At 42.3% G+C, this 72,089-nt stretch overlaps 3 protein-coding genes across 3 annotated transcripts in view; all 3 read right to left on the reverse strand.

Annotated features, from left to right (window-relative positions):
- The window catches only part of rnf213b (ring finger protein 213b), an 83,991-nt gene extending 83,101 nt beyond the window's left edge, over positions 1–890 (reverse strand). The window contains 2 exon segments of the mRNA XM_045723416.1: positions 1–150; positions 622–890. The exon segment at positions 1–150 is cut by the window's left edge and continues 113 nt beyond it. Coding sequence (XP_045579372.1) covers positions 1–46 — 46 coding nt within the window. The 5' untranslated portion in view covers positions 47–150; positions 622–890.
- A 5,106-nt stretch (positions 891–5,996) lies between these two features.
- Positions 5,997–47,945, reverse strand: nploc4 (NPL4 homolog, ubiquitin recognition factor). The gene is made up of 17 exons (XM_014212612.2): positions 47,665–47,945; positions 45,706–45,786; positions 34,751–34,860; positions 30,604–30,819; positions 29,635–29,683; positions 29,425–29,519; positions 29,094–29,217; positions 28,625–28,804; positions 27,907–27,993; positions 19,727–19,798; positions 19,404–19,530; positions 17,206–17,366; positions 15,719–15,790; positions 12,455–12,547; positions 11,952–12,068; positions 8,866–8,968; positions 5,997–8,545 (listed from the first exon to the last, which is right to left on the reverse strand). The coding sequence occupies exons 1-17, from the start codon at positions 47,677–47,679 to the stop codon at positions 8,382–8,384; spliced, it is 1,866 nt and encodes a 621-aa protein (XP_014068087.1). The 5' UTR covers positions 47,680–47,945; the 3' UTR covers positions 5,997–8,381.
- Positions 47,946–63,446: 15,501 nt separating this feature from the next.
- Positions 63,447–68,434, reverse strand: pde6gb (phosphodiesterase 6G, cGMP-specific, rod, gamma, paralog b). Its single transcript, XM_014212598.2, has 4 exons — positions 68,316–68,434; positions 66,347–66,580; positions 66,195–66,235; positions 63,447–66,077 (listed from the first exon to the last, which is right to left on the reverse strand). The coding sequence occupies exons 2-4, from the start codon at positions 66,490–66,492 to the stop codon at positions 66,001–66,003; spliced, it is 264 nt and encodes an 87-aa protein (XP_014068073.1). The 5' UTR covers positions 66,493–66,580; positions 68,316–68,434; the 3' UTR covers positions 63,447–66,000.
- Positions 68,435–72,089: the final 3,655 nt, after the last annotated feature.

Raw genomic sequence — 72,089 nt, forward strand, 5'->3', positions numbered from 1 at the left:
AGGACCCATGGTCTCCTTGGGGACTGTCACCTGAACCAAGCTCCATCTGCAGAGCTGCTGGCCAGCCCACAAGGCCGGGATATATTGCTCTGTATGTTGTGTATCCTCTCTGGTAGGTTTGGACGTTAAAGACACTCTCTTAATCTCTCACTACAGATGGAGAATAATACAAATTAAATGTTCTAATGGAAGCAATATCTAACTACTTCAGAAAGAAACTTACTGTGTTTAGAGATTTTAGGGAACAGGCAAAACAGCAACAACTGCGCTGCCGTTGCTGCCCCGCCCCATATACAGCTGCAGTAAAATTACTTCCTCAATCAGTTTGTCAGAGTGAAGTTGCCAAATTTCTGTTTCCTCGATTTCTCTGTTTATGACTATTCATCTCCCAGTTATGAGTATGGGAGTTCTTTCCTAAGAAATTGCTTGGTTACTTATTTAAAATGTCATAAAAATATAGTATTTCCCTCTAAAGATTTACTAGTTACATGCGTATTTAACTTGTCTAACAATTGACCGTCTCTTTATATACAAAAACATTTTTTGAATATTTCTAATAAACGGTAACATCACAGCCTACAACTAGAAAAAGCTGTGAGAAAACAGGCGGCACTTCCTTACCTGACAAATGTGTTCTCTGTTATAATACTATTCAGACATCTGTCCGTTGCATCAATACAACCACTAAAGTAGGATACATTTGCCAATACCTTCTAACACTCACCAGCCAACATTCATAAACTCCACCCTTTACCTAACTCGAGGGATCGTCGCGAAACATCTTACATGTTTAACTGGACATGTGAACATAAAGTTATCTTCATTTAAAGCGGGTAGGTCAGTGTACGACAGTCCCTTATGTTTTGCCTTTCAGTTTCATTTCTTACCAACTGAGCCTGTGTTTTTTCCAAACTAGAAACCTAAACATATTCAGTCACGCCCACTATGATTTACACGCATTCATTAAAGCGCTTTTTCTGTAAATGTTTGTCATTATTTAACACTCATTCAACCGTAACTTCACCAGAAGACCTTTATTATGTCTGCAATAAGCAGCTGATCTAGGATATGCTTGGCACCCCTAATACATGTAGGCCTATGCCTATTTTCAGGTAAAATGCTGATTCCAGATCTGTGCCTAGGGGTAACTTCATCCTTTGAAGAATAGCTCAATAGGCTAATGATTTATATAATTTGCAGATTAAAAGTAATTATATCAATAATATCATTCATATGCAGATGTGAAACTGTGATGATAGGCCAATACAATAGTAGAATAAGACAATAATCTGATAAAAACAACACATGACATATGACTGTACTGTAAAATATCAAATGATCAATCAAGCCCTCACAGGAAACCCCATTGAAGCAAGGCACAAACTTGTAATATTGTCATTGGACACATTGTGGCGCCACCTATCGACAAAAAGGTTATCAGATTCATCCATAGGTTCACATTCTCACCAACATTTTGTGTAAAAATTAGAAATAGCTAAATAATATTTATAACTTGTCTCCCACAACTTGAGTCCATTGACGGAAAGGGGAAAGCATTACATTTTTACTGTATAGCCAGTTCATTGTTTTTAAAATTCTTTAGTGCTTAGAGAGAATGAGTGTCATTTTCACCACTGAGTTTAAGGTGGAGAGAGTATTTAAGTTTGTGGTCACAGTCCAATCCCTTAGACCTGGGCACCATCAGCAGGTATCTTGACTCTCCGGACCACCACCCGGTTCCTGCGTCCCTGTGATCTAGTACCAGTGCTGGTACCGGTTCCCTCTCCAGTTCCAGTCAGCATGGTGCTCTGGTTCTCCTCATCTGGTGTCAGTGGGCGGGTCTCTGCTCTTCTCTGGGAAGGGCTTCTTCCTGCCCTCGCGTCATCCACGAATGCCTCAACGCCCTCAAACTTGGTGGTCAGCTCCCCCAGGCGCTCCTTCAGGGCATTGAATTCCTTGTAGAGGTCTCCTAAGGCATCCGATAGAGGAGGGATCCTGCAGGAAGGGAGTGATTGGGTGAGGGGGAAAAAGTGTAATGAGGAGGCTGCGGGGAGTTCATTACGGTTCAAAAACAAGTTATGTTATAAAGTCGTATTGTGTCTGTTATAACAAAGGGATCTGACTGACAAACACTAAAGCTAAAAGGTACATTTCCAAAGTAATGGGCTTTGTAATAGTTACAGTGAAGTATGTTACCTTTATATTTATCAAATCATACAGTATGTTATTTTTCAGCTTACCAATGAACTTCTGATCTAAATACCTACTAAACGTATCTACAAAGGATTCTACCCACCTCCCGTAGTCAGGCAGCACAGTGCTGTGGTCTTCGAGGAGAAGGTCTTTCACTTGGGTCATGATGGCAAACTTCCAGTTGTCCAACACCAGGGTGAGGTTGGCACAGACTCTAGTGTTTACCTTCTCTGCTGCAATGGCATGAACAGGGAAGAGGGTAGTCATTTGGTTAATGTTTCTTGATAGTGTTTTGTACTTAGTTCTACTTGTAACAGTTCTTCAAAATCCCTGTGCTGATTTCTGGCTACCCTGTCCTTAACATGTCTAAAGAATACATTGGCAACAAAGGAATGCGATAATAAGAGAGAAAGCTAATTGTGACTGCTGAGGATGATTCACATCCTCAGAGGGGCCAACCAGAATGTGTAATTGCTCTGTTTTTGCTGTATCTATATACTGTATGTGGATTGTGTGTAAATTCTTCATCTATATATCTTGTCTGCATATTCTTAATGTGGTCAGCACCATTTGAACAAATTCCTGGTACCTGTAAATGTGAATAAAGGTGATTCTGATTCTGAAATGAAAACAGACCAGGCAGCCACTCACCCTCTGTCCTGTAGTCCCATTCTGAGTTCTGTTCAGTTCTCCCCCTCTTCTGCGCTGCACACAGAGCCACCAGGCACAGCAAAGCCACTGCAGTCCTCATCCTCAAGTCAGAATAAAGATATATAATACATTACACCTGAACTGATATAATTATGACAGTTTAACTTGCTCTGCAGACATCCATTCTATCGTCTTACACGAATGTGTAATAACCTGATTATTTTCTCACAGTATGTTTCAGCAATTATTTATTGGAGGGTTTGCTGAGAATACATAAGTAGACACAGACTATGTACCTGCTCACACTAAAAACCTCTGTCCTGAGTAAGTCAGTGTTTGATAATAATCCCACAGCAGTGCAAGTTTGTAGAGCACCCACAGAGGGACCTGCTTATATACTTATAGGTAGTCAGTATGTCCCCTCCCCCACACTGAGGTCTTGCCAAGAGAAGGGTGTCATCCATGTCTCCACCCCCCTAAGAAAAAACACACCCACATCATGCATCACTATTACGATTGTCCATTTATCATAATGCTTATCCAGTATCTGTTCATTACTTTCAGATCTACAGGAATGTGTATTGACTGGGTTGGAATGAATTAGTAGAATAGTTAACCCCAGCATTCTCTTCCTTGCTCTGTCATACTTGACCCCATGTTGTGACCTCTATGTGAGAAGCATGTGACATAAATGGTAGTTTATCACACAAGAGTACTACAAATGGCGCATAACAGTAAGAGTGAGGGAGGGTTGTTATCCAGACAGTAGTGGGGGAGTACTCGTTGTAAGATAGTAGCCAAGGTTACCTAAACTGGGTTCCCTGGGGGGTCTTAAGTGTAGTCCCATAAACCAGTAGTACCATGTATAAAGATCTCAATAGTGTTTGAAACTGAGTTCACCTCTTCTCTTCCTGGACATTCCGTCTTGGACTTCATCTGTGTCCCATGTGTCCAGGGGAAATAAACCTCACATACAAATGTGAGAGCACACCTCTTCATGGACATCCCTGGGTCGTGTTCAGTAGTGCACACCGTAGCAAATACTTTTGCAGACTAGTGCTTCTTATTGGCCAAGTTCACGTAGTCCCACCTTGTTTGTCCGTTTTATTCCATTTGGTGCGTGGTGAATGCGATCCTGTCTGTGCTACATCTGCTTCCCACCTGGGTCCTGTTGAGACTAGTATCTCCATCTGCACAAAGACGATAACCCTCACCTATAAATGACTGCTCCATAACATTCACCGATCCCTCATAAAACAGAATGATCAAGACAGCACGCCAGCAGGAAAGATAGAGTACATTGTGTCACAGACTACTGGATTTAATTGGAAGCAGGTTAAGCAGGGACATTACACTTCCTTATGTTATCATTATGGCTATTTTATCATAATACGTTATCTTGACTTTATGGCTAAAATTATATCAATTTGAAAATATGCATTTGAAAACAAAGTAAAACCAAAGCTACACTGAACAAAAACATAAATGCAACATGTAAAGTGTTGGTCCCATGTTCCATGAGCTGAAAAAAAAAAAAATAAGAAAAATTCCATACACACAAAAAAGCTTATTTCTCTCCAATTTCATGCGCAAATTTACATACCTGTTAGTGAGCGTTTCTCCTTTGCCAAGATAATCCATCCACTTGACAGGTGTGGCATATCAAGAAACGGATTAAACAGCATGATCATTACACAGGTGCTTCTTGCGCACACTAAAATGTGCAGTTTTGTCACAACACTATGCCACGGATGTCCCAAGTTGAGGGAGTGTGCCAGATTTCTGAGTTGTTTGGGTGAGCGGTTTGCTGATGTCAACGTTGTGAACAGAGTGCCCCATGGTGGCAGTGGGGTTATGGTATGAGCTGGTATAAACTACAGACAACCACAATTGTATTTTATCGATGGAAATTTGAATGCAGAGATACCGTGACAAGATCCTAAGGCCCATTGTCATGCCATTAATTCGCTGCCATCACCTCATGTTTCAGCATAATGCATGGCCCCATGTCTCAAGGATCTATACACAATTCCCGGAAGCTGAAAAAGGCCCAGCTCTTCCATGCTCAATTGGTGACATGTCTGGTGAGTTTTTGTTTTGGCAGGCTCTGGATCGACGTGTACGACAGGGTATTCCAGTTCCCGCAAGCATCTAGCAACTACGCACAGCCATTGAAGAGTGAGACAACATTCCACAAGCAACAGCCTGATCAACTCTTTGTGAAGGAAAATGGTCACACCAAATACTGGTTCTCTGATCCACGCCCCTACCTTTTTCTTACGGTATCTGTATTCCCAGTCATCACAATCCATAGGTAAGGCCCTACTGAATTTATTTCAATTGACTGATTTCCTTATATGAATTGTAACTCAGTAAAATCTTAAATTATTGCATATTGCGTTTATTTTTGTTCAGTATAATTTGTATATCACTAGCAAAGTGTGTTTTAAGTACCACCAGATATGCCTATAGCATCAAAGAAAAACAAATACAGGGACCAATTGAGAACAAAATAACACAAATCAGAAAAACACCAATTTGTAAAGAGTTCAAAAGAAGCCAGAGCTCCACCAAAAGGAAATATGGGGAAAGAGTTTATTTGTATTAACTAGGCAAGTCAGTTAAGAATAAATTCTTATTTACAATGACGGCCTAGGAACAGTGGGTTAACTGCCTTGTTCAGCGGAAGAACGACAGATTTTTACCTTGTCAGCTTGGGGACTCGATCTTGCAACCTTTCGGTTACAAGTCCAACGCTCTAACCACTTGGCTACCTGCCACAATGATGGCCTACCCCAGCCAAACCCGGACGATGCTGGGCCAATTGTGCGCCGACCTATGGGACTCCCAATCACGGCTGGATGTGATACAGCCTGGATTCAAACCAGGGACTGTAGTGACACCTCTTGCACTGAGATGCAATGCCTTAGATCGCTGCGCCACTCTGGAGCAATGGTGGAGGTCCTGCTTCAAAAATCACACTGGGCTTCAGAGTACACATGCATTCTGAGGCCACGTACCATATGGCCTTTTAAATAGGCCCCAACCTTAACCACTTCGCTAAGAGGGAAAAAAAATCAGCTGTAAAGTACAGTTATGAAGAAACCATATCAGGTTTTCTTTAGGATGAAACAAAATAAAACACTGCTCCATTGATAGGAATTATTTTTATTGTTTTACTGGTATTTTTGATATTGAAAATTGAAATCCAGGTGTACAGTATCATAACTTTCTTTCAGGGTCCAATTGTTCAGCTCTGAGCGGGAAGTTGGGAATTGTGTAGCTCTGGTCCAGGGCGTTACGTGCAGCTTCATCCGCAAGCCATATGTAACCCCCTGGACCAGAGCTAGGACATGTGTTATGTACTGTTCGTCAATCCGTTAGCATGGCATCAGCAGATCTTCTTTCGAAGAACTCAGAGGGAAAGGGATAGAAACAGGCAAAATAACCTTAAAGCATTCTCAAATTAATCTACAAACTAAAAATATATACTCACTTCAATGAAAATTACTTCTAAGCTCTTATAAAAAAAATCTTTATAAATAGCATAATTTTAAAGCCACCCCCCCTCTTCTTTTTAACTTAAAATGACAATTTCCTGATAGCAGCCCCAAAATGGATGAAAAATTAAAGTGACAGGCCCAACCTCTTGGACACTCGCTACGTATTTTGAATAAAGCCCCTCTTCAGGAAATACTTGAAGGCTGGAAAAAGTTGAGGTATCTGTTGGACTTAATCTGACTTCTACAATGTCAAATTAGAGTAAAATCACACCAAAAAAGAAAATCAAACCAATGACTTAGTAGAATGCCATCAAAATAGCAGTGTAAAGGTTTGAGCGCTTTATTTCAAGCATATAAAGCTGAATACCTTGAATCAGCGATATATGTGAAGTGTAACACAACCCCCCCAGTGTTGACACAGAGCTCTTGTGGAATAAGTGCTCGTGAGGAAGGTCAATGGCACCCGCTAACCCATTCATATTCTCATTACAGACATTATAGTGTACTTGGATCACTGTGATCTGCATTTCAAAAAGGGGGCATGAGAAGGGGAAACATTCCCTACTGAATTGATTGTGCGGTGGACCTCAGTTATTTGACATCAAATTACTACCGATGGAATGAGTTCAGTTTTACAGCTTTTAGTGGAGGGAAATATTGGTTCCATGTAAAAGAAGCACACACCCCCAGAGCTCAACACTGCCTACCCTCTCCCCCCTACTTGGCAATCTTTCTTCCTCTCTATCCCAGGTGCACAGCACATTGGCCTGCTGGAAGGCATGGACCATTAAGGTATCTTTCTCTCCCACTATGTTGACCTGTGACCTATGGAGTCTTTGAAGGCAGAGTGATGGAGATCCATAGGGGACCCGTCAGAGAAGATATTACCCATTCTCTACGCCCTGGCCCCTCTGGACTGGCGCCAGTCGAAAGAGGACAACAGAGGCAAGAAAAAGCTAAGGCGAGAAAGCGGGAGAGATACCGTGTAGGTAGCTAACCCAGTAAGTAAGCATCTCAAAGCTGCCATCAAAACAGGCATGGTCTACTATACAGTATAAGCTTCAACTGGAAATATAACAAATACTGAGCATGTACGCCAGTTCCAAATTAGAAATATAACACACAAGGACATCTCCCAAACTTACTCCTGAGGGCAGGGCATCAACCAAGGGGAAAGGCCTAAGCAACTGAGAACAAACATCACTCCTGCAATAGAAAACACTAAATAAAGAGGTTTGATTTATGAGACTGTGTATGATAGATACATTTACCTTCTCTAAGCTTGGGCCAATGAAGAGATCTTATAGATAGACCGTCACTGTCTGATAACTGTCAACTGTAAGGGAGGATGAGTTCCACAAGAACTGTAGCATCTGACGCGCAAAACTGACCCAAACTGATTAAAAAGTCCAGATATATAGTGTAGCTACAATCAGGAATTAAATGTAATTAAATAAACAGCATCAAACATTCCTCAAATAATGTATATTATTTACACAACAGAATTTCCAGAATAAGTCATAACAGCAAGAGGGGAGGGCACTGGTCGGTGTGAGTGAGATATAACATCCAAATTCTAGAGTCTTTCTTTTGCCGTTGTCCTGAAGCACAGACATTTTTTGGGGAGCCAGGTCATGGAAGAATATCAGGGGCCATAGGGAGAAATAGAGAAGAAGACTTGATGCCAAAGTGCTTTTACCTAAACATGTCCCAGACGGTCTCAGTCAGAGGCCACGGCGGAGAGAGAGGATTGAGAGCACACAGTCAACCTTTGTTACATAATTTCATTTGCTGTAAACGAGTGCCTTCATTTTGCGCTTATCATTCCTTAGCAGTCTGAGATGGGAGGGACAGAGGGCCAGGGGGAGGGGCCAAGAGGAGGAGACATCCAATCACACAGCTGCTTGCAGCATCCAATCCCGGTGCAATGATGTCATTGGTGCGTAAGGAAGCGGGGAGGTGGGCAGGGCTGGACATAGGGTAGTAAAGGAGGGGATTGAGAAGCAGGGCAGGGGGCCACAGGAGGGATGGGGTTTAACCCCTTGGCAGGCTGCACATCTCACAGAGCTCTGTGCCTGGTTGGTTCATGAAGGTGCAGTGGAGGCAGGACCACATGGCTGATGAGGAAGCTGGGGTAGAGGGACCCCCGCCCATGGCACCAAACTCCTGAGGGCCCGATGACTGCCCCCCCTCTGTGCCTGAGGAGAGAAGAGAGAGCGGTCAGGGGTAAGTGAAAACAAAGGTGACTCTTACCAGGAATTACTTTTCAGACTTATTTTTGTATGTAGGAATGATACATTGTAATGAGATACATTGTAATGAGATACATGAGATGCATGTAATGAGCTGATTCCAAATTGGTCTTTGTGGTCAATAAAGGTCTACTGAAATTAATGCAAGACAAGTTCAACTCATCCATCACTTTAAAATCCAATCCATCTCTTCTCAACAGCTATAGAAATGTAATAATTTCAACTAAGGCATGTCAGCGCCCTCCTTGATGGCCAGTGGTACTTACTGCACAGCTGCTCGATGGTGGCCCACTGCTCAGACTTCTTCCAAGTCTGAGCCAGCTCCTCGTCTTTTGTCTTCACCGCGTCCAGCAGCAGACCAATGCTGTCCTATGAACAGATCATTATAACTCTGTTATACAACATACAGTGCACATTCAGAAAGTATTCACACCCCTTGACTTTTTCCACATTTCATTATGTTAACCTGAATTTAAAATGTATTACAATACCCCATAATGTCAAAGTGGAAATATGTTTTTAGAAATGTTTTCAAATTAATAACAAATGAAAACGTGAAATGTCAAGAGTCAATAAGTATTCAACCCCTTTGTTATGACAAGCCTAAAGTTCAGGAGTAAATATGAGCTTAACAAGTCACAAGTTGCATGGACTCTGTGTGCAATAACAGTGTTGAACATAAATTACACTTTTGACTTAAAAATAGTCTTGAAAATATACTGTACCAGTCAAAAGTTTGGACACGGTCATTCAAGGGTTTTTCTTTATTTTTACTATTTTCTACACGGTAGAAGAATAGTGAAGACATCAAAACTATGAAATAACACATATGGAATCATGTAATAATAATAATTTAAAAAAAAGTTAAACAAATCTAAATATATTTTATGAGAATCTTCAAAGTAGCCACCCTTTGCCTTGATGACAGCTTTGCACACTCTTGGCATTCTCTCAACCAGCTTCACCTGGAATGCTTTTCCAACAGCCTTGAAGAAGTTCCCACATAAGCTGAGCACTTGTTGAATGCTTTTCCTTCCCGCTGTGGTCCATCTCATCCCAAACCACCTCAAATAGGTTGAGGTCGGGTGATTGTGGAGGCCAGGTCATCTGATGGAGCACTCCATCACTCTCCTTATTGGTCAAATAGCCCTTACACAGCCTAGAGATGTGTTGGGTCATTGTCCTGTTGAAAAACAAATGAGTCCCACTAAGCGCAAACCAGTTGGGATGGTGTATCGCTTGAATTCTAAATCAATTAATGTCACCAGCAAAGCACCCCACACCATAACACCACCTCCTCCATGCTTCACGGTGGGAACCACACATGCAGAGATCATCCGTTCACCTACCCTGCGTCTCACAAAGACACAGCAGTTAGAACCAAAAATCTCAAATTTGGACTTATCAGACATTTCCACCAGTCTAATGGCCATTGCTCATGTTACTTGGTCTAATCTTATTGGGGTCCTTTAGTAGTTATTTCTTTGCAGCAATTTGACCATGAAGACCTGATTCACGCAGACTCCTCTGAACAGTTGATGTTGAGATGCGTCTGTTACTTTAACCCTGAAGAATTTATTTGGGCTGCAATCTGAGGTGCAGTTAATCTAATGAATTTATCCTCTGCAGCAGAGGCAACTCCGGGTCTTCCTTTCCTGTGGCGGTCCTCATGAGAGCCAGCTTTATCATAGCGCTTGATCGTTTATAAGACTGCACTTGAAGAAACTTTCAAAGTTCTTTAACTTTTCCAGATTGACAGACCTTCAGGTCTCAAAGTAATGGACTGTCATTTCTCTTTTCTTATTTGAGCTGTTCTTGCCATAATATGGACTTGGTATTTTACCAAATAGGGCTATATTCTGTATACCACCCCTACCTTGTCACAACATAACTAATTGGCTCAAACGCATTAAGGAAAGATATTCCACAAATGACCTTTTAACAAAGCACACCTGCTAATTGAAATGCATTCCAGGTGACTACCTCATGAAGCTGGTTGAGAGAATGCCAAGAGTGTGCAAAGCTGTCATCAAGGCAACGGGTGGCTACTTTGAAGAATCTCAAATATGTTTCAATTTGTTTAACACTTTTTTGGTTACTGCATGATTCCATGTGTGTTACCTCCTAGTTTTGATGTCTTCGCTATTATTCAACAATGTAGAAAGTCAAAATAAAGAAAAACCCTGGAATGAGCAGGTGTCCAAACAGTTGACTGGTACTGTATGTTAAGACTTGGAAATGGCTGTCAAGCAATGATCAACAACCAACTTGACAGATCTTGAAGAATGTTCTTTTTAATAATGTGCAAATATTGTACAATCCAGGTGTGCAAAGCTCTTAAGAGACTTATCCAGAAAGACTCAAAGCTGTAATCGCTGCCAAAGGGGATTCAAACATGTATTGACTCAGGGGTGTGAATACTTATGTAAGTTAGATATTTCTGTATTTAATTTTCTATATATTAGCAAAAAATTATAAACACTTGTTTTCACTTTGACATTAGGGGGTATTGTGAGTAGATGGGTGATGAAAAAAAAACGATTTCCTCCAATCTGAATTCAGGCTGTAACAACAAAATGTGGAATAAGTCAAGGGATAGGAATACTTTGGAAGGCACTGTATTTTAAAGTCCGTAAAGGTACACTACAAAAGTATGTGGATGCCTGCTCGTCGAACATTTCATTACAAAATCATGGGCATTAAAATGAAGCTGGTCCCCCCTTTGCTGCTATAACAGCCTCCACTCTTCTGGGAAGGCTTTCCACTAGATGTTGGAACATTGCTGCGGGGATTTGCTCTACGAACCTCACTTTGTGCACGAGGGCATTGTCATTCTGAAACAGGATAAGGCCATCCCCAAACAGTTGCCACAAAGTTGGAAGCACAGAATCGTCTAGAATGTCAGTGTATGCTGTAGCGTTAAGATTTCCCTTCACTGGACTTAAGAGGCCTAGCCCGAACCATAAAAAAAAAAAACAGCCCCACACTATTATTCCTCATCCACCAAAATGTACCATTGGCACTATGTACCATTGGCACTATGCATTGGAGCAGGTAGCGTTCTTCTGGCATCCGCCAAACCCAGATTCATCCATCAGACTGCCAGATGGTAAAGCGTGATTATGTAAAGCGTGTAATGTATTTAACCGCCATCAAAGACATTCTCAGGAAAAACATCCTGACGACTACGACACTAACCACTTCCACATTGGACCAACGTGGTGATAATCTGAACCTTTTGTAGCGTGACAACAAACCAAAACATTGTGCTTGAACGTGTTTGGTGTGTGCGCGAATCTGTATGAGAGTGTTTGTGTGTGGAAAAGAGTGTGTGTCGCATTACAGTACTTACTCTGAGAGGCATGACCTCGTTGGTGACCAGAAAGATGAGTAGGTGAAAATCCGAAACAATGTCCAGGAATACAGTGGAGGTGCACTGGGACAGGTACGTAGCTAAACTGTGGAAGTCCTGTTACACACACAGAAAGGGGAAAACATGGAATATGATCGAGAGTAATAATTTCCTATAACCCCCCCATAGCCCAGGGACTCTAACCATGAGCATTCATTTTCATTGGCAGACAGTTATATGTGATCAGGTCAGGTTGAAACATAGCAGAAATTATGGCTGTTGCCAAAGAGGGTTATAGGGTCAGGGGGAAAAAATGACAGAGCCTTTTGAAAGCTCTGAGACAGAGAGTATGTAGGTCACTATTTGGCTACTGAAGCAAACAAAATCTAACATTTTATTTGTTACTGTGGGTGTGTTATTGAGCAAGTCTCTCCCAGGATGTGTCTGTTCTCTATGGGGAAACGTTGTGTGGAGCAGAATGGTGTGTATGTGACAATGTTTACCTGTGTCTCTCCCAGGATGTCTCTGTTCTCAATGGGGAAGCGTTGTGTGGAGCAGAAGGTGTACTGGGGGTCCTTGGGGAACGTGGTGGTTATCTGGATGGAGATGGAAGGAAGGAGAGCGAAGAAGAAGAGTTGACTGACTGGAAACGAGTTAGATCTTTGACAGCACGTGCCTTCCCTCTGACATCAGTGAGATGTAGAGCCAAGAAAACAGATGTCAATATGAAAACAGAATACAAGAAGGAATTAAGTGCTCTCAGATGGTAATAAACATTTAGCAAGTCTATCTAGTTCTCTTTATTTTCTCTGGCTCATCATTGGCTAGCACCACCCCAGGGTAAGGTGGTAGATGTATGGCTGCATGGCATGGAGAGGCCAACATTGTACGACATTATTGTGGAAAGAGGAAGACATCATCCTGACATCATTGGGCAAAGTATCAGATTGACCATTTAGTTGTTAGTAAACACACACAGCAACCAAAATGTTATGAAAACAACATGTGTATATGAACTTGCTAGTTGGAAGGCATGGGGAATGTAAATGGAATCATATTGATTGACAGAGGCTTATTTCAGTTGACTGGCCCTGCTAGGTATGCTAAACCCTAAAACCTGCCCTACCGCTACTCATCTCAACATGTCATTGATGAATTACCTATAGTGCCTTCAGAAAGTATTAATAACCCTGGACTTATTTCACATTTTGTTGAGTTACCGCGGGGGGGGGGGGGGATAATGACAAAGTGAAAACATTTATAAAAAATTAAATACAGAAATATCTCATTTACAGAAGTATTCACACCCATTAGGTAATACATGTTTGAATCACGTTTGGCAGCGATTATAGCTGTGAGTCTTTCTGGGTAAGTCTAAGAGCTCGCCACACCTGGATTGTGCAACACTTGCCAAATGTTATTTTGAAAATTCTTCAAGCGGTCACATTGGTTGATCATTGCCAGACAACCCTTTTCAGGTTTTGCCATAGATTTAAGAAAATGTAAGTCAAAACTGTAACGCGGCAACTCAGGAATGTTTACCGTCTTAAGGTAAGCAACTCCAATGATTTGGCCTGATGTTTTAGGCTATTGCCCTGCTGAAAGGTGAATTAATCTCCCAGTGTCTGGTGAAAAGCAGACTGAACCAGGTTTCCTCTAGGATTTTGCCTGTGCTTCGCTCCATTACATGTATTTTTTATTCTGAAAAAAACTTGCCAGTCCTTAACTACAAGAATATCCATAACACTATGCAGCCACCACTATGCTTGAAAATATGGAGAGCGGTATTCAGTAATGTGTTGTATTAAAGGTTAAACAAAATAAATAAATAAATCACTGGTTGAAAACTTTTCTGCCCCTCCCAAAATATAGAATTTGTAGATAACTGGCCCTCTTTCTGGGGCCAAGCCTGCTGAGGAGTGACCGACTCCATCCAAGCTGGAGGGGTGCTATCAACAGAGAGCCCCGTCTAACTCTTCTAGCTCCACAAGGAGATAGGGTGCAGGGCAGGCAGCAGGCGGTTAAGCCAGCCTGCCAGCTTAGGGGGCTAGGGTCACCCATCCAGTGAAGTTCTCCTGTCTTCTGGTTGCCTCTCTTCATCCCTCCCTGCACCTGCTGTTTCAACCTCTGAAAGCTCACTTATGAAAAGCCAACGGACAACTCCTGAGGTGCTGACCTGTTGCACCCTCTACAACCACTAATTATTATTTGACCCTGCTGGTCATCTAAGAATGTTTAAACATCTTGAAGAACGATCTGCCTTAACGGCCATGTAGTCTTATAATCTCAAACCCAGCACAGCCAGAAGAGGATTGGCCACCCCTCGGAGCCTGGTTCCCCTCCACCCGGCACAGCCAGAAGAGGACTGGCCACCCCTCGGAGCCTGGTTCCTCTCTGGGTTTCTTCCTAGGTTCCTGCCTTTCTAGGGAGTTTTTCCTAGCCACCGTGCTTCTACATCTGCATTGCTTGCTGTTTGGGGTTTTAGACTGGGTTTCTGTATAAGCACTTTGACGTCTGCTGATGTTTATAAATATATTTATAAATTCACTGCTTGTCTGAGGGACCTTACAGATGATTGCATGTGAGTGGTACAGAAATTAGGTAGTCTTTCAAAAAATGTTTTTACATTATTATTGCAGTGTAAGTCCATGCAACTTATGTGACTTGTTAGACAAATTTGTACACCTGAACTTATTTTAGGCTTGCCATAACAAAAGGGTTTGAATACTTATTGAATGAAAACATTTCCGCTTTTCATTTTTAATTAATTTGTAAAGATTTCTAAAAACATAATTCCACTAACATTATGGGGTATTGTGTATAGGGCCAGTGACACAATCTCAACTTTAACTTCAGGCTGTAACAGCAAATTATGGAAAAAGTGAAGGTGTGAATACTTTCTGAAGGTACTGTATATGCAGGACTTTGTTCAATCTAGGGGTGTGAACGTTTAAACGAAATTAGGATGCTTAAAATTAGAAAAAAATTCCTAAACAAAAAACACTTTAACGTAGATGCAGAAAGTAAACAGCTTGGTGGATCAATTTAAACAACTAAGAGCGTTGAAGCGGAAGGCTCAACTTTTCCACTGCTTTGGTGCCCTGGCTACCAAGCTGTGAACAGCTTGAAGTGAACCTGTGCACATACTGTGTGTGACTGTGCGAGAGCCAAGTATTGCATCTCGCTAATCTCAATATCCCAGCCTATTCATTGATGATAGGCCATGCTTTATTGAAGTTATGAGACATTGCAAGCCAAGAAAGTGTGACATACAGCCTTCTATTGCAAGATACAGCACGGTTTTGACTGATGGCCATCCTGCCTATACTGCGCCCACCCATGCGCTCTCCGTCCCTTGCTAGCTCGCTATAAAAGATGCAAGTGTTTGTGTTCTCAGAAGTACGGCAACTAATCAGTCTCCACCGTTCCAAAAATACTGAATCTTAGGAGTAAAATCTTAGCACTCAGAAATGGGAGTCAACGTGCAAGGAGTTTAGGAATCAATTATTTTGGAGTCGACTCTCCACCACTACGTCATCATCGTTAACAGTTGGAAAAATGGAGAATAGAAAGGCAAGCGACAGCAGCAAAGTCCTGTAAGGCAATCCTTTGAGAAGTTAAATGAGAAGGAAATTGAGATAAAGTAGTACAGGTGCAATGGTTAACCATGTTGCTGGCAGCAACAATGAATTCACATGGAATTTTATGAATTTTTCTTCTTGTTTTAACGGAAACCTCGGCAAAAAAAATATAATAATCATACTCACGTCTATGATAAGGTACTCCACGGGAAGAGGCCGGGCTAGATATGTGATGTCGTTGCCAAATTTATCTTTGTCCTGTTGAGGGGAAGAACAATCATCAATGGAGAGAGAAATAGGAATACTGTAGCAAAAGGTGCACGGTGTTTCCTCCGACACATTGGTGCGGCTGGCTTCCGGGTTAAGTGGGTAGTGTCAAGAAGCAGTGCTGCTTGGTTGGGTTTCGGAGGATGCACGGCTCGCGACCTTCGCCTCTCCCGAGTCCGTACGAGAGTTGCAACAATGAGACAAGACTCACTACCATTGGATACCACGAAATTGGGGAGAAAACAGGGTAAAAACATTTTTTTTTTTTAAATAAAAGAAAAATGAGTTTCCTTAGCTTTTTCAACTCTACTAATGTTTATATCACTAAACATGTTGCGTTATATAGCGAATGTGTCCACTCTGGTCTTGGCACATGCGCTCTAGCCAACAGCTCGCAGATACAGTGCAGGTATAGCCTACATGATGAGATTATTATGGATAAAAAAAATATTATTTAAAAATGTGTCAAATGGCAGCCAAGCATCGATCATGTCACCAGAATAAGACCCTCGATATTTATTAGAAAGGAGCATCAAGCTCATCACCTTGCACTTTCACCACCCTGTGAAATTCATGATAACTTATTTCATCTGTAGCCTAATAAACTGCATGCTTTCCCAAGTCGTAGTGGGAGGATCACACCATATCATCACGTGACTCCAAGTTTACTTCGATATGATGGTTTATTATATCAATATTGGCACATAAAGGCATATCCACAGCCAATTTGCGCATAATTAATTACAGACAAAAAGATCCCATGTCGAACTAACAAATTATCTGTCGGCATTTATAAAATTGTACTGAAACTTCCTGTTTCCATCACAGCTGTCGTGGTTTATTTTTTTTTTTTATACGGTATGACTACTTGAATAAAAAAATAATAAAAAAAACTGTGGATGGTTAGTAATAGAAATAAAAGTGCTGAAAACATGTTGGCTCACTGTTTAAAATGAAGAACAAATTATAGGATGAAAAATACTGGAGTTCTGGCACAGGTACAACTGACTAGCGCTAGCTAGCGCTACCTAGCAAAAATAAAACAATCAATTCTTGGAGTTAAAGTATCGAAATATCGTCCAAAATAATATTGCGATGTAACAGTATAGCAATTTTTCCAGCAACACTATTGGCTAGCTCCATTTATTCATACCATAGCCACATCCATTTAACTGATCTACTGAATCATTTTACTTAATTGAAGCATAATAAAAGTGATCAATCAAGCATGTCAACATTTGTTCCTTTAGTTTCAGCCAAAAGAAAATGTTTGGTGCATTAAAATGACAAATAGTCTGTTAGTGGTGAGAAAGAAAAGGTAGTGACTTTGAGTGCAGTGTCTTTCAGAGTTTATTGAGCTTTGAGAAGTTCAGACAGTCTAAGAATGCGTGTGTGTGTTCCTGTACCTTGTAGAAGACGTCCGGTACGTACTGCTCTGTGCTGGACTCTTTAGCGTAGCCCAGCTCGGGGGCGTCTCGGCAGGGCAGTAGGCACTCGTCTCTCACCAGGGCCATGCACTGGTTAGACACCTGGTAACCCTCAAAGTGCACCTGGTTATCAGGACCACCTGGCGGGTAACACAGAGTCCGACTGGGGGTTGATACCACCGTTGGTCAAATACCATAGGATTTGTTTTATATATTTCTGTAATTTATAACCTATTTGGTGATGCTGTACTGTTAAGTTTGAGAGGAGATGCAAGACGAATTTCGCGAAATGGACACAAATAAATTATATAGGAGTGGTAAGACGGCACAAAACGATCTGGGACCAGGCTAGGGATTTCCTGATCTATGAATATCACAAGATCAGGTAATACCAATCATCACTCAATGTTATGTAAACAGATTGCTCTTTTAGACAGTAGCGCAGGTCCAGGATAGCAAAATATACACAGTGCATTCGGAAATTCACATCCCTTCACTTTTTGTTACGCTACAGCCTTATTCAAAAATTGATTAAAAAAAATGTCCCTCGTCAATTTATAAAACAATTTAAACAGAAAGATCCCATAAGTATTCAGAACATTTACTAAGTACTTTGTTGAAGCACATTTGGCAGCGATGACAGCCTCGAATCTTCTTGGGTATGACGCTACAAGCTTGGCACACCTGTATTTGGGGAGTTTCTCCCATTCTTCTCTGCAGATCCTCTCAAGCACTGTCAGGTTGGACGGGGAGTGTCGCTGCATAGCAACATTCAGGTCTCTCCAGAGATGTTCAATCTGGGCTCTGGCTGGGCCTCAAGGACATCGAGACTTGTCCCGAAGCTACTACTGCATTGTCTTGGCTGCGTGCTTAGGATCGTTGTGCTGTTGGAAGGTGAACCTTTAACCCCAGTCTCAGGTGCTGAACACTGTGGAGCAGGTTTATCATCAAGGATCTCTCTGTACTTTCCCTCGATCCTGACTAGTCTCCCAGTCCTTGCAGCTGAAAAACATCCCCACAGCATGATGCTGCCACTATCATGCTTCACCGTATGGATGGTGCCAGGTTTCCTCCGGGCGTGACGCTTGGCATTCATCAGACCAGAGAATCTTGTTTCTCATGGTCTGGTAGTCCTTTAGCTGCGCTTTGGCAAGGTCCAAACAGGCTGTCATGTGCCTTCACTACGGAGTGGCTTCTGTCTGGCCACTCGACCATAAAAGCCTAATTGGTGGAGTGCTGCAGAGATGGTTGTCCTTCTGGAAGGTTCTTCCATCTCCACAGAGGAACTCTGGCGCTCTGTCAGCATGACCATCAGGTTCTTGGTCACCTCCCTGACCAAGGCCCTTCTCCCCTGATTGCTCAGTTTGGCCGGGCAGCCAGCACTAGGAAGAGTCTTGTGGTGGTTCCAAACTTCTTCCATTTAAGAATGATGGAGGCCACCGTGTTCTTGGGGACCTTCAATGCTGCAGACATATTTTGATACCCTTCCCCAGATCTGTACCTAAACACAATCCTGTCTCGGATCTCTACGGACAATTCCTTCGACCTGAGCATGTTTTTTGCTCTGACATGCATTGTCAACTGTGGGACCTTATAAAGACAGGTGTGTGTTTTTCCAAATCATGTCCAATCAATTGAATATATCACAGGTGGACTCCAATCAAATTGTAGAAACATCTCAAGGATGATCAATGGACAGGATGCACCTGAGCTCAATTTCAAGTCTCATAGCAAAGGGTCTGAATACTTATTTACACAAGGTACCTGTTTTTTTATTTTTAATACATTGGCAAAAAAAATCTAAAAACCTGTTTTTGCTTTGTCATTATGGGGATATTGCGTGTAGATTGCTGAGGATTTTTTTTATTATTCAACCCATTTTGGAATAAGGCTGTAACGTAACAAAATGTGGAAAAAGTAAAGGGGTGTGAATACTTTCCGAATGCACTGTATGTAAAAACAAATACTGTTTTATTGTCACATACACCAGATAGGTTCAGAGAAAATATGTTTTACAGGGTCAGCCATAAAGCAAATTAGGGTTAAGTGGCTTTCCCAAGGGCACATCGACAGATTTTTCATCTTGTCAGCTCGGTCACTGGCCCAACGCTCTAACCGCTAGGCTTAGAGTGAGCCACAGGTAGCCTAGTTAGGTGAGCCATGGGTAGCTAGCGTACCTGTGGCCACCACAGTGATAAACTTGGACCCAAAGTGTCCATCAGGTGAGAGTCTGCAGGGGTTAGATTGTTGGTTCTGGAAGTGTCCAGCCGTGATGCACTCCTCCGCACTCAGGAAATACGAGTCCTACACAGACAAGATAAAACATTTTAATGATCAAAGAAATAAAGAAGTCAGCTATTTCAGCTTTGTCCACCTAGAGTCGTCTGGATTCGTTCACAAAACTAATGCTGTTATGCGGCTATTCCCTGGTTTTTGGCAATTTTGGTCTACAGGTTAAGGTTATAGTGCTTGTCCAGGCAGTGTATGGATGTGTTCTCACCTTGTTCCTGGTATATTTAACCGTTCCTATCCTGGTGTCCTCAGAGAGCAGGTCAGTGAATATCCACCCCACCTACAGTAAAGACAACACAGGAAGACAGTCAGTAGAACACCATCCCAGACCTGCCAAACTTTAAATCTTTATGAGTAGCACTTCACTGCGGCGGAACTCCCGGCCTCAGACCCCAAGGCGGCAGATGTTGGCAGAAGACTGCCTCATTAGGAATGGTAGGCTATAGTCTTATGGGTACTTGGTAATTGGCTTCTCTTCAGCAGAAATACATTTTAAATGTACAGTCAGGGCTCTATCTAGGATTTTCTGAGAAAGTGGTGCTGATGTAGACCTAAGGTTGTGTAGGGGGGGTGTCCGAAGGGGGTCAGTGACCCCATCAGGAAGTTGGCACATTTTGCTTAAAAAAAAAAAAAGAAATAAAACATTTCCTGAAACCTAGTCTTAAATTCCATAAAACAATTTGGCCAAATCAGTAGTCTAGAGATTGATCCTGAATGGAATTGAGGTGGAAATCCAGTTTTTTGAGCTGAAAGACTATGGCTAGAGCTAACCCATGATGTTGCACAATGATTTAAGACAAGTCATCGTATGATATATTTGGGCTTGAATTGACAAATCTGAAATGCCTATTTCGTGCAAATCAGTGTGAATGCGGTTTATTTTGCTATGATACGACATATAAATTATTTTAAGCCCGTTTCAGGGCTGGGTTTTATTTGAATGTTACCACCAACCAGCATGGCATGTTTATTAATCAGAAACAGCTGCAAAGTTATTCCTCTTCGTGGCAGATGAGCCAAACAGCCTTTTGTCCACTTGGCCGCCTGACACATGGAACACATTTTTTTCAGCCAGAAGATTATCTTTTTTTTTTTACCCCTTTTTTCTTCCCAATTTCGTGGTATCCAATTGGTAGTAGTTACAGTCTTGTCTCAACCCTGCAACTCCCGTACGGACTCGGGAGAGGCAAAGGTCGAGAGCCATGTGTCCTCCGAAACACAACCCAACCAAGCCGCACTGCTTCTTGACACAATGCAAATCCAACCCGGAAGCCAGCCGCACCAATGTGTCGGAAAAAACACCGTACACCTGGCGACCTGGTCAGCGTGCACTGCGCCCGGCCCGCCACAGGAGTCACTAGTGCGCGATGAGACAAGGATATCCCTGCTGGCCAAACCCTCCCTAACCCGGACGACGCTGGGCCAATTGTGCGCCGCCCCATGGGCCTCCCGGTCGCGGCCGGCTGCGACAGAGCCTGGGCTCGAACCCAGAATCTCTGGTGGCACAGCTAGCACCGCGACGCAGTGCCTTAAATACAGAAATCGAATTTACATACAGTACCAGTCAAAAGTTGGACACAACAGACTGCCTAGAGCTGGCCGTCCGACCAAACTGAGCAACCGGGAGAGAAGGACTTTGGATTCTTGGTCATCTCCCTGACCAATGAACACTGACAGAACTACAGAGTTCCTTGGCTGAGATGGGAGAACCTTCCAGAAGGACAACAGTCTCTATAGCACTTCACCAATTTGGGCTTTATGGGAGAGTGGGCAGACAGAAGCCACTCCTTAGAAAAAGGAATGACGGCACGTCTGGAGTTTGCAAAAAGGCTTGTGAAAGACAGCATAAGACAAATGATTCTGTGGTCTGATGAGACAAAAATGAAACACTTTGGCCTGAACGCAATGCGCTATATCTGGAGAAAACCCGGCACACCATCCCTACCGTGAAGCATGGCTATGCCAGCATCATGCTATGGGGATGCCTTTCAGCAGCAAGGACAAGTATATATTTGAAACCTGCATATTTAGTTAATATTGCCTGCTAACATGAATTTCTTTTAACTAGGGAAAATGTGTCACTTCTGCAACAGAGTCAGGGTATATGCAACAGTTTGGGCCGCCTGGCTCGTTGCGAACTAATTTGCCAGAATTTTCCGTAATCATGACATAACATTGAAGGTTGTGCAATGTAACAGGAATATTTAGACTTATGGATGCCACCCGCTAGATAAAATACGGAACGGTTCCGTATTTCACTGAAAGAATAAACGTGATGTTTCCGGATTCGACCATATTAATGACCTAAGGCTCGTGTTTCTGTGTGTTATGTTATAATTAAGTCTATGATTTGATAGAGCAGTCTGACTGAGCGATGGTAGGCACCAGCAAGCTCGTAAGCATTCATTCAAACAGCACTTTCGTGTGTTTTGCCAGCAGCCCTCCGCAATGCATTGCGCTGTTTGACTTCAAGCCTGTCAACTCCCAAGATTGGGCTGGTGTAACCGATGTGAAATGGCTAGCTAGTTAGCGGGTGCGCACTAATAGCGTTTCAAACGTCACTCGCTCAGACTTGGGAGTGGTTGTTCCCCTTGCTCTGCATGGGTAACGCTGCTTCAAGGGTGGCTGTTGTCGATGTGTTCCTGGTTCGAGCCCAGGTAGGAGCGAGGAGAGGGATGGAAGCTATACTGTTACACTGGCAATACTAAAGTGCCTATAAGAACATCCAATAGTCAAAGGTATATGAAATACAAATCGTATAGAGAGAAATAGACCTATAATTCCTATAATAACAACCTAAAACTTTTTACCTGGGAATATTGAAGACTCATGTTAAAAAGGAACCACCAGCTTTCTTATGTTCTCATGTTCTGAGCAAGGAACTTAAACGTTAGCTTTCTTACATGGCACATATTGCACTTTTACTTTCTTCTCCAACACTTTGTTTTTGCATTATTTAAACCAAATTGAACATGTTTCATTATTTATTTGAGGCTAAATTGATTTTATTGATGTATTATATTAAGTTAAAATAAGTATTCATTCAGTATTGTTGTAATTGTCATCATTACAAATAAATAAAATCGGTCCTCCAATAATCGGTATCGGCGTTGAAAAATCAAACGGTCGACCTCTAGTGCGAATACTTATGCAAATTGAATGCATCTGTATTTCATTTTCAATATATTGTTGTGTGTAGATGGGTGAGATTTATTTCCAATATTTTTATTCAGGCTGTAACAAAATGTGGAATGTCAAGGGGTATGAATACTTTGAAGGCACTGCATGTCATTTTCGGCGTGCATGATCATAGTCATTGTAGCTATTCAATTCACTTCCCCTGTGAGAACCATGAGCGCGGGCTGCTACCGACCAAAGGTTGCACCGTGTATATTACAATGTAGAAAAACAACCTTTCAACAGTTATCCATATCCCCAGAGCTTCATCCTATTCATTCTAACTATTGCTGTGGCGGATTCACTAGTGTGATTTATGGAAGATGCCAAAACATTGGAGTTAACAACAGATAGTGGAGTCAAAGGCCAGTGGTTTCCATCTGTGGGGAAGTTTGATTATGACAAATCCAGCTCCAGAACCAGCCATAAAGCCAGCTGGCTAATCTTTTGAATAGGGTGCAGTAAAAAACAAAAAGCAACAGATAAGGTTCTTGCTAGCTAATGTTAGCAAGATATCTAGTTAGATAAGGTTAACATGCTAGCTAGCTACACTGACAGCTTTCAGTGCCCTATTTGTTGATGTTAATGAACTCCATGTAGAAATTCCCACACCCAATATGTGAAAATATACAGTGCCTTCAGAAAGTATTCAGACCCCTTGACTTTTTCCACATTGTTATGTTAAAGCCTTTTTCTAAAATTGATAAATCCTCAGCAATCTACACACAATATCCCATTATGACAAAGCGAAAACAGGTTTGTATACATTTTTGCAAATGTATTAAAAGTAAAAAACTGAAATACCTTACTAACATAAGCATTCAGACCCTTTGCTATGAGACTCGAAACTGAGCTCTGGTGCATCCTGTTTCCATTGATCATCCTTGAGATGTTTCTACAACTTGATTGGAGTCCACCTGGGGTAAATTCAACTAATTGGACATGATTTGGAAAGGCACACACCTGTCTATGTAAAGGTCCCACAGTTGACAGTGCATGTCAGAGCAAAAACCAGGCTCACGTTGAAAGAATTGTCTGTGTTCCTCCGAGACAGGATTGTGTCGAGGCACAGATCTGGGAAAGGGTATAAAAAAAAAGATTTCAGCATTGAAGGTCCCCAAGAACACAGTGGCCTTTATCATTCTTAAATGGAAGAAGTTTGGAACCACCAAGACTCTTCCTAGAGCTGGCTGCCCGGCCAAACTGAGCAATCGGGGGAGAAGGGTCTTGGTCAGGGAGATGACCAAGAACCCGATGGTCACTCTGACAGAACTCCATAGTTCCTCTGTAGAGATAGGAGAAACTTCCAGAAGGACAACCATCTCCGCAGCACTCCACCAATCAGGCCTTTATGGTCAAGTGGCACATGACAGCCCGCTTGGCCAAAAGTCACCTAAAGGACTCTCAGACAATGAGAAACAAGATTCTCTGGTCTGAATGCCAAGCGTCACATCTTTAGGAAACCTGGCACCCTTCCTACAGTGAAGCATGGTGGTAGCAGCATCATGTTGTGGGGATGTTTTCCAGTGGCAGGGACTGGGAGACTGGTCAGGATTGAGGGAAAGCTGAACAGTGCAGAGTACAGAGAGATCCTTGATGAAAACTTGCTCCAGAGCGCTCAGGACGTCAGACTGGGGCGAAGGTTCAGCTTCCAACAGGACAACAACCCTAAACACACAGCCAAGACAATGCAGGAGTGGCTTCGGGACAAGTCTCTGAATGTCCTTGAGTGGCCCAGCCAGAGCCCGGACTTGTACCCGATCGAACATCTCTGGAGAGACCTGAAAATAGCTGTGCAGCAACACTCCCCATCCAACCTGACAGAGCTTGAGAGGATCTGCAGAGAAGAATGGGAGAAACTCCCCAAATACAGGTGTGCCAGGCTTGTAGCGTCATACCCAAGAAGACTCAATGCTGTAATTGCCGCCAAAGGTGCTTCAACAAAAGTACTGAGTAAAGGGTCTAAATACTTATGTAAATGTGATTTGTTATTTTTTTTTTTTTCGTAAAAAAAATAAAAAAATCTTCAAAAAAACAGTTGTTGCTTTGTCGTTATGGGGTATTGTGTGTAGATTATAGAGGGCGAAAAAAACAACTTAATACATTTTACAATAAAGCAGTACCGTAACGAAATGTGAAGAAAGTCAAGGGGTCAGAATACTTTCCGAAGGCACTGTATATACAAGTAGCCTTTGTCGTTTTTTCAGAGGAGGAACCTAAAAGTGCATTTCCTCTCTAGGACAGGAAATTACATTGAAATAGTGGCAGCAAAGGGGGGGGGGGTAATTATGAATTCATTAATTTAGGGGTAATTATTATAGTCGGTGTTTGTGTGGATAGTCCAGTGAAAATGTAAACTGGCTTCTTAATCTTGTTTGGTGACAAAAATCTGAATAATTCAATTGCTGGATGCAATGTAGAAGTTTAACCTATTGTATTTGGAATAGGAAACAACTGAACTAGGCTAAAATATCACAGACAAGACAGACAAGACAGGACAAAGACAGACAGAACTGCCAAAATAAAGGAAACGAGTAAATGAGGGATACAAAGTACATTGAAAGTAGGTACTTTCCACACGGGTGCGGTTCTTAAGTTAATTAAGCAAGTAACATCCCATCATGCATAAAAATTTCCAGTTGCCCATTATTTTGGCTAGCATGGCTAGAAGAGAACTCAGTCACTTTGAAAGAGGGGTCTCAAAGGAGCATAGGGGGTTTAGCTGGCGTAGGTGGGGAAGGATAGTACCAATCAGACAATAATCTATTTAGTTGTTACGTCCAGGGGTATCTTTTGCTTCGACAGACAAACAAAAACAAATCCACAGAAAATAGCTTCCTTTTCATTAAATGACAGAAGTGCAATGCTATTTGGCTAGCAGCCCCACAAGTAAATGAGCTTACAATGAAAAGGCAAGGTATTTTTTGCAAAAAAAATATGCATGCCCATCATATTTCTAATGTTTATGATAGAATGTATCCAGCTACATTTCCAAATGTTTTGCTTGAAGTTAACCTTGCATTTTACCAGAGAAGTAGGCTACAGTCGTGGCAAAAAGTTTGAGAATGACACAAATATTAATTTTCACAAAGTCTGCTGCTTCAGTGTCTTTAGATATTTTTGTGAGATGTTACTATGGAATACTGAAGTATAATTACAAGCATTTCATTAGTGTCAAAGGCTTTTATTGATAATTACATGAAGTTGATGCAAAGAGTCAACATTTGCAGTGTTGACCCTTCTTTTTCAAGACCTCTGCAAACTGCCCTGGTGTGCTGTCAATTAACTTCTGGGCCACATCCTGACTGATGGCAGCCCATTCTTGCATAATCAATGCTTGGAGTTTGTCAGAATTTGTGGGGTTTTGTTTGTCCACCCGCCTGTTGAGGATGACCACAAGTTCTCAATGGGACTAAGGTCTGGGAAGTTCCCTGGCCATGGACCCAAAATATCTATGTTTTTTTCCCCGAGCCACTTAGTTATCACTTTTGCCTTATGGCAAGGTGCTCCATCATGCTGGAAAAGGCATTGTTCGTCGCCAAACTGTTCCTGGATGGTTGGGAGAAGTTGCTCCCGGAGGATGTGTTGGTACCATTCTTTATTCGTGGATGTGTTCTTAGGCAAAATTGTGAGTGAGCCCACTCCCTTGGCTGAGAAGCAACCCATCACATGAATGGTCTCAGGATGCTTTACTGTTGGCATGACACAGGACTGATGGTAGCGCTCACCTTGTCTTCTCCGGACAAGCTTTTTTCCAGATGCCCCAAACAATCGGAAAGGGGATTCAATTACTTCGCCACCACGGCCTATTTATTGCCTTAACTTACCTAATTTGCACTCACAGTATATATACACTTTTTGTTTTCTTTTGTTCTACAGTATTATTGACTGTATGTTTAGTTTATTCCATGTGTAACTCTGTTGTTGTATGTGCCGAATTGCTATGCGTTATCTTGGCCAGGTCGCAGTTGCAAATGAGAACTTGTTCTCAACTAGCCTACCTGGTTAAATAAAGGTAAAATTAAAAAAATCTGAGAAAATGACTTTACCCCAGTCCTCAGCAGTCCAATCCCTGTACCTTTTGCAGAATATTAGTCTGTCCCTGATGTTTTTCCTGGAGAGAAGTGGCTTCTTTGCTGCACATCTTGACACCAGGCCATCCTCCAAAAGTCTTCGGCTCACTGTGCGTGCAGATGCACTCACACCTGCCTGCTGCCATTCCTAAGTAAGCTCTGTACTGGTGGTGCCCCGATCCCACAGCTGAATTAACTTCACGAGACGGTCCTGGCGCTTGCTGGACTTTCTTGGGCGCCCTGAAGCCTTCTCCATAACAATTGAACCGCTCTCCTTGAATTTCTTGATGATCCAATAAATGGTTGATTTAGGTGCAATCTTACTGGCAGCAATATCCTTGCCTGTGAAGCCCTTTTTGTGCAAAGCAATGATGACGGCACGCGTTTCCTTGCAGGTAACCATGGTTGACAGAGGAAGAACAATGATTCCAAGCACCACCCTCCTTTTGAAGCTTCCAGTCTGTTATTCAAACTCAATCAGCATGACAGAGCGATCTCCAGCCTTGTCCTCGTCAACACTCACACCTGTGTTAACGAGAGAATCACTGACATGATGTCAGCTGGTCCTTTTGTGGCAGGGCTGAAATGCAGTGGAAATGTTTTTTGGGGATTCAGTTCATTTGCACGGCAAAGAGGGACTTTGCAATTCATCTGATCACTCTTCATAACATTCTGGCGTATATGCAAATTGCCATCATACAAACTGAGGCAACAGACTTTGTGAAAATTAATATTTGTGTCATTCTTAAAACTTTTGGCCATGACTATACACTGAGAAAAGTAGCTACACATCAGTGTGCTGCGTGAATTCCCATACGAGTGGAGGAGTGGAACTGAAGCACAAAATTAGTCTGACGCAGAGCAAAACATCTTTTTATTTCTCTGTGAAAAATGCAGAATTCTGCGTTAACGCGATCCCTGGACATCGAAGACTAAAGTTACACCATAAAAACAAGGGTGGATATATATTGCAGAGCACAATCTTAGTGTCTTGAACAGGGTTGAGGTCAATTCTATTCCAAATGCAGTAAATTTAACAATCGAAATGGAATTGATAGTGATATGGAGAGAAGGTTGACATCAGAATCTAGAATAGCTAAAATAAAGCCAATAGTATAAGCTAGTGGTTTCATCTTACCTTGCGCAGGCCCAGCTTCGCTGCGATCTCCTCCACGGCTGCAGCTTTAGGGTCCTCCACCAGCTCCAGACTGTTCTGGGTGGCAATCTAATGGACAGAGGAATTCACAACAGTTAAAACTAAACAAACCACTAAATATAACACATCTAGGATTAACATATTTCTGAAAAAGTACACAACCTTATATTTTCTTATGCTATTGGAAACTATGTATAGCTATAATTAACTGATTACTTAAAGATTCACTCTTTACTTGTTATATATTACTGCACGGTCGGAACTAGAAGCACAAGCATTTCGCTACACTTGCATTAACATCTGCTAACCATGTGTATGTGACCAATAAAATTTGATTTGGAAACTTTTGTATAGTTTCAGCCAGTGGTTTGAAAGCGGTACTCAAGAGCCAAAATGGGTCCCCGTTTTTTGTGTACTACGTCTTCCATTTAGTGTGATAGGTTACGAATTTAGCAATTCGTGTGATATCGGATTTGTAACATTAGTGCAATATGCTATGAATTTGATGTGCTTAAGATGCCGGAGTGCATCTAAGTCTGATAGAATTACTGCTCCAGCAAAAGCAGCATTTTATCAATGTCCAATACCCCATTGAAAGTGAACTTACTGCCATCCTGTGGCTAACCAACCTTACTACATACTACATCTACAACTCACTAACAAACCATTGGACTGACTCCCGAGAGTGCAGAGCACTCACCTGCGGGGGTTCGTAGATGGCAGCGACCTCTGCTCTGATGGCCAGAGGGATGTCTTTGTGCTCTGTGTACCTGCCGTACAGGTAGCCCATCCTCTGGCTGCCCGTCTTCCTCCAGAAGTCCAGGAAACGGTCTGCGATGGTGTGGTTCTCAAACATGATGTTGTCTATATGTCTGTATTTCTGGTAGCAGGGATGAGGCGGGTTATACAAATCACTATCTCCACTAGGAATGAGTAGTGACTGAGAAATCTCTTGTGGTGTATTTCAATAGGATTCCTCTCGTCATCTTCTCTTAATCTGAACTGATGGGAATGTAAATGAAGCCGAGGAGACAAGGAGAGGAAGACACTTTAAAATACTGAGATGGACCCTTGGCAGCAAAGGGGAGTATTGAGATGGACCCTTGGAAGCAAGGAGGTGAGTGTGTATAGGCCCTTTGGAGCAAGGAGGAGGGAGTTATGGGGCGTACTTGTCTGTTGAGGGTGATGGCGCTGGGCTGGCACTTGGTGCAGATCCCCTCTGGCCAGGGAGGGTGGCCCTCACAGCCTGACTTGATCTTACAGCTGATGTTCTCCAGGGCCACAAACTTCCCTCTGTAGAGGAAAATAGGTTTTAAATAAAGACAAAGAGCTTGTGGATGTGGCCAATTCTCCTACTAGGGAAGTGAAGAGTGCATAGACTGGTCCCTGATCTATTTGTGCAATCTTGCCAACTTCAATGGATGTTGTCATGCCAAACATATTGCCAAGAAAACTCAGACAGGTCTGGGACCAGGCTAGAGAACATCTGGTGCCACTCACTTGTCGGCGCCTCCTGTCAGCTTACGGATGTAGGCATGGAATGACATGTGCTTGACAGGCGGGTCTAGATGGCTCAAGTATTCTTCATCAAAAGGCTGACAGAGATAACAATTAAATGTATAGAAAAGAAGTACACCTGACATGTAAACCACAATTTGAAAGTAAACAGTAATAGTTGGATGAATGAAGGTGGAAAGAACACACACTTACCTCTAGTGGTACGCAGTGCACACACTTTCCCATCGATCCATGTCGACACCTGAAACAAGAACTGAATCAATACACTGACACAATTGAATGCCTTAATACAATAACTAGCTACAGTCTACAAAGCTGTGTCTCTCTTACACTGTGGATATCTATTCCTGTAGATATTTGCTTCAATAGAACATACAGGAAGTCTATGAAATAGCTTAACAGCTTTGGATCTCTGTTCCCGTAGACCACAGGAAGTTAGTGGCACCTTAATTGTGGAGGATGGGCTCGTGGTAATAGCTGGAGCAGAATTAGTGGAATAGTATCAAATACATGGTTTCCATGTGTTTCATGCCATTTCATTCCCTCCATTCCAGCCATTATTATGAGCCATTCTCCCCTCAGCAGTCTCCACGGCAGTAGACCTTTAAGTCGACAGAGCTGTGGATCTCGGTTTCAGCAAATCACGTGTCAAACTCATTCCAAGGAGGGCCGAGTGTGTGCGGGTTTTCGCTCCTCCCTTAAACTTGATTGATGAATTAAGGTCACTACTTAGTAAGGAACTCCCCTCACCAGGATGTCTAGGTCTTAATTGAAAAGAAAAACCCATAGACATTAACCTCCGTGGAATGAGTTTGACACCCCTGTCGTAGATCTTTAATTCTATAAATCTATTGCAGCTGTGGATATTTGCTTCAATACAACATGAAGTATATACATATCTTACAGCTGTAGATCTCTGTTGCTGTGTAGCTTTGCTGCAATACAACATACAGAAATTAAATCAATCTCTTACAGCTGTGGATCTCTTCAAATGAAATCCCTATTTCAAGAACATTGGGAAACAATGGCACTCCAAAAGGACAAAAAGACCACCTAATTTCACCTTTTCATTTTTGGCCAGGCAGGCTAATGCGTTTTGTCCTTTTTAAAAAAGTTTTTGGGAGTGCCACGGTTTCCCAGGAATTATAGAAAATATCTTACAGCTGTGGATCTTTGTTCCTGTATATCTTGCCCTCCTGCTTGGCCAGGTACTGGTCAATCTCATCCTCAGGGATGTGGGGTGCCGAGTGGGAGCGTGACATCATGGACGATGAAGATGAGGAGGGTAGTGATGAAGAGTGAGGCGTGGCCACGTCCATGGTCTCTCCGGAGGGTCCTGGGGAGCCCGACGGGTACAGGAAGAGCATGTCTCCATGTCTAGAGAAACACACAATGAGCATAATGAAATAATCCAAGATAATAACAAGTGAACAAAATGAAGTGATGATTACACAGAGTGTACAAAACATTAAGAACACCTGCTCTTGACAAACTGACCAGGTGAATGCTATGATCCCTTCTTGCGGTTACTTAATAAATACACTTCAAATCAGTGTAGATGAAGGGGAGGAGACAGGATAAAGAAGGATTTTTAAGCCTTGAGAAATGGATTGTATGTGTTTGTCAATTAGAGGGTGAACGGACAAGACAAGATTTAAGTGCCTATGAACAGGGTATGGAAGTAGGTGCCAGGCGCACCAGTTTGTGTCAGGAACTGCAATGCTGCTGGGTTTTTAAAGCACAACAGTTTCCAGTGTGTATCAAGAATGGTCCACCACCCAAAGGACACCCAGCCAACTTGACAACTGTGGGAAGCATTGGAGTCAACATGGGCCAGTATCCCTGTGGAACACTTGACAAATTGAGGCTATTGTTTAGTATACTCAGCGTAAATAATGATTACATGTTTATCTAGCTAAATAGAGTAGCCTAACAATTAGTGAATGTAAGAGGGGCGCAGCGCCACCTTGTGGACTGACTGCACCACAGTCATTTGTTTTTTTTTAAAGTATTTTGTTATCTCTAACCACGTTTCTATCTACAGTTTTCATGTGAGTAAAGGCATACCGTATATAACAAAACTGTGACAGCTGTGATGAAACAGGAAGTTGCAGTACAATTTTATAAATGCACACAGAAAATGTTGTTTGTTCATTATGGTGGGATCATTTTGTGTTGGTAAAATTAATTATGCAAGAAACGGTGGTGGAAATATTGATATAATAACCATTGTATCAAAGTGAACTTGGAGTCACGCAATGATATGGGCTGTAGTCCTCCCACTACGACATGCAGTTTATTAGGTGATCTTGATGCTCCTTTCCAATAAATATTGAGGGTCTTATTCTGGTGACATGATCGATGCTGGACTGCAATTTGACAAATATTCTCGCTTTTATCCATAATAATGTCATCTACCCGCACTGTATCTGCGACCTATCGGCTGGAGCTCACCTGCCAAGACCAGAGTAGGCACATTTGCGATTTAAATCAACAGTTTGTGTGACAAAACTAAATCATTAGAGTTGAAAATGTGATGGTAACATCTTGAACTTTAGATATTTATTCGGTACATGATGAAGTACATTGTGTGCAGTGTCATCACGCACTGATTTTTATCCGCAACAAGACCAATTAGTGGAAACACCTGAGTGTGCATATTTTCTTTATGCGGATTATAGAATATTTGCATTAAAAATAGGTCGCCAAGTGGATGGAAACCGAGTTATTTAAGGCCATTCGTTGCTCTGGAGTGCAGAAAATGGCAGTTAAGGTCAACAACAAAAATATTTAAAAAATAACTATACTCAGCAGCACCACCAGATTGTTAACCTGTTGGGGCTAGGGGGCAGTATTTTCACGGCCGGATGAAAAACGTACCCAATTTAAACAGGTTACTACTCTGGCCCAGAAAATAGAATATGCATATTATTAGTAGATTTGGATAGAAAACACTGAAGTTTCTAAAAGTGTTTGAATGGTGTCTGTGTGTATAAATTAACTCATATGGCATGCAAAAAACCTGAGAAAAATTGAATCAGGAAGTGGGAGAAATTAGAAATGTAGTTTTTGTTTTGAATCCCTTGAAAAACTACAGTGACATAGGATTTACGTTGCACCTCCTAACTCTTCCATTGGCTTTCAACAATCTTTAGGAACTGGTTTCATCCGTCACCTGTTACCGGGCAGAAAATGGTGGCTCAGTCAATCACTGGCCAGTCTGAGGACAGGTGTCTTATGACGCGCATGCACGTGACTTCGTTGTTTTTTTATTTTTCTTCTGGGATGAATACCTATTGCCCGGTTGTAAAATTATCGCAATTTTACGTTAAAAAATACCCTAAAGGATTGATTGTAAACATCGTTAGACGTGTTTCTACAAACGGTAATGGAACTTTTCAACATTTCGTCTATGGATTTGCGTCCACACCACATGGCATTGTAAAGTGTTCTGGATGGGTCAACAAAACGGACGTATTTGGACATAAATGATGGACTTCGCAGAACAAATGAACATTTCTTGTGGAAGTGGGTGCCCTTCCGAGTGCATTCCGCCGAAGATCAGCAAAGGTAAGAAAATATTTCGAACATATTTTTTGAGATTTGTCGACGTCGTGGTTGTAGGCTAACTGTATAGCTTAGCATTGAAGGCTAAGTTCTGTACTCAGAATATTGAACAATGTGCTTTTTCCGTAAAGTTATTTTGAAATCTGACAAAGTGGTTGCATAAAGGAGTAGATTAACTCCAATTCTTAAAATAATTGTTATAAATTTTGTCAACGTTTATGAGTTCTTCTGTAAATGTATGTGCCTATTCACCGGAGGGTTATGGGGAGAAAACATTTTATGAACGTCACGCGCCAATGTAAATATTGGGTTTTTGGATATAAATATGAACTTGATCGAACAAAAAATGCATGTATTGTCTAACATGATGTCCTAGGAGTGAGGTTAAAACAATAACTTCTTGGTGACAGGGGGCAGTATTCGGAAATTCAGATGAATAACGTGCCCAAATTAAACTGCCTGCTACTCGGGCCCAGAAGGTAGGACATGCATATTATTAGTAGATTTGGATTGAAAACACTCTGAAGTTTCTAAAACTGTTTGAATGATGTTTGTGAGTATAACAGAACTCATATCTCAGGCAAAAACCTGAGAAATCCAACCAGGAAGTGGTTTGTAGTTTTTCAACTTACTGCTTTTCCAAACTACAGTGTCTGTGGGGTCATTTTGCACTTCCTAAGGCTGCCACTAGATGTCAAGTCTTTAGAACCTTGTTTCATGCTTCTACTGTTACTGGGAAGAGAATAAGAGCTGTCTCAAGCCTGAGACCAATGAGTTGTTTACTCCACAGGCACGCAGGCGCGCCGTTCCTTTTTTTCCCTCTAATAAATACGCCATTGTCCGGTTGGAATATTATCGAAGATTTATGTTAAAAAGACCCTAAGGTTTGATTGTAAACATCGTTTGACATGTTTCTACGAACGGTAATGGAACTATTTGACTGTCTCGGGTTTTGCGCTCACGCATTATGCCTTTGGATTAGTGATCTGAACGCGCGAACAAAACGGAGGTATTTGGACATAAATATGGAGTTTATCGAACAAAACGAACATTTCTTGTGGGAGTCCTGGGAGTGCATGCCGACGAAGATCAGCAAAGTGAAGAATTATAATACTATTTCTGAGTTTAGTTGACTCCAGAACTTGGCGGGTAACTGTATAGCTTGCTTTGATGGCTGAGCTCTGTACTCAGAATATTGAACAATGTGCTTTCGCCGTAAAGCTATTTTGAAATCTGACACAGCGGTTGCATTAAGGAGAAGTGTATCTATAATTCTTTCAATAACTGTTGTAAATTTTATCAACGTTTATGAGTATTTTTGTAAATTGATGTGCTCATTCACCGGAAGTTTTGGAGGCAATACATTTTCTGAACATCACGCCCCAATGTAAAATGGGGTTTATGGATATAAATAATAACTTTATCGAACAAAACATACATGTATTGTGTAACATTGAGTCCTGGGAGTGTCATCTGGTGAAGATCAAAGGTTAGTGATTCATTTTAGCTGTATTTCTGGTTTTTGTGACGCCTCTCCTTGCTTGGAAAATGGCTGTGTGGTTTTTCTTGTTTAGGCGCTGTCCTAACAATCTAATGTTATGCTTTCGCCGTAAAGCCTTTTTGAAATCGGACAACGTGGTTGAATTAATGAGAAGTGTATCTTTAAAATGGGATATAATAGTTGTATGTTTGAGCTAGCGTCCCACATGTTCCAGAGAGGTTAATGTTTCTCCAAACTCACTTGATCTTGAGCAGGCTGAGGGTCTTATTCTGGGAGTGGATCTCATCGGTCTTGTTGCGGTTCAGGAAGATAGAGAAGCCATTGGAGGTGAAGCCAAACTCTTTGCCCACCTGACAGTAGAAAAAGGGTAATAATGATTAGTCTCGCCTGCCAGACCCATGGCACGGCTGTGGAAAGAGACTAGGTAATGATGAGCTTTACTTTAGAGCAGCGGTTCCCAAACTTTTTATAGTCCCGTACCCCTTCAAAACATTCAACCTCCAGCTGCCCCTCTAGCACCAGGGTCAGCGCACTCTCAAATGTTGTTTTTTGACATCAATGTAAGCCTGCCACACACACCACTGTACGATAAAAAAATGTAAACATAAGAATGAGTGCGAGTTTGTCACTTCCCACGAGCCGGGTTGTGACAAAGAGCTCTTATAGGACCAGGGCACAAATAATAATCAATAATTTTGCTCTTTATTTAACCATCTTACATATAAAACCTTATTTGTTCATCGGAAATTGTGAATAACGCACCACAGATTAATGAGAAGGGTGTGCTTGAAATGATGGACCTAACACTGCAATGTTGGGTTGTAGAATGTCTCAGTCTTAAATCATTTTCCACACACAGTCCGTGCCTGTATTTAGATGTATTCATGTTAGTGAGGGCCGAGAATCCACTCTCACATAGGTAGGTGGTTGCAAAGGGCATCAGTGCCTTAACAGTGCAATTTACCAAGGCAGGATGGCTCTGAGCGCAGCCGTATCCAGAAATCTGGCAGTGGCTTCTGATTAAATTACATTTGCACAGAACCACTTGTTGCAATTTCGATGAGGCTCTCTTGTTCAGATATCGGTAAGTGGACTGGAGGCAGGGCATGAAAGGGATAACGAATCCATTTGTTTGTGCCGTCCAGTTAGGGAAAGTACCTGCGTAAACACGCACCCAGCTCACTCAGGTGCTTCGCTATATCACATTTGACATTGTCCGTAAGCTCGAGTTCATTTGCACAAAAAAATAATCATACAATGATGGAAAGACCTGTGTTGTCCTTAACCTCTCTGGGCCAGTGGGACGCTTGCATCCCACCTACTCAACAGCCAGTGGAATCCCGTGGCGCGATATTCAAATACCTTAGAAATGCTATTACTTCAATTTCTCAAACATATGACTATTTTACACCATTTTAAAGACAAGACTCTCGTTAATCTAACCACACTGTCCGATTTCAAAAAGGCTTTACAACGAAAGCAAAACATTAGATTATGTCAGCAGAGTACCCAGCCAGAAATAATCAGACACTCATTTTTCAAGCTAGCATATGTCACATAAACCCAAACCACAGCTAAATGCAGCACTAACCTTTGATGATCTTCATCAGATGACACTCCTAGGACATTATGTTATACAATACATGCATATTTTGTTCAATCAAGTTCATATTTATATCAAAAACCAGCTTTTTACATTAGCATGTGACTAGCATGTGACTAGCATTCCCACCGAACACTTCCGGTGAATTTACTAAATTACTCACGATAAACGTTCACAAAAAAACAAATTATTTTAAGAATTATAGGTACAGAACTCCTTTATGCAATCGCGATGTCCGATTTTAAAATAGCACATTTTGCAATATTCTGAGTAGATAGCCCGGCCATCACGGGCTAGCTATTTTGACACCCACCAAGTGTGGTACTCACCAAACTCCGATTTACTATTAGAAAAATTGGATTACCTTTGCTGTGCTTCGTCAGAATGCACTCCCAGGACTTCTACTTCAATAACAAATGCTGGTTTGGTTCCAAATAATCCATAGTTATATCCAAATAGCGGCGTTTTGTTCGTGCGTTCAAGACACTATCCGAAGGGTAAAGAAGGGTGACGCGCCCGGCGCGTTTCGTGACAATTTTTTTTTTTAATATTCCATTACCGTACTTCGAAGCATGTCAAACGCTGTTTAAAATCAATTTTTATGCGATTTTTCTCGTAAAAAAGCGCGAATATTCCGACCGTGAAACCCTGTTTTCGTTCAAAGACAAAAAAAATAAAAACATGGTGTCGGCTCGTGCCCCAGTCTCATTGTTCTCAGATCGACCACTTACCAAATGCGCTACTGTTTTTCAGCCATGGCCTGCAAAGTCACCATTCAACGTTCTGGCGCCTTCTGAGAGCCTATGGGAGCGTTAGAAAATGTCACGTTATGCCAGAGATCCCCTGTTTTGGATAGAGATGATCAAGAAGGCCAAGAAATAGTCAGAGAGCGCTTCCTGTTTGGAATCTTCTCAGGTTTTGGCCTGCCAAATGAGTTCTGTTATACTCACAGACACCATTCAAACAGTTTTAGAAACTTTAGGGTGTTTTCTATCCAAATCAAAATTATATGCATATTCTAGTTACTGGGCAGGAGTAGTAACCAGATTAAATCGGGTACGTTTTTATCCGGCCGTGCAAATACTGCCAGCTAAACAGGTACTGGAAGACAGAGAAGAACTCCAACTTAATCATTTTGTCCCGCACATTGAATATAGTTGCGGAGAGTCCCTGTAATCCTAGATTCAGACCATTCAGGCGGGAAAAAATACAGATAGCCAGATTGAGAAGTCGTGGAGAAAATCATCATCATGCAAGCAGTCAGACAAGTACAAATTATGGTCAGTAAAGAAAAAAACGTTACGGCCGGATGAAAAATGTACCCGATTTAAACTGGTTACTACTCTTGCCCAGAAACGAGAATATGCTTATTATTAGTAGATTTGGATAGAAAACACTCTGAAGTTTCTAAAACTGTTTGAATGGTGTCTGTGAGTATAACAGAACTCATATGGCAGGCAAAAACCTGAGAAAAGTCCAAGCAGGAAGTGGCCTGTGAGAAATTGTAGTTCTTTTGATTCTCTATCAAAACTACAGTATCTGTGGGGTTACGTAGCACCTTCTAAGGCTTCCATTGGCTCTCTAAAGCCTTCAGAAAGCGGATTGAGGCGTCTCCTGTCTCTGGGCAGAGTATAGTAGCTCAGTGGTCTGCCTGGTGACAAAGAGATTGGATATGCGCATTCACGCTGTTTTTTCTTTTCCTCTTTGAATGAATACACTATTGTCCGGTTGGAATATTATCGCTATTTTACGAGAAAAATACCATAAAAATTGATTTTAAACAGCATTCGACATGCTTCTAAGTACGGTAATGGAACATTTTGACTTATGTCTCGAAATGCGCGTTACCCTTTGGATAGTGACCTGAACGCACGAACAAAATTGATTATTTGGAACAAAAACAACATTTCTTGTGGAAGTAGCAGTCCTGGGAGTGCATTCTGACGAAGATCAGCAAAGGTAATACAATTTTTCTAATACTAATTCTGAGTTTAGTGTGCCTCGAACTTGGCGGGTGTCAAAATAGCTAGCTGTGATGGCTGAGCCATGTACTCAGAATATTGCAAAATGTGCTTTTTGCCCGAAAAGCTATTTTAAAATCTGACATAGCGATTGCATAAAGGAGTTCTGTATCTATAATTCTTAAAATAATGATGTATTTTGTAAACGTTTATGATGAGTAATTTAGTAAATTCACCGGAAGTTTTCGGTGGGAATACATTTTTTGAACATCACACGCCAATGTAAAAAGCTGTTATATATATATAAATATGAACTTGATTGAACAAAACATGCATGTATTGTATAACATAATGTCCTAGGAGTGTCATCTGATGAAGATCATCAAAGGTTAGTGCTTCATTTAGCTGTGTTTTGGGTTTTTGTGACATATGCTTGCTTGGAAAATGGCTGTGTGATTATTTTTGGCTATGTACTCTCCTAACAATCTAATGTTTTGCTTTGGCTGTAAAGCCTTTTTGAAATCGGACAATGTGGTTAGATTAACGAGAGCCTTGTCTTTAAAATGGTGTAAAATGGTCGTATGTTTGAAAAATTGAAATGATTGCATTTGAGGTTTTTGTATTTCGCGCCACGCTCTTCCATTGGATATTGGCGAGGCGTTCCGCTAGCGAAACGTCTAGCCTCAACAGGTTTTAAGCTCTTCTCAATTAAAAACATGCCAATACTTTGCCCCTTGATAACCAGCGCACTTCTGTATGTTGTAAAAGCGTTACATGGTCGCTGCCCATATCATTGCATAGCGCAGAAAATACACTAGCGTTTAGAGGCCTTGCTTTAACAAAGTTAACCATTTTCACTGCAGTGTCCAAAACGTCTTTCAAGCAATCAGGCATTCCCTTGGCAGCAAGAGCCTCTTGGTGGATGCCGCTACTCCCAAGTGGCGTCGGGAATAACTGCTTGCACATGCATTATCACTCCACCATGTCTCCCGGTCATGGCTTTTGCGCCATCGGTACAGATACCAACATGAGCAGGAGCTACATTTGGCTACATACGGACCGTTAGTGGAATTCCTGCGAGAGAGTAACAGTTAATGTTGGTTTTAGGTTCCAAGCCAAATTTCTTCAGCCTCCTGAGGTTGAAGAGGCACTGTTGCAACTTCACCATACTGTCTGTGTGGGTGGACTATTTCAGTTTGACAGTGATGTGTATGCCGAGAAACTTAAAGCTTTCCACCTTCTTGATTGTGATCTAGTCGATGTGAATTAAGGGGGGTGGGTGCTCCCTCTGCTGTTTCCTGAAGTCCACAATCATCTCCTTTGTTTTGTTGCTGTTGAGTGAGGTTATTTTCCTGGCACCGCACTCCCAGATCCCTCACCTCTTCCCTGTAGGCCGTCTCATCATTGTTGGTAATCAAGCCTACTATTGTTGTGTCATCTACAAACTTGATTGTGTTGCGAGGCGTGCTTGGTCACACAGTCCTGGCTGAACAGGGAGTACAGGAGGGGGCTGAGCACGCACCCTTGTGGGGCCCCAGTGTTGAGGATCAGCGGAGTGGTGTTTCCTACCTTCACCACCTGGGTGGGCCTGTCAGGAAGTCAATGACCCAACTGCACAGGGCGGGGTTCAGAACCAGGGCCCCAAGCTTAAGTGCCTTGCTTAAGGGCACGTCAACATTCTTCACCTGGTCCTCAAACCGGTGAACTTTCAGTTACTGGCCCAACTAGCGGTTATGAGCATTACTAGTTCTCATGTTACCAGTTCTCATGTCTTGAGGCGTTACTATTCTATTATCATACAACCCTAGTCCTTGTGAGGTTTTTTAATTTTTTTATTCAACTAGGCAAGTCAGTTAACATGTTAGGGCTAGGGGGCAGTATTGACACGGCTGGATAAAAAACGTACCCAATTTAATCTGGTTACTACTCCTGCAGAGTAACTAGAATATGCATATAATTATTGGCTTTGGATAGAAAACACCCTAAAGTTTCTAAAACTGTTTGAATGGTGTCTGTGAGTATAACAGAACTCATATGGCAGGCCAAAACCTGAGAAGATTCCATGCAGGAAGTGGCCTGTCTGACAAGTTGTGTTTCATCTGGGCTCTTTTTATTGAAGACTGAGGATCTTTGCAATAACGTGACACTTCCTACGGCTCCCATAGGCTCTCAGAGCCTGGGAAAAAGCTGAAAGATATCGAGGCAGGCTCTGGCTGAAACACATTATCGCGTTTGGCAAGTGGCCGCTCAGAGTACTGTGGGCTTAGGCGCGTGCCCGAGTCGACCGAATGCTTTATTTTCTTTCCTCTGTTTACCTAAATGCAGATTCCCGGTCGGAATATTATCGCTTTTTTACGAGAAAAATGGCATAAAAATGGATTTTAAACAGCGGTTGACATGCTTCGAAGTACGGTAATGGAATATTTAGAATTTTTTTGTCACGAATTGCGCCATGCTCGTCACCCTTATTTACCCTTTCGGATAGTGTCTTGAACGCACGAACAAAACGCCGCTGTTTGGATATAACTATGGATTATTTTGAACCAAACCAACATTTGTTATTGAAGTAGAAGTCCTGGGAGTGCATTCTGACGAAGACAGCAAAGGTAATAACATTTTTCTTCTAGTAAATGTGACTTTTCTGAGTGCTAAACTTGCTGGGTGTCTAAATAGCTAGCCCTGTGATGCCGGGCTATCTACTGAGAATATTGCAAAATGTGCTTTCACCGAAAAGCTATTTTAAAATCGGACATATCGAGTGCATAGAGGAGTTCTGTATCTATAATTCTTAAAATAATTGTTATGCTTTTTGTGAACGTTTATCTTGAGTAATTTAGTAAATTCACCGGCAGTGTTCGGTGGGAATGCTAGTCACATGCTAATGTAAAAAGCTGTTTTTTTTATATAAATATGAACTTGATTGAACAAAACATGCATGTATTGTATAACATAATGTCCTAGGGTTGTCATCTGATGAAGATCAAAGGTTAGTGCTGCATTTAGCTGTGGTTTGGGTTTATGTGACATTATATGCTAGCTTGAAAAATGGGTGTCTGATTATTTCTGGCTGGGTACTCTGCTGACATAATCTAATGTTTTGCTTTCGTTGTAAAGCCTTTTTGAAATCGGACAGTGTGGTTAGATTAACGAGAGTCTTGTCTTTAAAATGGTGTAAAATAGTCATATGTTTGAAAAATTGAAGTTTTTGCATTTCTAAGGTTTTTGAATAACGCGCCACAGGATTACACTGGCTGTTACGTAGGTGGGACGATTTGGTGCCACCTATCCTAGAGAGGTTAAGAACAAATTCCTATTTACAATGACGGCCTACCCCGGTCAACCCCTAACGATGCTGGGCCAATTGTGCACCGCCCTATGGGACTCCCAATCACAGCCGGTTGTGATACAGCCCTGAATCGAACCAGGGTCTGTAGGGAGACCTCTAGCACTGAGATGCAGTGCCTTAGACCTCTGCGCCACTCGGGAGGTTGAGAGGTTCTGTTGGGAGGTGTAGTAGGCTTTCACCTTGTCTGGCACTTTGGCTGCATACTTAGGCCATCCTGTTGTCACATGGTGTTTAACCATCTGCAGCTTTGCATGCGGTTGGGTCTGCTTCTTGACGACATCAAGCTTGGTGGGTGAGATAGGCCATGCTGTACGAACTGCATCCTCATAGGCCTCGATTTCACTGGTCAGATCTGCGATCTCTCGTGTAACAGCTGCCTGGGGATGTCTGGAAAGTGTGTAATAAGTGGTTTCCCGGCAAATACTCGGCTGTAGGGTTATAAACGCATCATGCGCATCAGTCTCTGACACCACAAAGGCACAAAGTCAAGGTATTTACAGTTTATTATTGTTTGTGATCACTCTGCAGTGTGAATGTAGGGGCCATACATATATCTGGTAAACTTCTCACATGCCCAGACTGCTGCGAGACACTCCTTTTCTATCTGTGCATAGCGCTTCTGTGAATCTGTGAGAGTCCTGGAGCAATAAGCTACTGGCTTTAACTGTCCATCTTGTTTTTGTAGTAGGACCCCGCCAACCCATAACTACTGGCATCAGCACTGACTATGGTAGGCTCTGTAATATCACAGAATGCCAGTACAGGTGACTGACGAGTTGCTTTACCTTCCTAAAGGCCTGCTCCTGCACTGTACTCCATGCCTTCTTGGTTGATCAGGAGCTCTTATCTCGCGCTGGAAGATTTCTGGGGCACTATTGATTCCAAATGGAAGGTTGTTGAAACGGTACCTTCCAAAAAACGTTATAAATGTGGTAAGCTTGGCACTCTGTCTAGTGGAATCTGCCAGAAGCCACTTGATGCATCGAAAAGAGAAAAATACCATGGCACCAGAAAGCTTAGGCAGGTTATCGTCTATGGTGGGTAGAATATATTTCTCCCTTTTCCCTGATTTGTTTAACCGTCTCAGGTCAGCACCTACCCTCAGCTGGTTTTTGTTCTTCTTGGGTACCAGGACCATAAGAGCACACAACTCTGTGGGCTCCCTCATCACACCACTCAGATGTGTTTCAGTGCCCATGCTGGGGAGCCCACAGAGTGGTGTGCTCTTATGGTCCTGGTACCTAAGAAGAACAAAGACCAGCTGAGGGTATGTGCTGACCTGAGCCCCTTTACTTGCTCTGACTGTCTCAGAAGCGCTACCACTTTGTCGAGTGTCAAGTCAAGTGTTAGATAAGGAGTTGTCAGAGAAGCTTCAACTAATATCCCTACGACCAACCTAATATCCCTACGACCAACATATATTCTTGATGCTTGGCATTGTCGAAAGCGCGACTGGGTCGTGTCCATAGATACAGAACAAAAAGACCTAACTACTGGGTCGCTTCTCTGGCAAACAAACCAATAGAACGAACGAGCAGCCATCTTGGGTATCAACCCTAAATTTGGGTCAGGAATGTATCTTGTGGAAGGCTGAAATTAATAAATTCATCAAAATAAAATGTTTAATGAAAATATGTAAATCATTATTTGAATATGTTGATAACCCATTGTATAAAGGTGATAATGCCCTCGAAGCCGGTGTTTGGAGGATATATTGGCGAGGTCAATATATCTGCCAAACACCGGCTTCTCGGGCATTATCACTTAGACATAAGACAGGATACTGTCTTCACCGTACTTGTTACTACGGATGCAAGCAGATTGACTTGTCCAATCACCTTTTGACATCATGTGTGCCCATGTTGAAAAATGTAAGAGCAAATAAATAAGTCTTGGGAGCACGGAAAAATATTCAAGGTATGAATGATAAGAATCGCCAGCAATGACAAAATACTTTTTTCCCCTTCTCCTAGGGGCACGGGTGCTCCCAAATTAAAATTCCAGGTAGCACAGTAGAATATTTAGGAGCTTATGCAGCCAAACTGGTAGCACTGTAAAGCCCTGTGAGTGTATTTTTGTGAAAAGTCTAGTAAGTAGACTGCTCAAGGTAAAAATCCTGTGTCAGCCATACACAGGTCACAAAAATGCAGCTTATTAAAAGCTGAGAAAACAGTGCAGTGCCTTTGTTCTTATGGGCAAGACAACAGTAGTGGTCTAGCCTATATCAGCATAAATATAACAATGACATGCAAAGGGATATAATGTATGAATGCGTCTGGGAAAATCCCTCCCTCCCCATCTGATCAGACACAGTGCCTCTCTGGGCTCTTCATGCAACTCTCCCTATCACTGACTTATTGACAGCACATCAGTGGCAGGGAATACAAATTAGACTACTCTCTCCATTGATCTGCAACACATTTCTGTTTTAACTAAAAGACATTCATTTTTAATAGGCTTCTGCCGCAGGCAAGGCAACCCTTCTCCACTGTGACCAAACAGCCGGTGACATTTCTTTTTCAGCCACTGATATCGGAATTGAGTTTAATGGGCAATCTGAAATTGGTACATCAACTTGTTGACTTAAATGATATGTACCCATTTATTCTTGAAGAATATAACGTATAAATGCTTAATGAGCTTAGTTCAACTATCTTACTCCAAAACACAAAATATAAGCTTATTGTACTCCATTGTTTGTAAACTATGTAATTGTAAACAAACACTGTAGCTTCAAAACATGGTTACCTATAATATTGATGTCATGGATGAATAGTCTTTGTATCTATAGCTCGGTCTCTGAGGATCTTGACTGTCACTGATGGCATTAGACACTGGTGCCAGTTCAAGGACAGAGCCCCGTATTTATTCAAAAATTTTCCCACTCTTGACTCTGCAGTTACCGTTGGGTCTCATGGAGCTAAGAACTTCCTCATGAGAGAAGTGGTGCAGTGTGTCTTCTATGAAAGCTTGGTCTATGAATTTGAAAGTGGTTCCATTTCTCAAGCCCCATCACTCAGTTATTTACCAAAACAGTGGTGGGATGCCCACTTAGTTGTTGTCTGACCTGCTGACTGCCTCTAAGGTATTTCCTTGATTTCCTACCCAATACTGTCTCACGGTCGCTGAGGTCCAGTTGTGGTCAAGACTGGCAGGCAAGCAAGCATGCGGACGTGATACAGCTATTTATAAGCCACTGTTCAAAGGAATTGCAATAATACACAGCTCTCCCGCTCCACATAGGTTCTACAGCTGCACAAGCACCATCGAGAGCATCCTGACCAGTTGCATCACCACCTGGTATGGCAACTGCTCGGCATCTGACCGTAAGGCGCTAGAGGGTAGTGCGAACGGCCCAGTTTCCTGCCATCCAAGACCTATAAAATAGGCAGTGTCAGAGGAAAGCCCATAAAATTGTCAGAGACTCCAGTCACCCAAGTTATAGACTTTTCTCTACTACCGGACGGCAAGCGGTACCGGAGTGTCAAGTCTAGGACCAAAAGGCTCCTCAACAGCTTCTACCCCCAAGCCATTAGACCGCTGAACAATTCATAAAAATCGCCACCGGACAATTTACGTTGACCCCCCTCCCTTTTGTACACTGCTGCTACTCACTGTTTGTTTGTTACCTATGCATAGTCACTTTGCCCCCAACTATATGTACAGATTACCTCAACTAGCCTGTACACCCACACACTGACTCAGTACCGGTGCCCCCTGTATATAGCCTCGTTATTGTGTTACTTTTTATATTAGTCTACTTGGTAAATATTTTCTTCTACTTGAACTGCACTGTCGGTTAAGGGCCTGTAAGTAAGCATTTCACGGTAAAGTCCACACTTCTTGTATTCGGCGCATGTGACAAATAAAGTTTGATTTGATTTGACATAACACCCACAGGTCTCTGCTGAGCCATGCATTGGATCCTTCCACAGTGGATGGCTCACTCTCATTAGCTGCACAGTGCACAGGCGAGGGGGAACACTGCAGAAATACTCTCCCTTTCCTGCAGAGTTGCCTACCTCATAAATGAACACTGAGCTTGAGCACAGGCTAGGCACAGGGAGAGAAAGTGAGAAAGACAGAGAAAGGTGTCAATCTTCTGATGCTACCTGGCCAAAAGCAGTTAGACAGAATGTGCTATTAATATGACTACAGAATGACAGAAAGAACCACAAGTTTTCCATGTGTTTGTGGAGAGTAGTTTGTTTTTGTACACAGCCCAACCATATAGCCTACAATACCACTAAGAGCCCATGTTTGTCTTCATGTCATGTTTCCATACCTTATTGAGGAAAGCAGCTGCTGTCTCCTTCTTGGTGGCGGGGATCTTCTTCATCCCGTTCGGGGACTGAACCCGGATGATCTGTAAATTAGGAAAAATATTACATTTCTCCACATCATAATCTATCATTTCCATTATCTCCGAAATTTTGATTGCTTAACCAAACCAAATACATTGGAAAACCATATTGATCATGACTCATCACCAATGAAAAGATTAGGCAAATTCTCAAAAAAGTTCTAAAGCTGCACCATTGAGAGCATCTTGACTGGCTGCATCCCCGCTTGGTACAGCAACTGCAAGGCACCCGACTGCAAGGCACTACAGAGGGTGGTGAGTACAGACCTCTATACCAGGCTGTCAGTAGAAGGGGCAAAGCAATTGTCAAAGACTCCAGCCACCCAAGCCATAAACTGTTCGTTCTCTCTGCTACCACATTGCAAGCGGTACCAGCGCACCAAGTCTGGAACCAACAGCTGCTACCCCCCAAGCCATAAGACTGCTAAACAGCTCATCAAATGGCTACCCGGACTACCTGCATTTACCCTTTTTTTGACTAACTATCCACACATACTTATTACACTGACACCCCAACACACACTACATATGCCCACACACACACACACACACACACACACACTTTCACATACACTGCTGCTGCTACTTTCTATCTATCCTGTGGCCTAGTCACTTTACCCCTATGTTTATGTACACATAGCTACATTACCATGTACCCCTGCACATCGACTCAGTACTGGTACTCCTTGTATTTCAGTCATGTTATTTTTAACTCATTATTGTTATTCACTTTGTATTTGTGTCACTATTTCTATGTTGTTGTTTTTACCTTTAACTCTAGTTGGCAAACAACCTGTAAGTAAGCATTTCACTGGCAGTCTACACTTGTTTACAAAGCATGTGACAAATAAAATGTGATTTGACTCATCAGCTAATTTTATTAACACCCCAAACTGTCTCGCTGACATTTGTTGCAACCCACTGAAAACTGGACACTGCTGTAACTATTTAGCTAGATTTTTCTGCTAGAGCTGTCAGTGCCAGGGCCATGACAGTGCAGAAATGTGGGTGAGGGTCGTTGGTACCCGTCGTTCACTGATGCAGTGGTTATAATTAACAAGCAATAATTTGGTTGTGATGGTCAATTACCTAGTTTAGTTAGCTAAGAATTGTAAAGGACATGATATGAGCAGCTTCTGTCATGGGCTGGCTGGTTTTTAAATAATGACTGTAGGTACGTTAGCTAGCTGGATTGTTTAATCTCGAATGAGCAGGGAAAACAACCCTAAACAGTAATTTAGCTAGCTAACTAACGTTAATTATTTAGCTAGCAAGCCAGCCAACTCGTGACTAAGTAATTAACTAGCTAAAACTATTTTTAGGCACAAGTTGAAGACAAGGTCGCTATGAACACTGACAAGATAATTTAACTTTTAACAAAGTTAGCTAGCTACAGAAACTATCACTTCTTTCTTGCAACAACAAAAAAATGGGCGCCAGGGAATATTGATAAAACTTGTTAGCTGCTTAGGTCGGTAGCTAACAACGTCAACAGCAATGTGCCTTTGTCAAAGTGAACGTCCACGCATTTTTTCAAAAACCAATAAAAGCAAAGATTGTTAGCTCCCTAGCTAACACACGATTTAACTACTTTTCTATTAAATAGCTATGATAGGTCAACGTAAACTGAGCCACCGTAACGTTACATGTTGGCAAATTTGAAATAAAAGATGTCTGACTAACTAGCTAGGTAAACTTGATAACAGAGGGAGTTAGCGGTTATCTAGGCCCTGTCAGTCTAGTGAGATGCTAACTATGTTAGCTAGCAAATGGCTAATTCTGCTGCCTCATCACTCCGCTGGTCAGACTTTGGTAACGTTAGCTAGCTGGCTATCAATCCTAAATCTTTTAGCTTTAACTATAATGCGCTGTCATACTTACAATATTTTCTGCCATGATGTTCGGGTTTGTGGTCCCGATTTATTTCACTGTGTAGCAAAAGAGAACGATACCAACGATAAAATATTTACTGACTGGACAGAATCAACGGAACTCCATTCCACGACTCAAACACCGGGTGTTACACGCTAACAAGTCCGTACCCCTCCGCAACTGCCCGAGTGAAAGAGGCATCGATATAAAACCCTTCCGAGACTTTTGTTATGCAGCATTTCCACAGGTTATTGCTTCCTCGCAAATAATTCTCAACTCCACGATACTCAAAGAAGTTGAGTTGCGAGGCGATTAATTTTGTCGGAGTGTACCCTACCTCGACTACAACGGATCGGTATCAGTCGATACTTGTAAAAATGTCCATTCTTTCATACCTTGTAGGGTGAATTCAAATCAGAGTGGACATTTTATAAACTGAGACAGCTTAATCCTGAGGCGTGTATTTATTGGTCTGACAAGAGATAATCTAAACTATTGTAACGAGATGTCTTCTTCAATTTTGATGTTAAGGTTATAAAACTCATACATAATGCAAAGTGCCAAATTGTAAATGTGCCTACTATGTACTGGTGCATGAAAATACATTTTAAAAAGTTGCCAATATTATGTTTACATTTTGTGATTCTGTATTTTTTTTTACTAAATAGGGCATCGTGGATTAGCTAAAGTGGGGCAGTTTTATAGGCTTTTCCAATGGAGGAAAGATATCCAGTTTACAATAGGGACCACCCTGTACTTAGGTTAGGCAGGGCTCTGGTTCTTGTAGTGCTTCTGTATATCCTGCAATTTGTTTCATGTAGTACTGTTATTAGTCCTGTTATTTAATTAAGTGAATTCAGAAAAAGTGGGACACTTGTTGCATTTCCTCTTCTGTAACCTCTTTTCAACATATTAGCCTGACATGATACATTTCTGAAATTATCAGATGTTTCACAAATCACAAAATTGAATACATTTGTAATTGTAATTGACTATAATAATGGTGCCCCAGATTGTCTAACCTGCAGTCCCAGTCTACCAAATAAGAACTGAAAATATTTCACTCAATGTACACAAATAGTTGTGTCATGCCTCCTGTGAATATGATATCAACATTTGTTTTTTGTGTGTGATTAGGAAACATCTTGAGGATTTCTGAAATGTATCATGTGTTGGTTGGGCTAATATGTTGGATAGATGTCGAAAGAGGTTACAGAAGACAGAAATGGGAAATGTGTCCCACTTATTCCAAATTCTCCCTACTGTGTAAATGTTATTTTCTTGGGGTGCTGCAATACATCGTTTTTGATAAACACGTAAATCGATGTGACTTCTGTCAAATTGCACATTTTTATATAAAAAAACGACCGTTTGCAGCTCCCAAAGAAAAGAACGGTGTTACACAAGACACTGCCTGGACACATTACAAGGTACTGTATATTCATGAAAAAAATGGACATCGACTGATACCGACTCAATATAGTCAGAAGTACTGTAAATTAGCCCTCCAACTGCTTTTAAATGCTAGTAAAACTAAATGCATGCTCTTCAACCGATTGTCTCCCGCACCCGCCCGCCCGACTCGCATCACTACGCTGGACAGTTCTGACTTAGAATATGTGGACAACTACAAATACCTAGATGTCTGCTTAGACTGTAAACTCTCCTTCCAGATGCACATTAAGCATCTCCAATCCAAAATTAAATCTAGAATCGGCTTCCTATTTCGCAACAAAGCCTCCTTCACTCATGCTGCCAAACATACCTTCGTAAAACTGACTATCCTACCGATCCTTGACTTCGGCGATGAAATTTACAAAATAGCCTCCAACACTCTACTCAGCAAACTGGATGTAATCTATCACAGTGCCATCCGTTTTGTTACCAAAGCCCCATATACTACCCACCATTGAGACCTGTATGCTCTCGTTGGCTGGCCCTCACTACATATTCGTCGCCAAACCCACTGGCTCCAGGTCATCTATAAGTGTTTGCTTGGTAAAGCCCCGCGTTATCTCAGCTCACTGGTCACCCTAGCAACACCCACCTGTAGCAAGCGCTCCAGCAGGTATATTTCACGGGTCATCCCCAAAGCCAACACTTCCTTTGGCCGCCTTTCCTTCCAGTTCTTTGCTGCCAATGACTGGAACGAATTGCAAAAATCACTGAAGCTGGAGTCCTATATCTACCTTTCTAACTTTAAGCATCAGCTGTCAGAGCAGCTTACCAATCACTGTACCTGTACACAGTCAATCGGTAAATAGCACACCCAACTACCTCATCCCCATATTGTTATTTATCCTCTTACTCTTCTACATTTGCACACACTGTACATAGATTTTTCTATTGTGTTATTGACTGTACATTTGTTTATGTGTAGCTTTGTGTTGTTGTTTTTATCGCACTGCTTTGCTTTATCTTGGCCAGGTCGTAGTTGTAAATGATAACTTGTTCTCAACAGGCCTACCTGGTTAAATAAAGGTGAAATAAAAATAAAAACTACACTCTGGCAATACTCTTATTTGATGAGGTTTAATGGCAGTTGGCATCCAATAAATGTTGCATTACGGCCACCTACTAGACTGGAGTCAAAAAAATGTATTTTTATAAATCAACAAATACCCTGTCATCTAACCCTACACTCATGAAAAACCCACCACCCTACTCCACTATTTAAATCTATCTAGCCCTACCTCAGGCTTAAAGCCTGAAAGGATGGGACACCACCACTCAACACACCCTGTAACTCTTCTGACGTCAAGTCTCGTATACCCAAATACTTCTCTGCAGCTTCCACTACAACCTCAATTTTCTGCGATTTATGTTCCATCCCTGCAGTACAGTTGATAACCATTGCTATAAATGCTAAAAATGCAATTTTATTGAAGCATATATCACTTGTTGGCTTATCTACTACTCACACGAATCCTCTCAGGATCCCTCCACCTTAACCCATCTTCCTCTACTTTCTTCACTGCCTCAGCATATGACAACTTCTTCACTACTCTAACCCTGGAAACCTCAACCTGCCTCTCTCGCACCAGACATTATTAATCCCCCAGCCCCATGGGAAGTTTGGCTCAAAGTGGAAGAGAGATTGACTTCATCACTACTTGTTTTTGTAAGATGTGTTGACATTCTGAATGCACCGAGGTGTCTGTTTAAACTGCTAGCACACGGCTCGGACACCCACGCATACCCCACAAGCAGTGTTGGGGAGTAATGTAAGGGATTACAAAAAAACGCTAACTGTAATCCGTTACATTACCAGCAAAACTATTGTAATCAGATTACAGATACTTTTGAAAAACTAGATCTTACTTAAAGGATTACTTTTAAATTTACAAAGGATGTTGGCGAAAAAAAATCTTTGACACTTCTCTGTTTTTCTCAATGACATTCAAATCAACACAAATTGTAAATTTGTTCCACCCGAGCGAGTCTGACCACAAGTCAGAGACCACTATGATGACACACCAAATGTGTTTGATGGATCGCAGGTAAAGAGCAGGAATAGGCTTCTGTAGGCTACAGTCCAAGCTATGTCTTCCAATGGTCAGAGGCAGGTAGTCTAGTGGTTAGAGCGTTGGGCCAATAACTGAAAGGTAGCTGGATTGAATCCCCAAATTGACAAAGTAAAAATCTGTCGTCCTGCCCCTGAACAAGGCAATTAATGCACTGTTCCCTGGTAGGCCGTCATTGTAAATAAGAATTTGTTCTTAACTGACTTGCCTAGTTAAATAAAGGTTCAATTTTTTTTAAATGGTGTGACTGCTGTCGGCATCTAAATATTATCCAACTTGAATAAACGCTTGGAGGTAAACATGACAGCAGTGTATTCTACTGCGATACTGCTGCTCTCTCGTTTAGCTTTTTGTGCCTTACAGATTGTGGTTGTTGTGGATGGCTGTTCACAAATCTAAATGTGTGTTTGAACCCAATAATGGTTGAATTCTAGAAGTTTAAGCTGCCTATCAATCATTGTTTTTTAAACCAATGGACAGCCAGTGAAAAATGCGCTCTAGCAATAGCTGCATAGTGCTGATCCCAGCCTATGGAATAAAAGTGGGGCTTTTATTGCTCACTCTAATTCATGCTGATAAAAAATATAAATCCATAGGCCTAATGGACACATGCTCAAACTCGCACAATTTTGATAGACTTAAATGCACAATCTGTAGTTGGTACATCCATTTTTGGACTTAAATTATATAAATACAGTACAGTACCAGTCAACAGTTTGGACACACCTACTCATTCCAGGGTTTTTCTTTATTTTGACTATTTTCTACATTGTAGAATAATAGTGAAGAGATCAAAACTATGAAATAACACATATGGAATCCTGTAGTAACCAAAAAGGGTTAAACAAATTAAAATATATTTTATATTTAAGATTCTTCAAAGCAGCCACCCTTTGCCTTGATGACAGCTTTGCACACTCTTGGCATTCTCTCTACCAGCTTCATGAAGTAGTCACCTGGAATGCATTTAAATTAACAGGTGTACCTTGTTAAAAGTTCATTTGTGGAATTTCTTTCCTCCTTAATGCATTTGAGCCAATCAGTTGTGTTGTGTCAAGGTAGGGGTGGTATACAGAAGATAGCCCTATTTGGTAAAAGACCAAGTCCATATTATGGCAAGAACAGCTCAAATAAGGAAAGAGAAACGACAGTCCATCATTACTTTAAGACATGAAGGTCAGTTAATCCGGAACATTTCAATAACTTTTGACTGAAAATTTCTTCAAGTGCAGTCGCAAAAACCATCAAGCGCTATGATGAAACTGGCACTCACGAGGACCGCCACAGGACGGGAAGACCCAGAGTTACCTCTGCTGCAGAGGAAAAGTTCATTAGAGTTAACTGCACCTCAGATTGCAGCCCAAATAAATGCTTCACAGAATTCAAGTAAGACACATCTCAACATCAACTGTTCAGAGGAGACTGCGTGAATCAGGCCTTCATGGTCGAATTCCAGCGAAGAAACCACTACTAAAGGACACCAATAATAAGAAGAGACTTGCTTGGGCCAATAAACATGAGCAATGGAAATTAGACCAGATGAAATCTATCCTTTGGTCTGATGAGTCCAAATTTGAGATGTTTGGTTGCAACCGCCGTGTCTTTGAGAGGCGCAGAGTAGGGATCTCCGCATGTGTGGTTCCCACTGTGAAGCATGGAGGAGGAGGTGAGATAGCATGGGGTTGCTTTGCTGGTGACACTATCTGTGATTTATTTAGAATTCAAGGCACACTTAACCAGCATGGAGACCATAGCATTCTGCATCCATATACCATCTCATCTGGTTTGCTACCATCCCACCTGGTTTGCGCTTAGTGGGACTATCATTTGTTTTTCAACAGGACAATGACCCAAAACACACCTGAGGCGCCGACAAAGATTGCCGCCTCGCTTCTCGTTCCTAGGAAACTATGCAGTATTTTGCTTTTTTATGTGTTATTTCTTACATTTTTACCCCAGGTAATCTTAGGTTTTACTACATACAGTCGGGAGGAACTATTGGATATAAGAGCAACGTCAACTCACCAACATTACGACCAGAAATACGACTTTCCCGAAGCGGATCCTCTGTTTGGCCCACCACCCAGGACAATGGATCGAATCCCAGCCGGCGAGCCAAAACAAAGGCGCCGCAGAAAAAGGGGCAGACGGAGAGGTCTTCTGGTTAGGCTCCGTAGACGGGCACATTGTGCACCGCTCCCAAGCATACTACTCGCCAATGTCCAGTCTCTTGACAACAAGGTAGACGAAATCCGAGCAAGGGTAGCATTCCAGAGAGACATCCGAGATTGTAACGTTCTTTGTTTCACGGAAACATGGCTCATTCGAGGCACGCTATCTGAGTCGGTACAGCCACCTGGTTTCTTCACGCATCGTGCCGACAGAAACAAGCATCTCTCTGGTAAGAAGAAGGGTGGGGTGTATGCCTTATGATTAACGAGACGTGGTGTGATCATAACAACATACAGGAACTCAAGTCATTTTGTTCACCTGACTTAGAATTCCTCACTGTCAAATGCCGACCGCATTATCTACCAAGAGAATTCTCTTCGATTATAATCACAGCCGTGTATATCCCCCCCAAGCAGACACATCGACGGCCCTGAAAGAACTTCATTGGACTCTATGTAAACTGGAAACCACATATCCTGAGGCTGCATTTATTGTAGCCGGGGATTTTAACAAGGCTAATCTGAAAACAAGGCTCCCCAAATTCTATCAGCATATCGGTTGTGCTACCAGGGCGGGAAAAACCCTAGACCACTGTTATTCTAACTTCCGCGACGCATATATGGCTCACCCCCGCCCTCCCTTTGGAAAAGCTGACCACGACTCCATTTTGTTGCTCCCAGCCTATAGACAGAAGCTAAAACAGGAAGCTCCCGCCCTCAGGTCTGTTCAATGCTGGTCCGACCAATCGGATTCCACGCTTCAAGATTGCTTCGATCACGTGGACTGGGATATGTTCCGCATTGCTGCGAACAACAACATTGACGAATACGCTGACTCGGTGTGCGAGTTCATTAACAAGTGCATCGGTGATGTCGTACCAACAGCATCTATTAAAACATTCCCCAACCAGAAACCGTGGATTGATGGCAGCATTCGTGCAAAACTGAACGTGCGAACCACTGATTTTAATCAGGGCAAAGTGACCGGAAACATGACCGAATATAAACAGTGTAGCTATTCCCTCCGCAAGGCAATCAAACAAGCTAAGCGTCAGTACAGAGACAAAGTGGAGTTGCAATTCAACGGCTCAGACACGACAGGTATGTGGCAGGGTCTACAGTCAATCACGGACTACAAAAGAAAAATCAGCCCCGTCGTGGATCAGGATGCCTTGCTCCCAGACAGACTAAACAAGTTTTTTGCTCGCTTTGGGGAAAATACAGTGCCACTGACACGGCCCGCTACCAAAACCTGCGGGCTCTCCTTCACTGTAGCCAACGTGAGTAAAACATTTAAACGTGTTAACGCTCGCAAGGCTGCAGGCCCAGACGGCATCCCCGGCTGCGTCCTCAGAGCATGCGCAGACCAGCTGGCTGGTGTGTTTACAGACATATTCAATCAATCCTTATCCCAGTCTGCTGTCCCCACATGCTTCAAGAGGGCCACCATTGTTCCTGTTCCCAAGAAAGCTAAGGTAACTGAGCTAAATGACTACTGCCCTGTAGCACTCACTTCCGTCATCATGAAGTGCTTTGACAGACTAGTCAAGGACCATATCACCTCCACCCGACCTGACACTCTAGACCCACTCCAATTTCTTATCGACCCAATAGGTCCACAGACGACGCAATCACCAGCACACTGCACACTGCCCTAACCCATCTGGACGAGGAATACCTATGTAAGAATGCTGTTCATCAATTACAGCTCAGCATTTAACACCATAGTACCCTCCAAAATCGTCATTAAGCTCGAGACCCTGGGTCTCGACCCCGCCCTGTGCAACTGGGTCCTGGACTTCCTGACGGGCCACCCCCAGTTGGTGAGGGTAGGTAACAACATCTCCACCCCGCTGATCCTCAACACTGGGTCCCCACAAGGGTGCGTTCTCAGCCCTCTTCTGTACTCCCTGTTCACCCACGACTGCGTGGCCATGCACGCATCCAACTCAATCATCAAGTTTGCAGACGACACTACAGTGGTAGGCTTGATTAGCAACAACGACGAGACGGCCTACAGGGAGGAGGTGAGGGCCCTCGGAGTGTGGTGCCAGGAAAATAACCTCAGACTCAATGTCAACAAAACAAAAGAGATGATTGTGGACTTCAGGAAACAGCAGAGGGAGCAGCCCCCTATCTACATTGACGGGACAGTAGTGGAGAGGGTGGAGAGTTTTAAGTTCCTCGGCATACACATCATGGACAAACTGAAATGGTCCACCCACACAGACAGCGTGGTGAAGAAGGCGCAGCAGCGCCTCTTCAACCTCAGGAGGCTGAAGAAATTCGGCTTGTCACCAAAAACACTCACAAACTTTTACAGATGCACAATCGAGAGCATCCTGTCGGGCTGTATCACCGCCTGGTACGGCAGCTGCTCCGCCCATAACCAGAAGGCTCTCCAGAGAGTAGTGAAGTCTGCACAACACATCATCGGGTGCAAACTACCTGCCCTCCAGGACACCTACACCACCCGATGTCACAGGAAGGCCAAAAAGACCATCAAGGACAGCAACCACCCGAGCCACTGCCTGTTCACCCCGCTAACATCCAGAAGGCGAGGTCAGTACAGGTGCATCAAAGCTGGAACCGAGAGACTGAAAAACAGCTTCTATCTCAAGGCCATCAGACTGTTAAACAGCCATCACTAACATTGAGTGGCTGCTGCCAACATACTGACTCAACTCAAGCCACTTTAATAATGGGAAAATTGATGTAATCAATTTATCACTTGCCACTTTATATTATTTATATTAGATGATGTTTACATAACCTACATTATTCATCTCATATGTATGGTAGATTGTACGTCATACCATCTACTGCATCTTGCCATCTTGATGTAATTAGATGTGTCACTAGCCACTTTAAACAATGCCACTTTATATAATGTTTTCATAACCTAGATTACTCATCTCATATGTATATACTGTACTCCATACCATCTATTACATCTTGCCTATGCCGTTCGGCCATCACTCATTTATATATTTTTATGTACATATTCATATTCATTCCTTTACACTTGTGTACAAGGTAGTTGTTGTGGAATTGGTAGATAACTTGTTAGATATTACTGCATGGTCGGAACTAGAAGCACAAGCATTTCGCTACACTTGCATTAACACCTGCTAACCATGTGTATGTGACAAATACATTTGATTTGATTTGATTTGAGGCTGTGTAAGGGCTATTTGACCAAGAAGGAGAGTGATGGAGTGCTGCATCAGATGACCTGGCCTCCACAATCACCCAACCTCAACCCAACTGAGGTGGTTTGGGATGAGTTGGACTGCAGAGTGATTGAAAAGCAGCCAACAAGTACTCAGCATATATGGGAACTCCTTCAAGACTGTAGGAAAAGCATTCCTCATGAAGCTTGTTGAGAGAAAGACAAGATTGTGCAAAGCTGTCATTAAGGCAAAGGGTGGCTACTTTAAAAAATCTAAAATCTAAAATATATTTCTTCAATACTTTTTTGGTTACTACATGATTCCATACATGATATTTCATAGTTTTGATGTCTTCACTATTATTCTACAATGTAGAGAAAATAATAATAATAAAAATCCTTGAATGAGTAGGTGTGTCCAAAGTCATATATATATATATATATATATGAGCAGGTGTGATATATATTCTTCAAGAATCAATGTATATATATATATAAGCTGAGGGATGGGCCTGGAGAAATGTAACCACTCTCAGATTAATAGACAGAGCTATGGATGCTAAGGACTGACCATCCATGATATTTAAATTATTGTTTTAACCATGCTTTGAGGCTATACATTTACACTGTTTACAAACATTGTAGAAAAACAAGCTTATATTTTGGGTTCTCATGGAGTGTGACAGTTGAACTAAACTGAACTAAGTTGAACTAAGCTCATGAGGCATTTATAAATTATATTCTTCAAGAATCAATGTATATTGATTCTTGAAGTATACATTGATTCTTGAAGAGCTTAGTTCAACTTAAAAAAAATTGTGGGGGGGGGGGCACACGGGGAGATTGGCGGAGTCAGGCGGTAGACCTGAGCCAACTCCCCGTGCTTACAGGAGGCAGCGCAGTACTGGTCAGGCACCATGTTATGCGGTAAAGCGCACGGTGTCCCCAGTACGCGTTGATAGCCCTGAGCGCTACATGCCAGCCCCCCGCAAGTGCCATGCGAGAGTGGGCATCGAGCCAGGTCGGAGTGTTCCAGCTCAGTGCATCTGGTCTCCGGTGCGCTGTCTCGGTCCAGGCTATCCTGCACCGGCGCTGCGCACTGTGTCTCCGGGGAGCTGGGAGGGCTCAGTTCGGCCTATGCCTGCGCTCCGCCCGTGCCGGGCAAAGGTGGGCATTCAGCCTGGAGTTTGGGTGGCAAGCCTACGCACCAGATCTCCAGTGCTCCCCCACAGCCCGGTTTATCCTGTGCCTCCTCCTCGGACCAGGCCTCCAGTGGGTCTCTCCAGCCTGGTCTATCCTGTGCCTCCTCCCAGGACCAGGCCTCCTATGGGTCTCCCCAGCCTGGTGAGTCCTGTGCCTGCACCCAGAGCCAGGCCTCCTGCATGTCTCCCCAGCCTGGTGAATCCTGGGTCAGTGCCGCCGGAGCCGCCCGCCAGCCCGGAGCCGCCGGAGCCGCCAGGGACGCCCGCCAGCCGGGCGCAGCCAGGGATGCCCGCCAGCCGGGCACAGTCAGGGTCGCCCGCCAGCTGGGCGCAGTCAGGGTCACCCACCAGTCCTCCGGCGCGGCCAGGGGCGCCACCTAAGTGGGCGACGCCGAGGGTGGAGTGGAGGCCACGTCCCGCACCTGAGCCGCCGCCGTAAGAAGCCCCACCCGGACCCTCCCCTTCAGAGTCCGGTTTTGCCGGAGTCCGCACATTTGGGGGGGGTACTGTAACGCCCTGGCCATAGAGAGGGGTTTTTGTTCTTTATTTTGGTTAGGCCAGGGTGTTACATTGGGTGGGCGTTCTATGTTCATTTTTCTATGTTTTTGTATTTCTTTGTTTTGGGCCGTGTGTGGCTCCCAATCAGGCACAGCTGTAGTTCGTCGTTGCTGATTGGGAGTCACACATAAGGAGCCTGTTTTTCCTTTGGGTTTTGTGGGGGATTGTTTCTGTTTAGTGTTTTACACCTGACAGGACTGTTTGGCTGTCGGTTTTCTTGTTTTGTGTGTATAGTGTTCTTACGTTTATTAAAATTCAAAGATGAACACTAACTCCGCTGCACCTTGGTCTACTTCAACAGACAGCCGTTACAGGGTATAAAATGTATTGGAATGACTGGGATTCTGATAGACTTTGTTTTTTAATGTAAATCTATAATTTAATCGTATTATGTAGTAGAAAGCGATGGGTTAGAAGAAGCCTAAAGTAAAATGTAACATCCATACATGGCCATGTAAACTTTAACATTATTTATCCTGCAATAGATGTCGTTCAATTGGTAACATACATTTTTGTATTCTTCTAATGCCTCTTAAGCGGAAAGTAATCTAAAAGTAACTGAAAGTAATTTGATTACGTTACTGATTTTGGTAATCCAAAAGTTACATTACTGATTTTGAGTAATCGAAAAGTTACGTAACTGATAACATTTTTGGACAGGTAACTGTAACGGATTACATTTAGAAAGTAACCTACCCTGCCCACAAGACAATCCACCAACGGTATCTTCACAATTCCCAAGTCAAGAGCAGACTATGGAAGGTGCACAGTACTACATAGAGCCATGGCTACATGGAACTCTATTCCACATCAGGTAACTGATGCAAGCGGTAGACTCAGATTTAAAAAACAGATAAAAATACACCTTATGGAACAGAAGGGACAGTGAAGAGACATACAGGCACAGACACATGATAAGACATGCACTCTACACACACGTACACATGGATGTTGTATTGTAAATATGTGATAGTGGAGTGGCCTGAGGGAACACACTAAATGTATTGGGTAAAGTGTTATGAAATGTAATGTTTCAAATTGTTCATAACTTCCTTAATGTTGCTGGACCCAAATACAAATGGGCACCCATACAATTAACGCATATCACTTATTTCCCAAATGATACACATTCCTTTGTCTCATGCCCTTCTGCACACTTCTCACACTTAGGAACTTCCCCCCTACACACTGCTGCCACATGCCCATAAGCTTGACACCTGTAACAACGTAAGGTATTCCGCACAAAAGCTTGTACAGGATAACTTATATATCCTAACGCTTAAAAAAATATATATCTCACCTTTATTTAACCAGGTAGGCCAGTTGAGAACAAGTTCTCATTTACAACTGTGACCTGGCCAAGATAAAGCATAGCAGTGCCACAAAAAACCCAACACAGAGTTACACAAACAAACGTACAGTCAATAACACAAATAAAAGAAAAATAGAAATATCTATGTACAGTGTGTGCAAATGTAAAAGTGTAGGGAGGTAGGCAATAAATAAGCCATAGAGGCGGAAATAATTACAATTTAGCATTAATACTGGAGTGATATATGTGCAGATGATGATGTGCAAGTAGAGATACTGGGGTGCTAAAGAGCAAGAGGGTAAGTAATAATATGGGGATGAGGTAGTCAGGTGTGCTATTAACATCACTTTGTCGGGCAAAGACTCAATATCAAAACATAAAAGAACAGACAACAACTCTTCTGTTTTACCACTTACGCCACCCTGTCTGCATCGCACCAAACGACAAGCATCACAAACACCGGAAATCTTCCCCTTCAGTTGATCAACTTTCATATTTACCGCTACGCTCGTAATCACTCCTTTCAATGGCACCCTCTTCTTGAGAGCAAACGATTCACATCTCTTGTCCCCATTTGTTTGACTCGGAACGCCTGCTCCCTCTGACCAGCAGAAACACAAACAATTATCACAAGACCACTTCTGGTTACCTTCACTGATTCCACAGCACTCAACTCTGTTTTCACCCACAATGAAACCACAAATGAATCAGCCAAAAGGCAAAGGTTCCACTTTTCCCAAAATGTCAACCCTACCGTCACAGAATAATTTATATTCTGACCCTCGGTGCAAGCCTCGTGCTCTGAGAACTTCACCACACCTACCACCTCTGATAATTCGCCCTCACTCACTTCCACATCTCTTCCTGTCTTCAATCTGGCATACAGCTCACTAAGCTTACACTTTCTACCATTTTAATTTAACAAACTATCTCCCTTTTCCCCGCCATTTTTAACCGATTCAAGCTCATCCTCTTCCTCCCTCTCTCTCTCTCTTAGACCTGCTCTGCATCTCTTTTTCCTTCCATTCCTTCTCTGAAATAAGGGCTGTGTTTCATGCAGGCTTTCCCTGGCGTGATGTTTTGATAACCGTGTAAATCTCTCTCAGACAATGAGACTTTTAGCAATATATTCACCTTTATTTGCCTTCCAAAAATGAAACGCTAATTAGCTGTTAATGTGGCTATGTGTCTTGTGCAAGTTTTAAATTGACACAATACCTGTTAGGAAAGGTGTCAGAAAGAAATAAAGTGCAGGAGCTTGCAGGGATTTGTAGTTTTGCATGATGTCTACATTGATGCTAATTAGCATTTTTGAATGTGAGAATAAATAGAGCCGAATATATTGATAAAAGTCACTTTGTCCAAGAGAGATTTACATGGTTATCAAAAGGTTGGAGTCCACCTGTGGTAAAGTCAATTGATTGGACATGATTTGGAAAGGCACACACCTGTCTACATAAGGTCCCACATTTGACAGTGCATGTCAGAGCAAAATCCAAGCCATGAGGTGAAAGGAATTGTCCATAGAGCTCCGAGACAGGATTGTGTTGAGGCACAGATCTGGGGAAGGGTACCAAAAAAATTCTGCAGCATTGAAGGTCCCCAAGAACACATTGGCCTCTATCATACATTTTTTTTTTTACCCCCAATTTCGTGATACCCAATTGGTAGTTACAGTCTTGTCCCATCTCTGCAACTCCCGTATAGACTCGGGAAAGGCGAAGGTAAGGGGACCTGCGTCCTCCGGAAAACAACCCGCCAATCTGCACTGCTTCTTGACACAGTGCTCACTTAACCTGGAAGCCAGCTGCACCAATGTGTCGGATGGGAAACACCGTACACCCGGCGACTGTGTGTAACAGTCTAGTTTCCGTCCCTCTCCTCGCCCCTACCTGGGCTCGAACCAGGGACCCTCTGCACACATCAACAACTGACACCCACGAAGCATCATTACCCATCGCGCCACAAAAGCCATGGCCCTTGCAGGGCAAGGGGAACAACTACTTCAGGTCTCAGAGCGAGTGACGTCACCCAATTGAAACGCTATTAGCGCGCACCACCGCTAACTAACTAGCCATTTCACATCGGTTACACTCACCCCCCTTTTGACCTCGTCCTTTTCCGCAGTAACCAGTGATTCGGGTCAACAGCATCAATCTAACAGTCTAGCTTCCGTCCCTCTCCTCGCCCCAGGGACCCTCTGCACACATCAACAACTGACACCCACGAAGCATCGTTACCCATCGCGCCACAAAAGCCACGGCCCTTGCAGGGCAAGGGGAACAACTACTTCAGGTCTCAGAGCGAGTGACGTCACCCAATTGAAACGCTATTAGCGCGCACCACCGCTAACTAACTAGCCATTTCACATCGGTTACACTCACCCCCCTTTTGACCTCGTCCTTTTCCGCAGCAACCAGTGATTCGGGTCAAGAGCATCAATGTAACAGTATAGCTTCCGTCCCTCTCCTCGCCCCTCCCTGGGCTCGAACCAGGGACCCTCTGCACACATCAACAACTGACACCCCACGAAGCAGCGTTACCCATCGCGCCACAAAAGCCACGGCCCTTGCAGAGCAAGGGGAACAACTACTTCAGGTCTCAGAGCGAGTGACGTCACCCGATTGAAACGCTATTAGCGCGCACCACCGCTAACTAACTAGCCCTTTCACATCGGTTACATGTGTCAGTGTGCATGCTCCCAGCCCGCCACAAGAGTTGCTAGAGCGCGTTGGGACAAGGACTTCCTGGCCGGCCAAACCCTCCCCTAACCCAGACGACGCTGGGCCCATTGACATGGGATAACCTTCCAGAAGGACAACTATCTCTGCAGCACTCCACTAATCAGGCCTTTATGGTAGAGTGGCCAGACGGAAGCCACTTCTCTGTAAAATGCACATGACAACCTTAAACATGATTCTCTGGTCTGATGAAACCAATATTGAACTCTTTGGCCTGATTGCCATCCTCATGTCTGGAGGATACCTGGCACCATCCCAGCGGTGTAACATGGTGGTGGCAGCATCATACTGTGGGGATGTTTTTCAGTGGCAGGGACTGGGAGACTAGTCAGGATCGAGGCAAAGATGAACTGAGCAAAGTACAGAGAGATCCTTGATGAAAACCTGCTCCAGAGCGCTTAGGACCTCAGACTGCCGCAAAGGTTCACCTTCCAACAGCACAACGACCCTAAGCACACAGCCAAGGAATGGCTTCGGGACCAGTCTCTGAATGTCCTTGAGTGGCGTACCCAGAACCCGAACTTGAACCCAATCGAACTTCTCTGGAGAGACCTGACAATATCTGTGGGGAGACACTCCCCATCCAACCTGACATAGCTTGAGAGGATCTGCAGAGAAGAATAGGAGAAACTGCCCAAATACAGGTGAGCCAAGCTTGTAGCGTCATACCCAAGAAGAATTTATGCTGTAATCGCTCCCGAAGGTGCTTCAACAAAGTACTGAGTAAAGGGTCTAAATACTTATGTAAATGTGATATTTCCATTTTTGCTTTGTCATTATGGGGTATTGCGTGTAGATTTATGAGGGGAAAAAAACGATTTTATCAATTTTCGAATAAGGCTGTAACATAACAAAATGTGGAAAAAGTTGAGGGGTCTGAATACTTTCTGAGGGCACTGTATTTTCTGGAACAGTAGTCTGGAAAGCCAATCTATGTGGACGTGTGTCATGAACTGCTCTAAACCTGTGCCAGTGGCGGGAAATGCCAATACACTTTTTTTATTGATACTACTATGCCAACTAGGAATGTATCCTCTTTATTTGAGATATTGTAATATCATATATATATGCTATATTTTGATAGACCTTAAAAAATAAACCAACCAAAATATTTATTTTCCTTTTGTTTTTAGCTTTATTTTGATTTGATCCTGTACAAAGGACAGAGCTCTGATGACATGAGTAGCCTATGTTGGCAGCTGAAGCATCCATCTTCCTCATCCCTTATTTCTTACCATTCATTCACTGCTACTAATTTTACATTCACAAGAAACTGAGACAACGTGGACATCCATCCTGCAAGACTACAAACCCCTCAAGTAACTTTTCACTGTCAGGGTGAGGATTCCAACACAAACTAGCTGTTGTAGGCTATCCATGGCCTTCAACTCATTTACCAGAAAAGGAGAAGAATGAAAAATGGTAAGATACATTTTTTATTTATTTTATTTTACCTTTATTTAACTAGGCAAGTCAGAACAAATTCTTATTTTCAATGACGGCCTAGGAACAGTATAAGTTAAGGGCATTTTAAAAAGGTAATCTTCAACCGGTATAACATATTGCAAATCAGTGACATAATTTAGCATAGAACTAAGAATGTACACTCTGTAGGCCAGTATCAGTGCAGACTGGTCCAAGGAATGTGGAGGTCAATGTTCTATCTAGAGATTAAATTAAATGATCAACTACAATGATGATGAAAAACTAGGCTTTTTGGTGAGAACACTACGAATGATGGATGAGATGATAGAGAGATAAGGATGAGGAAAGATGGTCTTTACATGATTACACAACATAAACTACAAATGGACAAGTATAAAATAAAACAGACATAATGAAAAGATGACATAATGATAAAATAAGTGTGCAACACCCACAATACACACAAGACACAATGCCAACATGCGATGGACAAAGTAAAAGACAGTGAACATGCAAAAATAAAATAAATACATCTATACATTATATAGGCTATTAAAATGTGACTGGCCACAAAGTATACATAAGTGTACATTGATCTCAAGAAATACGATACAAATATGAGACTACAGTGAAACACAAGCAAACAAAATGATGGTAAGCATGACAATTGTGGAATGAGATGAAATTATGGATGGAATGAATGAATTATAGAGAAAATTAATGAAATAGAGATGACATGCCCAGCTAAATAAAGTAACAAAGAGACGTCAACATGAGCATTGGGGAAGGTAACCTAAACAAGATTACACAAGACATCACTACTACTACCCAATCACAGTGACCTAGTATGGTAGATTATCAGGTGAGAATCACATTTGAAATCAAGTTTGACATCTGAGGTTTGTGGGGGAATCTGCATCTGTTGTAGTAATGTTGCACATTCATTCATCGCCATTCAATGTCTATCATGCTGCTTGTGGTAAAAGTAAAGACAGCAAGAGCCAAAACTGCCAATGACAAGGTGTTTTTTTCCAAAGCCATAAAACAAGTTTATATCCCTGAGAATACTTAGTTAAAATATACGTTACATAATAAAGATAGTCACAAATTCTTCTTTGTTATACAAAATGTGGAAAATAAGAATGCCAGAGTTAAACGGGACGATAGAATGATAGAATCCTTGTTCTGTTAAAAGTCGTGTGTGTACCAGTGAAGGATTGGTGATCCTGAGGGAGAGGAAAGGGGGAGGAGGATGATGTTGTTTCATCCACATTGTACCAGTGACAGACTACAGATTATGCTCAGCCATGACAAGCAACTGTCTCATCTCTACCGGAATCAGATTTTATATGTGTGATATTCGGCATCGATGACAGATTTCATCTATGATGATAAAAGAAGTGCCGAGGCACGTGAAATGAGAACCCACCCATTTCACGGGTATGTCACTTGTTTGTTTACTCAACTTTTGAGGCTGCATTGCTTTTCGTAAATTGTTTGTTGTGTTCCATGAAGAAGAGGAGCAAAAAAGAGGATAGAAGAAGAGAAGCGCTTGGAGATAGGGGAGGAGAGAAAAGGAAAATGGCTGCTGGTTAATGCTAGATAGAATATCGCTGAAAACCTGATAAAGATAGACAGAGATACCAGAACAGAGTCCTAATCATGAGCAGACATGTTGTATGTGAACTTTGGCAGCTGCAGAAACAAAAGAAGAATCCAGTTAAAGATGGAGACGGTTATTTTCTGTACCGCTTTCCTTTTTTTTGGGGGGGGGGGGGGGTCTTCACTTTGGTATATGTTTTGATAGTTTCAGTCAAACACATTGAGAGGGCATTGGCAGATGGATGGTTTGAACAGAGACGGTAGAGAAAGCGACACATCCCACCTTCATTTTTTGCTGATTGGGGTGGCGACACTCTGGTCTAGTTATTGCCCCAACCCTGCGGAGGGGGTGCCCCAGATTGACATCTCTCTAGCTCAGGGACAATAACTAGACCAGAGCCAGCTGTTTCATTTCTCGTGTGTGCATGCCAGTTATTATGGAGGAACTGTGAGCTCACGTGGGAAAGCATGCTCACGAAAGAGAGGGAACACCCACTTCCACAAACGGGAACATTGAATATTTTTTACAATAGTAAACTGCTTGAGTGGACTATCTTCATGTATCCACAATCTTTGGTTGTAAGTAGATGGACGTGGAAGTAGAGGATTGTGGGATGAATGGTGGAGGTCTGAAAGATTTAGATGATACCATACTTGGCCAGCTCGCTAAGCTCCAGGTGGTTGAAGGCCTCCCAGGGGCAGATGACTGTGATGTCTGCAGAGGAAACATTATGTTTATGAACAGTCAGTAGACCACGCAAACCCAGTATGGTTTTCTACAGTTTTTAGGGAAGGCACAAGTAGAGTAGACAAACAGTTGTAATGAACTTACCAGTGCCTAAACCCTCCATTCCAGGGATATCATCACCAAAGCTGTAAAGGAGACAGAGTTAATTCATTTATAATCAGAGCTCATGAAAATGTCATTGTGCACTTGTCGAATGCCTGTTTGAAACTAAGAAAACCCAATGAATGTGGCCTTACCCCTGGATTCCCTTCTTGGGGGGCTTGCTCTTGAACTGGCGAGTCTGTCTCTGCTTGAATTTAGGGGGTCCCTTGCGTGGTGTGGCAGGGCCCCCGGTGACACGGGTGGCAGACTTGATCTCCAACTTGGGGACCTCGAGATTCATGGTTAGTAGTTAGCTGTTTTTTTTTGTGCAGGTGGTTATGTGTTCAATCCCTCTCTGAAGTGTTGTTGTCTTGATGAAATCTCCTCAACTGGGGAAATGAGGGAAACAGATTTTATCAAATTTTGATCCTTCCATCAAAACTACAGTACACGATCTAGTGCTCACATTTTCATGACAATAAAGGCTTGTTCTTCAGTACAAGCCTTTATTGTCATGAAATTTAGAATGGAAGAAATTAGAAGAAAGAAAAGAAGAAAGGAGATAGCTACTGCAAGACGATCCTCAATAACACAGAGCATATTTAACACCAACGCTATCTGCTTTGATACCTACATTATTACACGTTTTATAAGGAACTTAATTTACTGAACAACCTTGTCTGAGGGCTCAACCTAATGCCTAATCCCCTTACTGATCTGATATTAGTAGGATTACGTTTGAAATGCATATTGCCCTTGTAATTGAATGTCTATCTCGGATAGGCTACCTTGTTGAGTGACGCAAAATGATGACCCAATTTCATCATGTAATCCCCAGCTCAAATTAATAAGCACCCCCCTCCCCACCATCTCCACCCTCCTCGTTTCAAGCCAGCGGCCAGCCATCCACACTTGGGCTAATCTCATTAGTACAAGGACAACATAAAGAATATGCTGAGCAGGCAGACTGTCTGAAGTGCTGCTCAATCTTATCCTCTCTTACAATGACATTCCAAAAACTCACAACATGGCTCATGACCTACAATGTTTCATATTGGAACCAATTTAACTATGTTGAAGCAATATCAAAATTCATGTCCAATGGCTCATTGATAATTGAAACCTAAAACAATGAAATATGAAAATAAAACATCAGCCTAATTTGCTTTCCACAATTGGGTAAGTAGCATTATACAGACCTCTCTGAAAATAAATACACAAAACAATGTCATATTGTTGTTCTGTCTAAAACACATTTCCAACATCAAGAACTTTCTGTCTAATTGTAATATCCATCCTTGAACCAGATGAGCACCAATTATCCGGAAAACACATTGGGTCATATTCATAGCTTGCAAACTACAGATATACTGTAGGATCTTAATTTAACCAGTTTCTCACAGCAGGAAAATAATTATTATTGTGTGGATTATAATTAATGGAACATTTTGTAGGGGTTACATTTTTAGTTGGGGCAAATCAAGTCTGAAACGTTAAAGTGGAAATTACAAATGTAAGAAGTATTTTTAAACCTTGAATACACTACAAGTTAGAATTAGCTGCTGTGCAGGAACTGCAACAACAGGGTGATCATATTAAGACCCTACACCTGGTGTAGGTACTTAATGCAAATCGGTTTGTTTGTCCTACCCACCACGGAAAACTTTCTCAGCACAGGACAAGGTCTACAATAATTCAAATAGAATATTCTGCAAATGTTTTACTCTTTCCCACTTCTCTTTTCTACAAAAATGTTGAACAGTACAGTAACAAAATCCATCAAGTGTCTGTCATCATGGAGTAGGTTTCTGAATGGATGGGTGTACTCAGCGGCTACCCTTGCAAGTTAGACAATTGTTTCTGAAATATTACATATCTATAACTATTATTTTTGTATCTTATTTAACCTTTATTTAACTAGGCAAGTCAGTTAAGAACAAATTCTTATGTACAATGACGGCCTACCAAAAGGCAAAAGGCCTCCTGCAGGGATGGGGGCTGGGATTAAAAATAAAAATATAGGACAAAACACACATCACGACAAGAGAGACACCACAACACGACATAAAGAGAGACCTAAGACAACAAAGTTAATGTGAATAACTGGAAATTATTGCTACTCACCGGGTTCTTGGGTGAAGGCTAGCCAGACGAGTGGACGTGAGCTCTGAGCACAGCTCTCTCTAGTAGATGTGTGTGTGGGTCTATGCTAGGTTTGCTATGAAGGCCAGGTGGGGCTGACGGGACCTCTTATATTCACCTCTGCAGATTAGGATTGTCCCGCCTCCCATCCCTGACCTGCTGTCATCGCTGCTGTGGCCTGAGGTGGGGCTCAGGGGGTGGGGGACACTCGTGAAGGAGTGGGGAGCAGAAGAGAGGGGGTGAGGGAAGATGGATGGAGGGAGTTGGAGCACAAAGACAGCAATAACTTGAATGCATTTAGTGTTGATTGTATTCTAGCATGTTTTCGAAAGTGGTCTTCAATTGTTGTTTATCCACAGCCATCCAAATCATTAAAACTAAATGCAGAGAATGAATGAATCAATTGGAGGAACAGTGTAATCGTGGCACCCAGAACCAAATCGGTTACTCGGTTTTAATGATAAGACTGTCACGAAAGATGATGAACTATGTCACTAATACAATATTGACTTGGATGGTAATGAAGATTCTCCATATACTGGGAACCTTCCAGTCCTAGCCCTACTGAGCAGCCCTCCCACCAGTTATGCAACATTCTCTCCATCCATCTGCTGGGCCTGGTTCTCTGGGATGCCCTGGCCCAGGGTGTCAACAAACCCCCAATCCCTTAACAGTATCTCAGATTGACCTATCTATTACTCGATGCACAAAATAGGCTAATCCTTTACGGCGAGTGTCTTCATGGTGCACTACTCACCATTGCGTTCAGAGCTGAGATTACTCACTCGTACCTCACTCCAGACACTCCATCTGCTCTCGGATGTAGCCCCCCCCCCACTCCACTCAGAAAAACAATTACTCTGACTGTAGTTGTGGATTATAGTGTCTGGATTCTGTTTTTCTGATTAGTTAATTACATTGGGTAAACCCACCCGTGCGGCAGGGATTATTTCGCCTCAGTAGTTATTGACCAATCTGTGATCAATCTTGCTCATTATCTACAAGCATTACATTTTAAATTAGACAGATTGCATGTAACACTCTGCATCAATACCATCTACTTGCATCAACACCGTAGCCTACATTGTGAAATATTTACCTATGTTTTATGGTCTTTTGACCAGACAACTACTGCAGCATATTATCGCTTTAATTGGATATAGTTTAGTTTATTAGGATCCCCATTAGCTATTGCACATGCGGCAGCTACTCTTCCTGGGGTCCACATGAAACGTACAAATACATGACAAAGTACAGAACAGTTATAGACTGGAACAGTAGAAGATATGACATTAAATTAAAAATAAATAAAAAACATTAATATCAATATAGTGACATTGACAATGTTCCCAACGTTAGTTTTGGGTGTGTGGTAGGTAGGGGGCATGGGGCAGAAGGGACGAGGGCTTGTTTCGTGTGGTTTAGTCGGGATGAAGGGTGTGTGTGTGTGGAGGGTGGGGTGGGGGTAGACTGTGGTGGGGGTCATTGCTGCCCTGAGGATGTGTCTGTCTGATCTGGCTGTGCCTGATCACCTCTAAGGTCATAACTCACGAGGACACACAAGGTGCTTCAGTCTCTCTCTGTATGGAGTTAATGAAGGGTGAAGGATCACTCAGGACGGGAGAGACAGCAGAGGGCCATGATCATTGTAAAAAATACTATTGTCAGGGATCAGTCCTTATACTACAGTCAGATCAGTAGCCTATGATATTAATTCTGGGACAATAATTATTCCTCCAGACCAGACACGAGGCATATTAACAGTTCTTCCCCTCAGATCGCTTCATATTGTCCAGAGCCCTTCTAATTCTGCTACCTTCACTGTTATAACACCTTCTATGCTCCTCTAATGATATGGAGCACATGTCAGTGTATGATATTCGTAAGAGGCAAAAATGTGTAGGCCTATTGTTCAGACCTGCGATATTGTTTCATGCCGCCCATAGCGCATTCCATGCATTGTACTACATTCCTATTTTGAAGTGAATACCACTATTGGAAAATAGATACAATAGACTAGACTCATTTTACATCAGGTGGCTAAACATTATGTTACCTATACAAGGCATAGGCTAAGTCAGTGGTTCCCAACCAGGCGTACTAGGACCCCTGGGGGTTCTTGGCCAATCCACAGGGGGCACTTGAGAAGACTCATGGGACCATTGGCTTACTGGTAAAATGCATGAGGGGGTACTACGAGCAGAGCGAAATTCAGTTGGGGGTAGAGTAAGCGAAAAAGTTTGGGAACCACTGCGCTAAGTGACATGGAAAAAGAGTACACATCATGACTTGAGTGTAAATGCATTGTAAACTCCCAGGCATCTCCTAAAACACTGCACGTTACTAGAATCCTGTGTTGATGTCATTCATTGGAGCTGTAGTCAGTCAATCCCTAGCTGCCAAGCAGTGTGGAGTGCCCCTGGTTTCCTAGGTGACAATGAACCTGATGTTACCAGCTATGTCCTACTAGGAATGCAGACAGCGCTAGCCTGGCAGCGAGGGTGCAGAGAGGGGACACGCTTTTGTTTGATCTGGGTTACTCTAGGGGGATTAAAAAAGAGCTAGGTGCTTTAGGGTGATCGTGATTGGTTCTGACTTAATGGAAAAAATGTAAGTTACTGGCTGCACTGTAGCTTAATGCCCAAGTGCCTATTTCATCAATGCTACATGTCACAATGCCCTTTTCCTGTGCATTCATTCTCACATGGAAACAAAACTTGTAGTGTCACTACAGATAGTTCCTAGTGTGAGGTAAGGTTTCACCCATTGCAGTTGAAAACATTGAGGGAACCTCTGTCCCAGGTGTAGCAGGTATAGGATATAGAGGTGGCAAAATGTGCTATTCAACAAATTAACAGTGTATTATTGAAAAAGGGCAACCTCCAGTGGGCAATAGAGTTAAAATAGTCAAAGAAAATGACAAAGGCTTCATTCATTCACAAAAGTACAATATTTATTTCACACAAATGTTGTCCATCATCAACATACTTATAATTCAGATAATACAATAACACATCAACCAATATAAAAATGTATTCAGTCCATACACCTCAAACATGTCAAAATGCTAATCCATCAAATATAATTGTGCGTATTGAATTTGAAGTCTCAGCTAAAAAAAAAAATGTTTTTTAAAATCAAATCAAAGTTTGTCACGTGCACCGACTATAACAGGTGTAGACCTTTTACTTACAAGCCCTAACCAACAGTGCAATTTAAGTATAAAATAGGTATTAGGTAAACAATAGATAAGTTAAAAAATAATAAAAAATAAAAAAAACAGTAAAATGACAGTAGCGAGGCTACCGTTGAAGTCGGAAGCTTACATTTTTCAACCACTCCACAAATTTCTTGTTAACAAACTATAATTTTGGTAAGTCGGTTAGGACATCTACTTTGTGCATGACACAAGTCATTTTTCCAACAATTGTTTACAGATGGATTATTTCACTTATAATTCACTGTATCACAATTCCAGTGGGTCAGAAGTTTACATACACTAAATTGACTATGCCTTTAAACAGCTTGGAAAATTCCAGAAAATGATGTCATGGCTTTAGAAGCTTCTGATAGGCTAATTTACATCATTTGAGTCAATTGGAGGTGTACCTGTGGATGTATTTCAAGGCCTACCTTCAAACTCAGTGTCTCTTTGCTTGACATCATGGGAAAATCAAAAGAAATCAGCCAAAAATTGTAGACCTCCACAAGTCTGGTTCATCCTTGGGAGCAATTTCCAAACGCCTGAAGGTACCA

This window comes from Salmo salar, chromosome ssa01, assembly GCF_905237065.1.
Source record: "Salmo salar chromosome ssa01, Ssal_v3.1, whole genome shotgun sequence".
In the NCBI taxonomy this organism is placed as follows: Eukaryota; Metazoa; Chordata; class Actinopteri; order Salmoniformes; family Salmonidae; genus Salmo; species Salmo salar.

Excerpts from the sequence above, each read along its gene's own strand:
- pde6gb (XM_014212598.2), bottom strand. The coding sequence starts at position 66,492 with ATGAATCTCGAGGTCCCCAAGTTGGAGATCAAGTCTGCCACCCGTGTC. Across the intron at positions 66,236-66,346 it reads CCCAAGAAGGGAATCCAGGG|CTTTGGTGATGATATCCCTG; the intron begins GTAAGGCCACAT and ends TCTCCTTTACAG. Across the intron at positions 66,078-66,194 it reads AATGGAGGGTTTAGGCACTG|ACATCACAGTCATCTGCCCC; the intron begins GTAAGTTCATTA and ends TTTCCTCTGCAG.
- nploc4 (XM_014212612.2), bottom strand. Across the intron at positions 27,994-28,624 it reads CCATCTACGAACCCCCGCAG|ATTGCCACCCAGAACAGTCT; the intron begins GTGAGTGCTCTG and ends TCTGTCCATTAG. Across the intron at positions 17,367-19,403 it reads TATCACTGTGGTGGCCACAG|GTGGTCCTGATAACCAGGTG; the intron begins GTACGCTAGCTA and ends GTTACCCGCCAG.